General features: G+C 38.0%; 4 protein-coding genes and 1 pseudogene across 4 annotated transcripts; 2 read left to right on the forward strand and 3 right to left on the reverse strand.

The window, feature by feature from the left end:
* The first annotated feature begins 18,119 nt into the window (after positions 1-18,119).
* Positions 18,120-19,078, forward strand: LOC125583979 (annotated as a pseudogene).
* An 11,205-nt stretch (positions 19,079-30,283) lies between these two features.
* Positions 30,284-32,711, forward strand: LOC106357681 (protein DEFECTIVE IN MERISTEM SILENCING 3). The gene is made up of 7 exons (XM_013797365.3): positions 30,284-30,443; positions 30,776-30,998; positions 31,071-31,293; positions 31,390-31,581; positions 31,665-31,985; positions 32,055-32,276; positions 32,422-32,711. Exons 1-7 carry the CDS (start codon positions 30,423-30,425, stop codon positions 32,426-32,428), a joined length of 1,209 nt encoding a protein of 402 aa, XP_013652819.1. The 5' UTR covers positions 30,284-30,422; the 3' UTR covers positions 32,429-32,711.
* Positions 32,712-32,791: 80 nt separating this feature from the next.
* LOC106357680 (pentatricopeptide repeat-containing protein At3g49240, mitochondrial-like) lies at positions 32,792-34,900 on the reverse strand. Its single transcript, XM_048751651.1, has one exon. The coding sequence runs from the start codon at positions 34,764-34,766 to the stop codon at positions 32,997-32,999; it is 1,770 nt and encodes a 589-aa protein (XP_048607608.1). The 5' UTR covers positions 34,767-34,900; the 3' UTR covers positions 32,792-32,996.
* Positions 34,901-67,178: 32,278 nt separating this feature from the next.
* On the reverse strand, positions 67,179-67,835 carry LOC106354966. Its single transcript, XM_013794999.1, has one exon. It carries the CDS (start codon positions 67,833-67,835, stop codon positions 67,179-67,181), a length of 657 nt encoding a protein of 218 aa, XP_013650453.1.
* Positions 67,836-67,937: 102 nt separating this feature from the next.
* LOC125583092 lies at positions 67,938-68,918 on the reverse strand. Its single transcript, XM_048749649.1, has one exon. It carries the CDS (start codon positions 68,916-68,918, stop codon positions 67,938-67,940), a length of 981 nt encoding a protein of 326 aa, XP_048605606.1.
* Positions 68,919-72,089: the final 3,171 nt, after the last annotated feature.

A 72,089-nucleotide genomic window follows, 5' to 3' on the forward strand; every position in this document is an offset into this window, starting at 1 on the left:
CGATACATCACTCATAAATGTTTTCGAATACTATGATTATTGATGAAAATATGGCTGCTACCCACAGGAGCAACCATAATTTCTTGGCATAAGTATTCAATAAATATATGTGTTGATTAAGTCTAAAAGCATAATTTAAACTTGTGTATCTCAAAACAATAAATTGTTTGAAAGCTTATCATATAAAGTCTCGTCTATTTCAGTCCTAACCGGAACCGACTTCTCAGAATGAAAAGGGAAAGTTGAGTCCATATTAAGAGTACTATACTTGAATTTGACACTCCACAATAATGAGTCAAATTCACTAATGGTGTATAGTACTTAGGACGAAAATAATTTCCATAAAGCTTGGTTGAAATTGAATAGACTGAGAATTACGATCTTAATATGACAATAATTAAAAACATTAAAACTTTCTTTATGACAGCTTATAAAGCTAAAAATAAAAATATCTTAAATATATAGAAGAACGGTTTAAGATTGCAACCAAATCTCTAGTTGGGAAACTTATGGCACATCTTACAACCATAAAAGGATAATGACATAAGGTCTATGCATGAAAATTGCATTGAAATGACCTATCTTTCGGCTTGTCCGTAAAGGTATTAAAGTTGTCTATTATGTTCAAGGAGCTAGACCTAAGTAAGTCATAAAATACCACCACCCATAATGGATATTAAGTAAATGAGAAGAAAAAGACAAAGAAAGATGACATATGAAAAAATCTGAACTCTTTCAGAAAGATTGCGATAAAAGAAGAAAATAGTTCAAAAAATGTAACCTTTTAAGTTCCGTAAGGGTTTTCGAATCTATTCTTATAATATTTCTTCTAAAACTTGGTGCTGGATAATGGTTCTAATGTACATGTAATTAATTCCGTGCATGATTTATTTATGATCAAAACCGTAATTTCAAGTGTAAACTAAGTACTTATGGGAATTAGAGCGAAGTGATAGTTGAAGCTATTGGCACTCCTCATTATGAATATTGGATTTTGTTTGGATTCTTTCCAAACATTATATGTTCCATATATTTCCCATAAGTTTTAGTTTTATGACTGGGTTTTTAAATCAACTTAAAGAGATGGATGTTTTAATTTGTTTTTGAACCCTAATTGATTCGATTCAAGAATATTAGTTGATGGCCGATATTTGGTAACACTGGCCGATCAATCTTTAAAAACATATCTAGTTCTGCACATTAAAGGAAAATTAAAGTATATAAAACGTGTACTAATGATCAGTATTTCTTGTGGCATAAAATGTGTATATATTGCATTAGGGATAAGCAAATAAACACACTAAGGAATGAGTCACAAGAAATGTAAAGCTTCTTGAATTATACATACAAATATTTTTATACCCTTTGACGTTTTATCTTTTAGAGATGAAAAGTATTCAATTACCTTTATTGATGATTATTCACATTATTGTTATGTATATGTACTGCATGAAAGTCTCAATTTTGGATACATTACAAGTATTCAAAATTAAAGTAGAAAGGAATTAAGATATAAAAGTGAAAATCATAAGGTCATTTAAAGGTAATGAATTTATGGCAAGTATGATGAAAAGAGACAATGTCTCGGACCTTTTGCCAAATTTCTCCAAAAATTAAGAATTATATCAGTACATGCCTGGTTCTCCATGGCATAATGGTGTAGCTGAAAGGCATAACCGTACTTTTATGTAAATGGTTTGATTTATGAAAATTCACTTATATCGTTATGGATAGATGCATTATGTATTGCAGTATATTTCTTGAATAAGGTTACCAGCAAAGCAGTTCTCAAGACTCCTTTTGAACTGTATAAAGGCTGCTAACCTAGTATGGGATATCTCAAAGTATGACGATGTCCAATTAAGCAAGAATTTATAATCCACATGAAAAGAAATTAGATTTCAGAATGATCAGTGGTTTCTTTATAGGTTATCCTGAGACATCTAAAGGATATAAGTTAAATTGTCCAAACCATAGTACGTGATAATAGAAACCAATAATGTCAGATTTTATAAGAATGGCAACATTAGTGGGAGTCATAAAGTTAAGAAATGGTCATTCAAGAAATTAGTGTAAGTAACATGTTATCCTAAATTATGAATGGTGGAAATTCTCATGTTGTTGTAAGTTTAACAATGAGTAAAACCCAATGAATCACCATATACTCCATGATGAAAAGTTGCCAATAATGATTAAGTACATGATGTAAAAGAGGAACAAGCATTAAGAAGATCTACTCGTATGCGTAGATTTGCTATTTTCAATAGGTACTTTATCAAGTAGAATCTGTATAATTGAATATTAAAGATTTGGTTTCTTATTCAGAGCCTTAAAAGATGTTAATTCCGAGAAATGAATTGATGCCATGAAAGATAAAGTAATCTCGATGGCTGAAAATGAAGTATGGGACGTTGTTCAATTACCTTAAGAACATACTAGTCGAGTGTGGATCTATAAGATCAAACTCGACTATAATGGAAATATTGAACGACATAAAGCCCGACTTGTAGCCAAAGGTTTCGATAGAAAGGAAGGCATCGATTAGACTGATTCTTTTTTTTTTTCATGAGTCTGTAAGAGACTCAATAAGAATTATCATGGGCCTTGGTAGCTCAGTACGATCTTGAGTTCCATTACCGATGAAAGAATTACCTTTTCTTAATGGTGACTTACAAAAGTCTGTATGCGTCAACCTGTAGGCTTCATAATCGAAGCGCATAGGAAGACATGGTTTACAAACTAAAGAAACCAATTTATGAACTGAAACAAACCTTGAGAAGTGGTATTTAAAATTTGATGAAACCATTAGGAAATTCGGTTTCAAATAGAATATATGTAGATCCATGTATATACCTCAAGATCAGTGGGAGTAAGTTCATATTTTTGGTTATGTATGTTGATGATATCTTATTGGCCAGAAGTGATCTTGGTCTATTAAATGAGACCAGGAATTATCTCTCTAAAAACTTTGCAATGAAAGATATGGGCAAGGTAACTTTTGTGATTGGGATTGAAATTTTCCGTGACATATCACTTGGAATTTTAAGGTTGTCTCATAATACATATGTTGACAAAATTCTTGAGAGATATGGCATGATAATGTGTTCTTCTAGCATTGTTCCTATGCAGAAATATGATAAGCTTAATCTTAAGCAATGTTCGCATAGTGAAACTTAAAGAAATGAAAAGTTGAAAATAAATTTTGAGATATCTAAAGGAAACAAGAAATCACTTGCTCACATATAAGAAATCAACACACCCACAGGTGGTTGGATTTTCAAACTCGGATTTTAATGGATATAATAGTTCTAAGCATTACAATTTTAGCAATGTGTATCTCATCAAATGAGATACCTTATTATGGAAAGGCTTATAGTTGTAATTGCTTTAACGTCCAATAAAGAGGCTGTGTGTGTGGCAAGTTTATGAGGCTTTTATAAAGTTAATTATGATTGCAATAGTATCTTTGAGTTTGAAACCGTAAGTGTTCGACTCTTTATTTGATAGTAAAATATTCAGTCTTAAGTAAGACATGCTATCCTAAAGGATCCAAGTATATGGACATTAAGATTTATATATGTCATTAAAGTAAGATTTCAAAAGAGGAAAAATTTGTCAATATGCATATATGCATAAACTTATGGTCAAAAACATATTTACGAAAGCTTTATATCCAAAGACATTAAAGAAAATCTAGAAATTATGGGTCTAATGGATAGCTATTAAAGTTGTTTGATTATGTTTAGCATATATTTGACAATATATGAGCTCTTAATAACTTTTGAATCTTTTATATTCTGTTTCCAAAGTGTGTACACATTATCATTGTTGGATTACTGATAACATAATAAGTCTTTAAACAAGACATAAAAGGGACCATTATGATAACTCCTACTTATGGTCTAACTATGATAGTAAGCAATGTAGTAGTGCATGGAAGGAATCATGTTGCAAAATAATATGTGCCCGCCATGACTCTCATTGTTTGCTAGATTAGCTAAGACAATTATGATGACCAAATAAAAGCAAAGGTTTAGCAAACGAAGTCGACCTTATGATTTTCAATAAGAAATCTTAAGAGATTTTTACTAACGACCAAGTGGGAGAATGTAAGAAATATTATATATATGAATGTATATGAATGAATATTTCTTTCTCATGATGTGGTCTTATGTTAATCTATTTCTTATTAAGATGGTTAACCTTAAGCATACTTGGTAACCAATAAAATGGTAAATAATGGAGTTTATTTCCTAATGTTTTAATTAAAGTATAAGTGACTAATGTTCTAGAAGAAAAGAGTGACTTGAAGGACAAGTCTAGTGGAAGATGCTTAAGAGAAAAGGTTCAATGTATGAACCTAATGTTCTAGAACACTTCACATTTGTCTTCTCCTACTGAAATGAGTCATCTTAAACAAAACACTTGTCACTTACTCAATTTTGATGGATGGTTGAGATTAAAGGATAAACTTGCCAAGAAAGTAAGAAAAAGTTGGTGAGAAAGTTATCAAAACTTGATGAGGAAGCTAGGTCCCTCTCCCCACCTATAAATAGATGTCTTTGCTCCATCCTAAAGCATCACAACAAAACTAAGAGAAACACATAAAGAAAGGTGTAGGCAAGGGGAAAGAAGGCTTAACTCCAACTTAAAGATCAAGAGATCATCTTATGGAGAGAAGATCTAACTCCAACTTAAAGATCAAGCAATCATATTCCATGATCAAAACCGTTCAAGAAGATTTTTGCAACAATGAATGGAGGTACTCCATAATCTCTCTTATGTTATATTATGTGATTAGTCTAGATGTTAAAGATCTTAGGGTTCATGTAAAATCATGTTCACATCATACATAACTACAGATCCACAGGAGTAAGCTAAAATATGTTATGCATCGAATATTGATAGAGATTAGTTCAGTAGATTACGAAAGTTGTAGACATACGAGATCTGTAATACATAATAAAAAGCTCAATTAAACATGATATTCCTTAGTGATATATCCCTCCGTTCCCGAAAGTAAAATTTTTTTATATTTTTTTCTTGTTCCACAAATATAGATTTTCTATATTGGTAAGATACTTTTTTATGCTTTTGAGGAACATTAATTGAGAATATATGAATTGATTAAATTTCATTGGTGGAAAGTTATTGGAAAGTATATAATAAAGTAAAAAATAAATTAAATTATAAACATTTATTAAATTCTTAATAAGCGTGCATACTCTAGAAAATCTTAATTTCGGGAACAGAAGGAGTTGCATATATATCTTCTTCTTTTTTTGAAACTTATATCATATATTTACTATTTATGCAATTTTAGGATCACTAAAATCATTTTAACGTTTATAATAGTGCTGATAGAAAAAGAATATGAATCTTGAATTAAACTCATGGACATGAAAAGATAAAAGAGTGTTTGTATTTACATTTTAAGAGAATTGATTTCTCCAAAAAGTTTGAATGTCGAAGTTGCAAAAAAAAAGAAATATGGTTTTATAATATACCGTATTTTACAAGTTCTATGCCTATAATATCCAAGCTACTTTAAATATTTAGATAGAAAATTGGAGGGAACAAAATGGTTTAAACCAATGAAGGTGCAATATAAAACACTTAGCAGAGATGGAATAAATATTAATTATATTTCTAGAATCTTAAGGTATTCCATGCTAGGCTTATTCAATGCTATAATTATCATATAAATCTATCTTATTAAAATAGAAGTACCCATAAAAATAATCCTAAGATTTACACTTCATTTACGAGACCATGCCGCTGAAATAATTCAATGAACCTTTAAATAATTCTTGTCTTTTCCAAAATTAATGAAGTAATAATTACTATTCCATGTCTTTTCCAAAATTAATAAAACATTTCCTAAATTAAACTCACAGTAAATTCAAGGGAAATCTTTTAACTTACCGATTTCATATTTCAATGTAAATCTTTTAACTTACCTTTTTAACTCACCATGTTACTCTCTTTTCTCTTTTTTTGAACAAATTTTTCTTTTTCGCTGATATAAATATACTAGGTTGAGATCCGCGCCCTGAACAGGGTGACATTACGTTAATGATATATAATAAAATTTTAACATTTGAAGTTAGTTTGTATACAATAGTTTATGCATTTGTTTGTAATAACATATTTTAATTGGTAATAAATAATTAAAAATGATATGCATGTATTTTTAATATTGAAAAACTTGTAGTAAAACTCTTGATACAAATTTTATAATGATATATATATATATATATATATATATATGATTATCTGTACACATATATATCTATATTGTAATAATTTCAAAATCTCATGCCTTGGATTATACCTTTCATTTTTATATGGTAAACTAGGGCCGGCCCCGGGCTACGCCCGGATTTTTTATTTCAATATTAATTATAATCATATATTTATGTTATTTATATATATAAATATTATATAAATATAAGTAGCTAGATAATTATAAAATTTTATTTAATTATTTATTGTTTTCTGTCTTATGAATTTCAATTAACTCAATTTCTTACAATAAAATTTTTCGTTGATTTATTTATTGAATGAAACTTGTGTAGCTTAAAATCATGCATGCATTTAAGCTGAATCGAATCTAAACTAAACCGAAGTAAATCTGGTTATGTTATGTCGTTTTTCTTTGAAACAAAAGGCTCAAAAGAAAACACCCAATGGGAATTGAACGCATTGCTTCCTGTCTATTTCCCTTTTAAGTTTAAAATATGTATCTCATATCTCACCAACACGCATGTCTCTGCGCGTGTATGGCACTTCCATTCATGTTAATTCCCAAAAACTAATTAAAAAATGAAATAAAAATCTTTGATTGCTTCTCTTATCTTTTTATGATTCGTTCGGAGCAATCTTTTCTTTGATAATATCTATATTTCTTTGGACAAAAAAAACTATATTTTTCTCTTGATCGAGTCATAGCGGAATTGATAAACCGATCTGATTTACTCGCCACTGCTTAAACTGTGGAATATTTTTATTAATTGGCTCGATTTTCCTTTTTAACCTCTTCAGTGTTGTTGCTCATCATCCTCTTCCCTCTGCCTCTTCATACTCTGCAAAACCCATCGCCAATAATTTTAAACTCTTGAATGTTATTGAGTTACGGTGGCGGCGAAATGAACCGTCACCGTTGATATCGCCTCCAACCAAGGCGAAGTCAGTAGCATCCAGAAACTCACGGTACGCTCCTTCTTTTCCTTCTTGTTTCCAAAGTTTCATTCTTTACATATGTTTTCATTATAGTGGCTATCTCTCTGTATTTGGGCTATATCACGGTGTGAACAAAAAGCCCACTAAACCGTAAACAATTATGAAACGCAGCAGCCCACATTAAAACTTAATGAAACAATGAGTTTTAGGCAAAGAAGACAGGTGTCGCACTCACAATCAACGACTTTATGACGTGGCGCAACAGGAGGGAGGCAAACATTTTTTTATATATATAGATATTTGGATCTTATTACCATGATCTGGGCCAAAAGGGTTGCAAAATTTTAATGGGCTGAAAATATATAATTTTGGGCTGCACACTATTAAAAAATAAATAAAAATCAAGTAAATCTAACTAATTGAAAAAAAATGGCTTTTCTCTCATATCCTCAATCAAAAAGGGGTTACCACTATAATCGATTGAATTCTTTCTTTTCGGTGATTCAGAAACTTGTTTGCCGTTCTTGACTCAGATCATTCTACAATTTTTACAAAGAATCTCCAGTCTTAATTTTCTCTTCCTTTCTCATTAATGTTGCTATCTATCTACATCGATCATGAAATCTGGATCCGACCAACCCAGAAGTAAATTAGCTTTCGGACAGCGATTCATTGCAAATTCGTTCGATGATTGATTTCATTTGGGTAAGTCTTCCTTAATTCACGAACAGAAACGGCAACAAATGTTTTTATTTTAGATATGAGTTACAAATCATTTACGATACTTGATGTTCCCATATTAGCTCCTTAGCTATTCAAATACTATCTTAATGTTATGCTTATATGCATTACATTCATGGTTGTGATAGGTAAACCCACATAACTAACATACGTAAGAGAACAACTTGAAACTGGGTTTGTTTCAATCGTATGTTACTAAGATTATATCCACAACCTTCGAGAATTTACATGGAGAAAACTTTTGTACTCAGGATACCTTGGAATATATTCTTATGGATTACTACAGGTCAATGATTCAGGAAACTTATAGGTACATGTTATTGATGCCTATTACGCATTTATAGATTTGATAAGTATATAAACCATGTAGAAATTCTAAGGAACATAAACTACAAATAGGTAAAAACAATAGGATAATTTTTTTTTTCTGGTAAACAATTATTGATAAAAAATCAGAGGCTTAAAATTTCCCCTTTACTTAGGTCGACAATAAAATTAAAAGAAACATAAGCAAAACATTAAAGATCAAAACAAAAGCCCTGAAATGAAAACCAATAAAAAAAAACAAAGCCCCGTAAAAAGATAAACACTACAAGAAAACACGGACAATACCGACGGAAAAACCGACCGAAAAAAATCGGTCAGGATTTTCCAACGGAATTCCGACGAAAACTTGTCGGAAATCTATTTCGGCAAATTCGTCGGAACTGCGTCGGAAAATACTGACAGAATACTTTCGTCGGTATTTGGTCATACGATCCCGACAGAAAACCGACAAAAAACTGACAAAAATATGACCGTTGCAAAAAATTGACACATACCAACGAAATACCGACGCAGTACCGACAATTTTGGAATTTGGTCAGAATTCCGTCGGTATATTCCGACGGAATACCGACGGATTGAACAGCCGTTTCACTTCCCGATGGAATACCGACGAATTTGCAGCCGTTGCACTTCCCGACGAAATACCGACGAATTATGTAGCCGTTAGTATCCGTTTAAATTACCGACGGAACACCGACGGGTTTTGTACGTTAATTTAGCCGTTATTATTCCCGACGGAATACCGACGAATATTTTCCGTCGGGAAGTTTTCCAGATTCATTATAAATACGACCTCTCCTTCATTCATTCAAATCACAACAAAACAATATAAATTATGGGTACTCCTTATAATTTCCGTTCTTGGTTAGATCAACCTCATATGGATCCAAATACAAATTTACTTACGAAGGAATACGCACGTGGTATTCAAGAATTCATGGGGGTGGTTCAAAGTCAACCGGAAGCAAGAACAAGTAAGTATTTATTATGTCCATGTTCTACTTGTAAGAATAATATCCGTGTCAAAAAAATGGAAGTATGGAGTCATTTATATTTGAAAGGATTTACACGTGGTTATAAGATTTGGTATCTTCATGGAGAAAGATTTGAGTATGGTAGTAGTAGCGAACCTCAAACTGCCGATAGGTTAGATGAACCAACCACAAATGTAGATTTTGGGGTAGGGACTGTTCAGATGGTATATGATGCATATGGAGAAAATTTACCGTCGGGTGAAGAGGAAGGAGATAGACAAGAACAACCCAATTTAGAAAATTCTCATGTGAAGAGGAAGGAGAACGAGAACAACCCAATCTAGAAGCGAGAAGATTTTTTGAAATGTTAGATGCAGCTAAGCAGCCATTGTATCAAGGATGTAAAGATGGGCATTCACCTTTATCATCCGCAAGTCGATTGATGGCGCTAAAGACTGACTATAATTTGGCTGAAGAATGTGTGGATGCGATTGCAGATTTTGTTAGAGATGTTCTACCTGAAGATAATCTTGCACCTGGCTCATATTATGAGGTACAAAAATTGGTCGCTGGTCTTGGCTTACCATATCAGGTGATAGATGTATGCATCGATAACTGCATGATTTACTGGAGAGCAGATGAGAACAGGGAGAATTGTAAATTCTGTCGGAAACCTCGTTATCAGGATACGAGTGGAAGAGTTCCGGTGCCATACAAACGAATGTGGTATTTGCCGTTGACTGAAAGATTAAAGAGGTTATATCAGTCTGAACGAACAGCAGAACCAATGAGATGGCATGCAGAGCACTTAACAAATGGTGAGATAACACATCCTTCCGATGCAGAGGCGTGGAAGCATTTTCAATCAACATATCCAGAATTTGCATCTGAGGTAAGAAATGTGTATCTTGCATTATGCACAGATGGTTTCAGCCCATTTGGAAAGCATGGAAGACAATATTCATTGTGGCCGGTAATCTTGACACCTTACAACTTACCACCACATTTGTGTATGCGACGAGAGTTTTTGTTCCTCTCAATTCTCGTTCCCGGGCCAGATCATCCTAAGAGATCACTGGATGTGTTTCTTCAGCCATTGATATATGAGCTGCAATTATTATGGGAGCACGGTGTTCATACATACGATGTTTCGCGGAAAGAGAATTTTCAGATGCGAGCAGTACTTATGTGGACAATAAGTGATTTTCCAGCATATGGTATGTTATCTGGATGGACCACGCATGGGAGGCTATCATGTCCTTATTGCCAAGACAACACAGATGCTTTCCAACTAAAAAATGGTCGGAAAACGTGTTGGTTTGACTGTCACAGGAGATTTCTACCACACGATCATCCATATCGTAAGAGTAAGACATTGTTTACAAAGAACAAGAGGGTGTTTGACAGTCCACCTGAAGAAGTAAGTGGCAAAAAGTTGAAGGAACAATTAAGAGATTTTGGTGCAGATAGAACGCCAGACGTGGGTGGAAATGGACATGAACCGATTTATGGTGTAGGGGAAAATCATAATTGGCATAAGAAAAGTATCTTCTGGGATTTGCCCTATTGGGAGACTCATTTGTTGCGGCACTGTTTAGATGTCATGCATATTGAGAAGAACTTTTTCGACAATTTGATGAACACCATCCTTGATGTCCAAGGCAAGACGAAGGATAACTTGAAGTCAAGACTGGATTTGGTTGATATTTGTGCTCGTCCCGAACTTCATGTTGATGAGCACGGTAAAGATCCTATTCCCATATATCGACTGGATGCAACTGCAAAAGAAGAGTTTTTTGATTGGATAACACACAGTGTTAAATTTCCAGACGGTTATGCATCAAGTTTGCGTAATTGTGTTGACAAAAGTGAAGGGAAGTTTACTGGCTTGAAGAGCCATGATTGTCATGTAATGATGCAGCGCCTCCTTCCTTTTGCGTTTTTCGCACTATTGCCACGAAATGTCCACGAAGCAATCGCAGGTACTTTAAAATTTAACATAGTTAAATTAATTGTCATATTATTTTTTAATGCTTATATATATATATATGCTTATGGAATTTGTTTTCTTCGTGTATGTAGGGATAAGTGCTTTCTTCCGTGATTTATGCTCGAGATCACTCACATCAGATGGTATTCGCAATTTGGAAGTTAAAATACCGGTGATCCTTTGCAACCTCGAGAAGATATTTCCTCCATCATTTTTTGATGTTATGGAGCATCTTGCTATTCATCTTGCGAGAGAAGCGGCACTCGGTGGTCCCGTCAGTACAGGTGGATGTATTTGTACGAACGGTTTATGTTTCATCTGAAGAAGAAGGTCAAGAATTTAAGCAAGGTGGAGGGATCAATAGTGGCTCAGTGCATCAATGAGGAAACCTCAAACTTTGCTGAATACTACTTTCCATCAGAAATTCGAACAAAAAGTCGAAGACCTGCACGGCATGATGATAGAGGTGAAAGGGCAACTTATTATGTTTATGTGCCAAACATGTTTACACAAATTGGACGACATAGTGGAAAGTCAACGGATCGGATACTTACAGTGGCTGAGCATGCTCATTTGCACACATATTTGCTTACAAACTGCGAAGACATTCTTGAATATGAGAGGTACATAGATTTAAAACTATGAATTATTTGCAATATTTTTGACACATATCTAACATTTTGTGTTTTTTACAGTATTTACTTGGCAGAGATGCGCTTAAAGTACCCGGATGCGACCGAAGAACAACTCGAACAACTCAAGCAAAACAACTTTGCAACATGGCTTTCTGATTATGTAAGTGTCTACTCAGTAATTAGTGGTAACTAATCATTTTACTTATTATCTTTTAATGAAAGAAAACATTTTTTTTTGTTTTTATAGGTAAGCCATTGTTTAGCTACTGGGCACCCACCTAAAGATTGGTTACGTGAGATAGTTTGTGGTCCAAAGTTTGTTGCGAAGTCATATCCGAGATATTGCACTCGAGGATATGCATTCAGAGTTCTTAAGGAAAATACTGTAAGGAGAACAGTTGATTGTGGGGTTTCTTCGTCATCCGGAGACGATGTGTACTACGGTAACGTACGCGAGATTTTGGAAATTCAGTACCCGGGAATGATTGGCATGAGATGTATTGTCTTCAACTGTGAGTGGTACGACAACGTTGTTGGTCGCGGAGTAAGCACTGACGCATTCGGTGTTACATCTGTACATTCGCGACGACGACTGGATTTTTACGATCCATTCATTCTTGCTTCACAAGCTGACCAGGTATGTATGTTGAAATATATTTTCCATCGGAAGTAATCATATATAATTACTTTGACTTATATAATTTATAATTTTTCAGGTTTGCTATATTCGTTATCCGCGGATTAGGCAAAGGAACGATCCTTGGATCGTTGTCATGTCAATAAATCCCAGAAGCCGAGTACAAGGAGTATTTGATCCACTACAACAACAATTAACCGAAGAGGACGGCGAGATTGGAGAGTTTGACGAAGACGATTCAGATTCATCATGTTCATCATCAGATAATTCCTCAGATGCAGAGTAGATACTCTTTTATGAATGTATATGCAAATTACTTTTAAACATTGTAGATTTCTTCTAAAAACAAATTATGGGTTTGAAACGTTGTATACTTTAAAATTAAAAAAATAAATTAGATTTGTTGATTTCAAAATCTAACGGTTTTGATTGATTGATTATATACGGTTTTGATTGAATGGTTATATATATATATGTCATGTACAAAGTTTTAAAACTGTGAGAATACAATGGTGAGATTTGTAAAACAAAAATCAAACTGAAACTCGAAATTGATAATGTCCGTCGGTATTCCGTCGGTATTTACCGACGCATTTCCGACGAACCCTTAGAATTTGAGGGTTTTGTCGGTATTCCGTCGGTATTTACCGACGGAATACCGACGAATCCCTAGAATTTGAGGGGTTCGTCGGTATTCCGTCGGTATTTACCGACGCATTTCCGACAAAAACCTCAAATTCTAAGGGTTCGTCAGAAATGCGTCGGTAAATACCGACGGAATACCGACGGACATTATCAATTTAGAGTTTCGGTTTCTTACATGTATGTTTTTTTTTACAGTTGTACTAAATATCATATATAACATCAGACAACAAATCTACACATTGTATTCTCACAGTTTTAAAACTTTGAACATGACATATATATAATCATTCAATCAAAACCGTTCGAACAACATCATACACTTTTAAGTTGGCTTGTGCCAGTTCTCAGAAGTTGTAACACTCAAATAAATTTATAACATTTTTTGAGAATGTTTTATGATTATATAACATAATATATCGGTTTTTGAAAGTCGTATAACAAATATAAATAATTTCGACACCCTGTGTAAACTCTAAACCGTAATCCGTCGGTATCTCGTCGGAATATTCCGACAAATAACTGACGGAATTAACTATACCGACGAAGAACAGACGGAAATGGTCGTCGGTATTTAGAAAATTACCCAGGTGAAGCTGTACCGCGCAAAATTTCAGCGAACCGCCAATATTAAAAAACCGACGGATTTCCGACGGGTATATTAAATACCGACGGAAAAAACCCGTCGGTAATCCGTCAGTTTGTTAAATGAATACATAAGAGAAAATCTCTTCTTTTTCCTCATTTCTTCCCCTTTTTTCTCTCTCTCGCCCAACCCCTCCTCCTCCCTCGCGATTTCCGGCGATTCCCTCCTCCTCCCTCGCGATTTCCGGCTAAATCCCCCAAATTCGACCTCCTCTTTCACCCAGTCATGTAAGATTTTCAATTCCTTTAACTTTGCTCATGGGATTTTAAAGGTTACAATGTTAGTTTTAGGGTTTATGTGATTTTGAGATTGATTAGGGATTTGGAAGTTAGTTTAGGGCGGGGATTGAAGTTTTGATTTAGGATTTGTGTGATTTAAGTTATAGATTTTGAAGTTATTGAAGTTATAAAGTTTTTTTTTTAATAAAATGTTTTTAATTATATAAAAATCGTTTTTATTTATAAAAAATCAGCATATGGTATAAAAAATATTTTTTTCATTATAAAAATTCGTTAAATAAATTATAAAACACATTTTAATTATTATAAAAATATTTTAATTATAAAATGTTTCTAATTAATAAAAAAACTTACTAATGTTCTTTTTTGTAGGGATGAACCACCTCCTCTTATACTTAGACGTCGTTCTCGCCGGAGTACTTCTTCAGTGACTCAGAGTACTCAGAGTACGTCACCCGCTAGTAGCCCAGTTGCAGCTACCACTCCTCCAGCAGCCCCCACCCCTCTAGCAGCCTGCACCCCCCCTTCTGTAGCTTCCGGCCCTTCTCAAAGTTCAAGAGGAGGAGGATTGCCTACTACGATGACTGTTGCGGAGTTAGTTAGGCAACCTGGCTGAGAATCGCTTCAGCGCCTTGATCCAAATTATCTTATTGTCCCAAACACCACTTGGTAAGTATTTGTTTTAAAATGTTCTTTCATTTTATATTCATCTTTTACATTTAATTGTGTTTGGTTTTATTTTGTAGGTTTGATTTGTCTGGCAATGGTATCACCAACAGCCTTCTTAGGATGGAGTACACGATGCTAAAGCGTGGTTATCCAACTTTCTATGACATGCCTGACGAAGATCAAGAACTTTGGTTTCGGCAATTTGCGGTATACGTTGTCAATTTTTAATATTATAAAAAAAAATTCTACAATTGTAACTTTCTAAAAAAAAATTTGTATTTATTTTGCAGCAAGAGTTCACTTGGGAACCAGGGATTACAGAACAAGTGAAAATTGTTTTCCGCCGCAAAGCAGCTTCGCACTACACCAAGCGGATCAATGAGTGGAAGCAAAAATTCGATGTTGGCGAGGTCCCGAAGCACATCAACCCAGACGTTTGGCGGGATTTGTGTGCTCATTGGACGAAAGATGAGACAAAGTCTTTGTCGACAATCAACTCGCAAAATCGGTGTAGCGGGCGTGGCGGGAAAGGGATGTTTGTCCACAACTTAGGGGCAACAAGTTTACAGACCCGAGCACTTCAGCTAGTAAGTTTCTAATCTGATTTTCTTATTCATTTTTAAATATGTGATACTAAATATATTGTTTTTAGATGAAGGAAAACGGTGGAGTTCCCGTAGATGATTTTACCCTGATGAAGAACGCCTATACCAACAAGAAGACTGGGGAGATTCAGGATGGACTTATTAAGGGCGTAATCCAGGTCGTGGAAAATCGAAAAGTGGATCTCCTCGCGACTCAAGCTTCTATGTGTGAAGAAGGCGATTCTGCATCTTCCAACTCCTTAACCGTAGAGCAACTCAACAACCTTGTTCTCGAGGTACATTCTAATTTCTTTTTGCTAAGTATGTGTGATATGTGTGTGTGCGTGCGTATGTGTGTGATATGTATTTGTTATTTCTCATTCAGGCTGTTCCAAAGAAAAAGGGCCGTTATGTTGGATTGGCTCGTTCGACCGGAGGGGCTTCTTCTTCTTCTTCAGCTCACTATCCACTCGTTGATGAGCTTATGGAGCAGATTAAGACCAAGGATACGGAGATTGAATTCCTGAAGCAGGACAATGCTGAAATCCGGGTTGAGCTGCAGCAAAACCGAACGACTATGGAGGAAAATAATGTTCTCACCCAGACCTTGTTGCAGAAGTTTAGGACCCGATTCGGTGAAGACTTTTAGTTGTTTTTTAATTTTCAAAAACTTTTTATTACTTTTTATAACTTTAATGTATAATAATGTTGAATTTATATATGTATAATGTTTTTAAATTCTAAATTATCAATTTTTTCCTGAAATTAAATTAAGAATTATAAAATTGTTTTTTTAATTAAAAAAAGAATACCGACGGATAGAGTTATCCGTTGGAATTTCTACATTTTTCCGACGAATAAGATCCATCGGTATTTTCATGATATTCCGACAGAATAAAGTCGTCGGTTTTATTTTCAGTTACCGATGGACTGTTTTCGTCGGTATGTTCTGAAATTCCGACGGATTCTCTTCGTCGGTATTCTCTATAAATACCGACGGATACGCATCGTCGGAAATTTTAGAAAAAAACCGACGGAATGCGTTCGTCGGTATTTGCCGACGAAATATGTTCGTCGGTATTTACCGACAAATTTCCGACGAATATCAGTATACCGACGAGATGATACCGACGGACATTTGTCGTCGGTATTCCATCGGTATGCGGCTTTCCCGACGAGATTATGACGGATTTGTCCATCGGTATCGCGCAGTTTTCTTGTAGTGAAACCCTGCTCTGAAAAGGCTTCCATTACACTTTCAGGCACTTTCAGACATAAGATTCTTCTGATCTTCTCCAATGTCTTCAATATCCTGCATTTGGAATCCTGAATACAACAATAGAAGTCTCAACGTTAAATTTTTCATCACGATCTATTATATTGTAATCACACTTTCCAGTTGGCAAGAAGCATGTATAGTTAACTGGTACCTTGTTCTGAATGCTTGAATTTCTGGAATACCAGGTTCAAACAACATTCTCGATAACACTTCATAGTTACTCACAAGTTTTAAGGGTCCTGCACATGAAATACATATAATTCATAAAACTACACACTACACAAAAAACATATATGGAAAAATGTTTGTAAGATACGTTTTCTCCATTCAATACGCCAAAACTTCAAAACACATAGTACAACAGTTGCAACCGTTGAGTTCCAGAAATGATATAACTTTAGGGCCATACTTCCATAGGCAACACACTTTACTTGAACAAACCTATCATTAGTTTGTAATTGTTATAAGATAAACTTTGAAATGATCCTCCGCTCCTTTACCAACTCAAGCACTATGATCATCTACTCATCAAGCACTATGATCACCCACTCATTTACCAAATCAAGCACCATCTTTGATATTTTATGTATTGTTGCTCACTATAAATACCATCACTCATCTCACTCTTTTGTACACCATTACATCTTCTTCTTCTTCCTTATAATAAACTCTCTCACTTATATTAGTGTTATTTGCTTCCTACGGGTATTGAATTCTACTCTTATTTAAATTTCTCGATACTATAAATTATAAGTTATTTCATAACACGTTATCAGCACGATCATTCTGCGATTCGGTAAAATTTATTTGTATCATTTATACCCTGTTATAATGGTCGGTATACCGCCTCTACTATTATTTATATCATGTTATAATGGCCGGAATACCGCCTATATTATTTACTAGTAATTTAATTTATTTATTGGTCGGCCGAGCCGCCTTATATCCTGTTTATTATTTATTGGTCGGCTGAGCCGCCTTATATTCTGTTTATTATTAATTGGTCGGCCGAGCCGCCGTATAATTTATTTATTATTCTGCATTGATCGGCTGAGCCGTCGCATGATTTGTTGTCATATAACATAAATATTTCATTGTCATAATTTTTCACTTTTATGAAATTTTATAGATTTGATTGACCGTTTAATACGATATTTTCAGACTAATTTTTGGTGCACTCGATTTAACCCAACGGTCACAAAGAAAATTTTTCAAAAATTTCTCCTTTCTCCAACGGTCATGAACAGTAATTTTCATCTATAAATACAACTCATTTTCACTCCATTTCATCATCCAAAACATTTCATCTTCTCTCAAAAATTTCAAATCGCTCTCCTCCGATTTTTCATTTCAAGAAAGATGATTCGCGCACTTTTGTTTTTATGTGCCATTTTTATTTGTGTTTCTATTTATGGTTTATTCGTTGGAGAATTTACTCCGGGTGAATTTAAGATGAATATCGGTTTACTTTTATTTACATCGCTTCTCCTTGTAATTGCTTGTATGGTTAATGTAAACGGTTTTTAAATTATGAAGTTCTAATAAAATTACTATTTTGTGTTTTAGAAATACAAATGGCAAACATCGAGAAACTCCAGTTCCCGGCTCTAAAAGTAACCGGCGAAAACTATGTCAGATGGGTCACAAATGTGAAACCTTATCTTGTAATAAAAAAGATATCCGAAGCTATAAAAGTCGGTAACAAATCGCCACCCGAGCATATAGCCGAGGCGATAATCTTCCTGAAGAAGCACTTAGATGAGAATCTAACTCACGACTATGGAGACGTTGAGGACCCAGCTGTACTATGGCAAGCCTTGAAAGACAGATTCGATAATCAAAAGGAAATCAATCTCCCTCACGCTCTTGAAGAGTGGAAAACCCTGAGGTTTCAGGATTTCCAAAGGGTTAGAGATTACAATTCCACTATCTTGAGGATAGTTGCACAATTAAAATATTGTGGTAACCCTGTCACCGAAGCAGAAATGCTTGACAAACATACAATACCTTCCACAAAGAACACAACGTCTTATCCCGAATTTACAGAAAATGTGGGTACACCAAATTTTCTGAATTGATGGTAACACTCATGTTGGCTGAAAAGAACGATGAGTTACTAATCAAAAACCATAATTCCCGACCTACGGGAGCCAAGGCATTTCCCGAAGTGAATGCTACGGCGGTAGAATATTCGGGAAGGAGAAACCATACCAACCGAGGTCGTGGTCGGCGTTTCAACAACAAACGTGGAAAGCCTTACTATCCTAAAAGTATTAGATCTAACAAATGGGTTAGATCTGAACAACCTCATAAAGGCAAAGAAACCGAAGAGGATACCACAAAGAAAAGTGAGACTGTATGTTACAGATGTGGATGTAAAGGACATTGGTCCCGTACCTGTCGTACTCCCCCACATTTGTGCAAGTTATATCAAGAATCCATAAAAGGAAAGGCTAAAGAGGTGAACCTCACGGAAAACGTTGAAGGGACCTCATACCTTGAATCCTCTGATTTCGCAAATGAGCTGGACTAGAATACTCTTGAAGAGTACGAAAATGTTTCTAATAAGACTGCTGAATAGTCCTCATTTGTAATGTATAATAATTATGTTTTTTAAAGAATAATGTTGTTTTAACAACAATATATGTATAATTATTGTGTGTTTTCTTTATATAATCAATGAATAAATTTCACGTTTCACTTTTATTTAATGTTTATGATAATTTCAGAAATGGATCAAAATACTAATGGAGCAAAATCCAAGAAACGGATTCGTGAAATATGCATACCAGATAGTGGAACAACGCACACTATTCTGAGACAAAAGAGATATTTCTCTGATATAAAACCGACAAGAATTGTCGTCAATACAATATCAGGTCCTGCAGACGTGATTGAAGGAACTGGTAAAGCAAACTTTACTTTGCCGAATGGAACAAAATTTTCCATAAATAATGCTTTATATTCTCCGAGTTCTAAAAGGAATTTGTTGAGTTTTAAAGACATATATCTTCACGGATATGATACTCAGTCTGCAACTGAGGATGGAAAGAAATACATGTATGTAATTTCTGAAAAATGTGGCAGAAAACACATATTGGAAAAGTTTCCAGAACTTCCTTCGGGATTACATCATACTTATATCGATGAGATCGAATCAAATCTTGTAGTAAAACGGAACCCAGAAGAGTTCACGTTATGGCATGATCGCCTTGGCCACCCAGGCACTACAATGATGCGTAAAATCATAGAAAGTTCACATGGTCATCCATTGAAAATCCAGGAGATTTCTCAAGGGAATAAAATGACATGTGTTGCATGTTCTCTAGGAAAATTGATCGTAAGGCCATCGCCAACCAAAATCGATAAAGAATCACCAAAGTTCCTTGAAAGAATTCAAGGTGATATATGTGGACCGATACATCCACCATGTGGACCATTCCACTATTTTATGGTATTAATTGACGCATCCAGTAGATGGTCACACGTTTGTCTATTATCATCTCGAAATGTGGCATTTGCGAGATTTCTAACTCAGATAATCAAACTGCGAGCACAGTTTCCTGATTATACTATTAAAAGAGTTAGACTAGACAACGCTGGTGAATTCACATCCCAAGCATTCAATGACTATTGTATGGTAATGGGAATTGAAGTTGAACATTCGGTTGCTCATGTTCATACGCAAAATGGTTTGGCTGAATCTTTAATTAAGCGTCTGCAATTGATTGCAAGACCATTGATCATGAGATCAAAACTTCCAACCTCTGTATGGGGACATGCCATTTTGCATGCAGAAGCACTCATTCGGATCAGACCGAGTGCATACCATAAGTATTCCCCACTACAGTTAGCGTTTGGTCGAGAACCAAACATTTCCCACTTTAGAATCTTTGGTTGTGCGGTATATGTGCCTGTAGCACCACCACAACGAACAAAGATGGGACCACAAAGAAGGTTGGGAATATATGTTGGTTGTGATTCTCCATCAATTATAAGATACCTAGAACCACAGACTGGTGACGTCTTTACAGCACGTTTTGCTGATTGTCATTTTGACGAAAATGTATTCCCAGTTCTAGGGGGAGAAAACAAAAATGTTGGAAGTGATATAAAATGGAGTGTACCATCATTGTTATATCTTGATCCTCCTACTAAAGAGTCAGAACTAGAAGTTCGACGAATTATGCATTTACAGAGTATAGCTAACCAGCTACCTGATGCATTTGCAGATACCAAGACGGTAACTAAATCTCATATACCAGCTGCAAATGCTCCTGCTCGTATCAAAATGCCAAATGAACAAGAAAAGGAGGATGACACACGAGAGCCAAAAACACGCCTGAAGCGTGGTAGACCTGCTGGTTCTAAGGATAAGAATCCTAGGAAACAGAAGAAAGCTGAAATATATGATGCACCCAAAATAGCAGAAAATATTTTGGAAGAAATAAATGATAAGGACTCTGATGAATCAGAGCATCATGAATCGAAAGATAATCATGAGATTTCTATTAATTACATCCATAATAAAAGGATATGGAATAGAAATGAACAAAATGACCTTGATGATGCTTTCTCATATATCGTGTCAAGTGAGGTAAATGAAGATACCGATGATCCAGAACCGAAATCCATATATGAATGTCAAAAGAGACATGATTGGAATAAATGGAAAGAAGCAATACAAATCGAACTTGATTCGCTTAACAAACGAAAAGTGTTTGGATCTATTGTACTCACACCTGAAGATGTGAGACCAGTTGGGTACAGATGGATTTTCGTTCGAAAACGAAATGAGAAAAATGAGATTACAAGGTATAAAGCTCGCCTTGTAGCCCAAGGATTTTCTCAAAGACCTGGTATTGATTATGAGGAAACATATTCTCCTGTAATGGATGCGATCACATTTAGATTCCTGATGAGTCTAGCCGCTGATAAAAATCTTGAGATGCGTCTCATGGATGTTGTTACAGCTTATCTATACGGATCATTAGATACTGATATCTACATGAAAATCCCTGATGGATTTAAAATGCCAGAAGCATTAAGTTCCAAACCTAAAGAGTTATGTGCAATAAAATTGCAAAGATCATTATATGGGTTAAAACAATCTGGACGTATGTGGTACAATCGTCTCAGTGAACATTTAACAAAAGAAGGATATGTGAATGATCCTATATGCCCATGTGTTTTCATCAAGAAAACAACATCCGGATTTGTGATAATCGCGGTATATGTTGATGATCTAAATATTATTGGAACTCAAAAAGAAATACAAAAGGCATCAGACTATCTCAAAGGAGAATTTGAGATGAAAGATCTTGGACAGACACAGTATTGTCTTGGCCTACAAATAGAACATTCACAAAATGGTATATTTGTGCATCAATCCACATACACTAAAAGAGTGTTGAAACGATTTAACATGGATAAATCAACTCCTCTTAGCACCCCAATGGTCGTTAGATCACTTAACATTGAAAGTGATCCATTTCGACCACCTGAGGAAAAAGAAGAGATACTTGGTCCGGAAGTACCATATCTAAGTGCAATTGGAGCGTTGATGTACCTTGCAAATTGTACACGGCCTGATATATCATTCACTGTTAATCTTCTAGCAAGATTTAGCTCATCTCCAACACGAAGACATTGGAATGGAATTAAACATGTCTTTCGTTACCTACAAGGGACTATTGATTTAGGCTTATTTTACCCTAAAGATTCAAATGGTCAAATGGTTGGTTTTGCAGATGCAGGATATCTTTCAGATCCACACAAAGCCCGATCGCAAACAGGATATGTTTTTACGATCGGAGGCACTGCTATATCTTGGCGTTCTCAGAAACAAACGCTTGTGGCTACCTCTTCAAATCATGCTGAGATCATCGCACTCCATGAAGCAAGTAAAGAATGTGTATGGCTAAGATCAATAAGCCAACACATTTGTTCAAGTAGTGGGATTGACAAAAGTACGGGGCCAACTATTCTATATGAAGATAACGCGGCATGTGTTGCTCAAACGAAGGAAGGATATATCAAAAGTGATAGAACAAAACATATACATCCAAAGTTCTTCTCATACACTCAAGAGCTCGAGAAGAAGAAAGAGATTGAAGTAAGATATGTCCGATCATGCGACAATGCAGCCGACCTCTTCACAAAAGCACTTCCTACTTCGGTATTCAGAAAACATGTCCATAACATTGGAATGCGTCATCAGAAGGATCTATGACTGCTCAATCGAGGGGGAGCTTACGTACTTGTACTCTTTTTACCTAACTATGGTTTTTCCCATTGGGTTTTCCTAGAAAGGTTTTTAACGAGGCAACAAAGACGTTAAGCGAGAGCGGAGAGTGACACCGGTCCCCAATGGGAGTGTTACGAAACTTAATTTAATACAAGATGGATGATCAAGGGGGAGTGTTATAAGATAAACTTTGAAATGATCCTCCACTCCTTTACCAACTCAAGCACTATGATCATCTACTCATCAAGCACTATGATCACCCACTCATTTACCAAATCAAGCACCATCTTTGATATTTTATGTATTGTTGCTCACTATAAATACCATCACTCATCTCACTCTTTTGTACACCATTATATCTTCTTCTTCTTCCTTATAATAAACTCTCTCACTTATATTAGTGTTATTTGCTTCCTATGGGTATTGAATTCTACTCTTATTTAAATTTCTCGATACTATAAATTATAAGTTATTTCATAACAGTAATTAGATTACAGCCTACTTTACCATATATGTATCATATAAAAACTAATAAACATTTATATAGTATAAATTACTAACTCGATGTTGATCAAAGAGAATTGTATTCTATGGTTTAGCCCACCAGGAATCCCATCAACCATTTCTTCTTGGTATATCTCCAAATCACCTACATTAACCAGAGCTCTGTACAGATATATAAAATTGTTAAACACAATAAACACATTAATTTACTACATTCCTATAAATTTCATTTCATAAAAATACAGTAATGAACTATATAGAATTAAGACAGCTAAATACCTATATCAAAAAATAGACAACAATAAGAAACCTAGCGAGATAACTTATTAATTGAATCAATAAAAAGTAAACTTGTTCTCCCATTGAACTTACTCTAGCATCGATAAAAACCATTTCGATAGTCTCACCACCCGCAGCCAAATACTTTTTCCAAAGACGAATAATCTTCACTTTCACCTTCTACATGTTCTTGAAAGGCTTCAACTCCGAGACAAAGTTCATCGCAGCCATAGGAATATTTTCAGTAGGTTTAAATTTGAATGAGTGACTAAATGGACCACATAACATTTACTTATATAGGTGTAAGAGTCGTATTAAATGAAAATATTCCTACGATTTGATAATTATTAACATATATCTTGCTTGTCAATCACTCATTCAAATGATAACATGATTGAGGCTGTGTTCTTGCAAATTACATATCGTGATTGACATAGAAGTAGTTAATACTATATATATGATTGCCAAATATAAGGCCAAGCGTGGTAAAACGAATTGAAGTAGTTAATACTATATATATGATTACCAATTACAGTAAAACATCTATAAATTAATAATGTTGGGACTTTGAAATTTTATTAATTTAGAAAGATATTAATTTACAAAAGTTTCCTTATTCAATTTTTTTCTATTTTTAATATGTTTATATATAAAATACGAAAAATATTTGATTTTATCGTTTGTACATTATTCAAATTTTAGAAATTTGACTTTCATATTGTTTTATTTTCTTATTTTGTGTATATTTTTATGTTTTATATGATTGTTAAATGGTTTTCGATATAATTTTACTAAATATTATCAAAATATATTAAAATGTTAAGAAAAATAAAAATATTTTCATTGTGAATATAAAATGAATACTATAATGTTTATTTTGTACTTATATAAAATTATATATAGATAGATTATTAATTTATGATTTTAATGGGACTATATATTTACATGGAAGTTTTAAAAATATTATTATCTAATTATTTTATCGATTTGTGTCATATTTTATACTGGCCTAAATTGGGACCAGCAAAATTTATTAATTTATAGAGATTATTAATTTATCAAATATTAATTTATAGAGGTTCTATTGTACAAGGCTAACCGTGATAAAACACATCGACATAGTTAATACTAGGCATGGGCATTCGGGGTCCCAATCGGGTTTCGGTTTTATCCATTCGAGTTTTGGTTTTTCGGGTTTATCAAAATCAACCCCATTCGGGTTATATAAAAGTTCGGTTCGGGACCGGTTCGGGTTCTATCGGGTTCGGATCGGGGTTATTTAATTTTCAAAAAACCGGTATAACCCATTGTACTTTCGGGTTCGGGTCCCAATCGGTTCTTCGGTTTAAAAATACCCGATTTGAACCTATTTTGTAACTAAAACATAAATGAAATCGGTTCTTCGGATTTAAAATACATGATTTGTACATATTTTAATAGCCAAAACATAACTAAAATCGATTCAAAAATAAGAAAAAACATCAAACGTGATCATTCAAAATCAAGCGAAAGATAAACATAGTTAGTGATAGAAAAAAAACCAGATAAATAAAATCATAAAACAAAAACTAAGTTCTCATGAAATGAGAATCATTATTCAATGAAAACAAAACCAAAATCTAAAAACTTCAGGCTTCAACCGCCACATTCCACCATCAACCTTCGTGTAACAGATAATTATTTTAGAAGTTCAATAATATCTTAAAGTATTTTGGATACATATTAAGAATTAAGATCATATTTGGTAGAAGTTTTTTTTTGTGATTTTAAATGTTTCGGGTTCTATCGGATATCCATTTAAGTCCGGGTTCGGTTTGGATAATACCCATAACCCAAAATACCAAAAAACAGGATCCATTCGGTATTTATGTCGGGTTCGGATCGGTTCGGATTCATTTTTATCGGATCGGGTTCGGTTCAGATTTTCGGGTTCGGTTTATTTGCCCAGCCGTAGTTAATACTATATAAATATGATTGCCAAATATAAGACTAACCGTGGTAAAACACATCGAAGTAGTTAATACTATATATATATATATATATATGATTTCCTTTCTCTAATCATTTTAAAGAAAGACTACATTAAACACACGAATAAGGTCCACGTTTTAGGAAATATTCGTTTTCACATTACTTGCTAATATTTTTTCTTTAAGGAAACAATAATTACAATTCGGTATGGCTAAGGTCCAAGTATGCATTGTATTTGATTTCGGTTTGTGGTAAGCACAAAAAATATGTGAAACGAATGTGAAGCGTGACTAAATATAGTAAACCATAATTTATATCAAGCAAAGGCGAACCATAGCTTAAGTAACCAAAATATTATAATCATCAAAAATAGCTAAAATAGAAAATATACAATCCAAAAGCTAGTGTGTTTTTTCATAATATGGTTCAGTTGGTTATTTGATAACTATGATGTTGTTTTGCATCTGTTAACATTATAAATATAACAAAAATATGGTTCAGTAGGATATTTGATAACTATATTGTTTTGCAGGCATCCCAAAACATCGTGGAGAAAGTGATACTTACGTGGAGTTGAGAATGTAATAATTACGTTTTTTACGTTCTTCGTTTTTATTGTATTCTTTATGCAAGAATAGTATACAATCAAAGTATATATTAAGCGCCAAATGTGAGTCTTTCTATGGGAGTGACATATTCTGTAAATAGTCTTGTAAAGCAAGGAGAATTAATTTGTTAGATGGAGAAGGATTCTAAGGCTGCCACCTCAGCATGCTTGTAATTAAGTTACACTTTAAAGATTACTCTTTTAAAATATTTCTATGTTAATAATAAAGAGTTAGATACACCGTTATAATTATTTACCATCTTATTATGTATACAAAACAATTTATTAGACATTATATTAAAATTTTAATCCAAAAAACAAAAAAACTATGTATTGATGCACAGGTCATATTCTAAAAATGGTGATGATACAATTGACGGTGTACATGATAAAATAAAATTAATCATTATAAACTGTAAAATTATTATGTTTATAAATGTCATATTAAATAAATATTTAACACAGGTAAAAAAATTAGAATATATATTATCACTTAGACAAAATAAATATTTATTTCTAAAAAAATAAAAAAATGCATACGAGCGTTGTTTAAATGTACACAAACTTAAATTGATTTATAATTTCTTATGAGTTACATCAAATTTATATTTTCATTTTATTTTCTTACAAATTTAAGTCTTAATTTTATATGTTCCAAATTTTATAGAAGTTTAACAATTATTTTCTTACAAATGTTATAGCTAATGTATCATTTGTAAATAGCATACTAATTTATAATTTTCTATTTTCGTACTTTTCATTAAAAAAAATTGTTCGCTATATATTTTAGACATGGATATTATTATATAAATGTTAGATTTGTTTATATAATATCCAACATTGGTGATATATTTTACGCTAAAACGTAAACATGTAAAATTAAGTACAAATTAAAATGTAAAATTAAATACTCGTGCTGTTGCGCGGGTCAAGATCTAGTTATATTTTAATAGATACGGAAGATGTCTTTCCATGCATGTAATTTTTTTTTAAAAATAGTACATGAAAACCTACCTTAATAATCCTTAGCTACAATGAATATATCGTGATCAGTGTTTGAAAAAACGTTCGCTGCATAGAATTATATAGTATAATTATAGTTTGATCACTGTGAACATTGATTATATAAACTTACTAAACTAGTTTTTAGGTCCAGATTTAGTGGCTATGATTCTACATACTGATCAATATACCCTTCAAAAAGAGGAAACACCTTATACATGGTTCGAGCCTTTAATCTCCGACCTATGCAGAGTGAGATATTTTTAAAATATTTATTACATAATATTTTTAAAAATATTTTAAAGTAGTAATAAGAGATATATTTTAATGATTTGATCAATTTAAATTGCATAAATATTTAATTTTATAAATTTAAGTATTACAATTCTGAAATTAAAATATTTATAAAATTTTATATGGTATAAACGATATTATATATATATATATATATATTAATATGTATATCTATTAAATGATGTACTCATGGTCTTATGATCATTTATATATTTTTACAATAAAATATTAAAATATTGATCATAATAAATTTAATGTGGGATATTTAATAGTTTTAATAATTTATTTCCATTTAAAAAAAAATCAAAATGTAACATATATGAAAAATCTAATTTTATTATATGGTTAATATGATTGAATAATTGATTTTAATAATATAAAATTGAATAAATATGAAAGATGGTCACAAATTGTTATCAAAATTACTCAATATCTTCAATTTTTATATATATTTTAAAACATATAAAGCAATTTTGTCATTTACTTTCATCAGTTTTGTAGTTTTTATTTAAGAAAAAATGAAGAAGATTTTTTGTACATTACTAATTAATTTATGATTAGTTTAATGAAATAAATATTATATGTTTAGATAAACCAAATAATGAATGAAACATATTATAATTATTCTAATAATTTAAACTTATTTCTCTAATGACTCTAAAAATTATTTTGGTGTTAACACATATGTATTGGCGTTGGAGTGTCCAATCAGTTTTGGTTCATGATCAATTCAGATTTGGGTTTTTCGGGAGCACAAATTTAATCCAGTTCAGAAATTATAAAAGGTTGGTTCGTTGTCGGTTCGGATTTACTCGGATTTGCTTAGGATATAATGACACATTACCTGATTGAATTAATTTTAAATTTGGGTTTGGTTATAATTCGAGTTTCAATTTCGGTTTCGGTTCTAATTCGAGTTTCAGTTATCCAAAGATTTATTTGTGACTGGAAAATACAGATTTAAATTCAAAAAATTGATTTTTTTTTAACATTTTTCACTAACAAATGTAAAAAATTTAAAACTAACAATTAAAAGCTCTATAAACGTCGGAAACATCATTTAAAATTAAAATAGTTGAAAACTTTTGAAGAAAACTTAAGTATAATAAAATTTTAAATGCAATTGTCAGAACATTAAAATCTCAATATTTAACTAACTATCAAAAATATACATTAAAGTAAATATTGGAATATATTTTGATGTTATAAATACTTATTAGAATATTTATCCAGAATTGAGTTTCTGTGTGGTATAATGTGGATATTATGTAAGGTTCAGTTTGATTTGGATTTACCTTTAATTGGATTGGAGAGTTCGAATTTTTTTTGTTTGTTTTTTTTTTGCTCATCCCTATTAACGACATCACCTAAATCAAATGTTAGAATAATTTTAATCAGTATATAAGGGATACAATGCTATTCTAGACTATAGTCGGGATCCAATCTATGTTATATGGAATCAGAAGCGGGTACGCGGAAGCGAAACTGTATAGAAGCGCATAAGCGATTTTTTTTAAAAAAATTACGGAATGGGTACGTGTTGGAAGCGTATATCCATATATATATATTATATATATTATATATTTAAATATAATATTTTTTTTTTATAAAATTCATAACTAAAAATTATATGATTCAAATTAAAATAAAGCATTTATTCTTTATAATAATTTTAAATGCTTTCATATTAAATGTTGGCGATAAAAAATAGGCTCTCTACTGGTGACAGGATGCGCAGCTGGGGTATGCAGCAACATTGCACTTTATGTGGGGAAATAGATGAAACTATGTTTTCTTTGCTTGCCCATTTAGCTACACTGTATGGGATAACATTGCTGGTCGTTTGCTTGGTCAGAGAATGAATCCTGATTGGTCTGATACATTGCTAGCTATACAGCATGCTCGTTTCTCCCCTCTGGACTGGATATTGGTTCAAATGGTATTCTAGATGACAATCTATAATGTTTGGAAGGAGCGCAATGGGAGAAGGCATCAGAAGCCGTGGTCAACTGCAGCTCAGATCACTTGCCTCATTGATAAGACTGCGAAATCGAATTACCTCTCTTAAATATGGACCGTCACACAAGTATGCAGGGCTCATGCAAAGATGGTTTACAGTAGTTCCTTAGTTTTTTTTCCTTCTCTTAAACATCTTTCGGTCTCTTACTCAACATATTTTTTTAGATAGATTATTCTTTGTAAATGCTTACCAATAGATCAATAAATTTGAAATTTCATAAAAAAAAAAACTGTAAAATACACATAAATTAAGTTTATAAGAAATTATTATATTAATTATTTTTAATTTTTCATAAATAATTGACATAATATATTTGAATATATATGTTATATCTCTGATAAAAGCATCAATGCATAAAGATAATTTTAGTTTTAATATTTATATATTTCTATTCTCTCTATTTCATTATTATTAAATTTTGAAATTTTATATAAAAACAAAAAACATGATTTTTTTATTTATTTATGACATTATGTTTTATTAAACGAAAGTGTGATTTCAAAATAAAATCGTAAACTTCCAACGTGTTTTTACATAGAATATTTTATAAGCTTTTTGGAAGTAACATTATGTAAGTTCTTACAAGAATTTGATTCTAATTTTGGTTCTACAGCAGGAATCAAATGTTGATGAAGCTTTCGGTGTAACCTAGGAGCCAAGGGAGGGAACAAAAATATAGTTTTTGGTCCCTTAGTTATTGGGCCTTTCGTGGACCGAAGGCTAGCTTAGCTCTCTTCTGATTATAATGTACCCCAAGAAAATAATTAAAGAATAAAATGAAAAATACTTGCTTACGTGTTTCGGCCCAAAGGAGTAAATAAATGGCTTTCATTTCCAGAGGAGACCCTGCAAAATAAAATTCCTCACCAGTGAGACCAAAGAGGAAGCCGAAGCTCAGAGATCGAATAAAAAAGATTCTCCGGTAGTAACATTGAAGCTGAGGAGGAGGAGCAATGTATCCAACAGGTCAACAGGTCTGGTCAAGAACTTTCACTTTTGTTACTTAGAACATCGCAAACTAAACCAGATTAGTCGGAATCAACAAGAATCTAGCTTTTGATCTCTTCTTTACGCGATCAATCTCTCTGTAAACCTGGAGAAAAGACTCATCTTTACTTTCTTATTTTTGTATCTTTCAATTGCATGCGACTACATTGGCCGAGTTATGTTCTTGGCTTAATGCAATTGCCTTTTTTGTTCAGTATCTGTGGTTAAATTGGATGAAAGGTCTTAAAGGTTTCGGCTTTTTCGAAATTGAGGATTAGGGTTTATGAAAGAAATGATTTTTTTAATCCAATTTTTGTAGATTTCGTTTCGTGCGGCCGTTCAAGATCCATTAATGGTGGATCCAAAAGAAACAACCCAGAACGGAGGAGGGATATCTCAGGCAGAGTTTGCTTTGTTCACTTCCAATAGGATCCAGTCTGATCTTGAAGCCATGGGTATCAAACTCAAACTGCACGAAGATAACTTGAAGTTTCTCAAGGCTCAGAAAACCAAACTGGATGAATCTATCCTCGACTTGCAAGGTTCGAGTCCTGCTTGTACCCACATTCTGTCTGAGAAATGAGAGGTGTTTAATGTCGGCTTTTGTTTGGCAGTTCATATGAACAAACTCAATCCTTCAGGCCCTCCTAGAAGCGAGAACTGTGATGCCAATCTTCAGGGTGAAGACATCAATGAGCAGATCCTTCGCCATGCAAACTCAGCTGCTGGAGTTTTAGCTCATGTTCAGTCTCGTCATTCTTCTCAGATGACGTTGACGAAAGGTGTTGTTGGAGTTGTAGCCAAACTCGGGAAAGTCCATGATGAAAACCTGAGCCAGTTAGTTCCATTTTCTGTTACAAACCTTTCTTGTGATGGTTTCTGTAGTCTGAAACTGACTAGCTCCCTCTCGTGGTACTTCTTCATAAATTGCAGGGTTTTGTCGGTTTATTTAGGGACTCGTTCGATGTTGGCACTTGTATGCAAGGACTACGACAGTGTTAAGGGCCTAGAGAGTTATGATAGCCAAGGCAACGTTGATAGAAATGCTGGACTTCACGGGCTTGCCTCTTCGATTGGCAGAACCATTGAAGGACATTTCGATGCCATCTCTCTCGAAAATCTGAGGTACTCTGTATTAACCAATTGTGTTTAGATACTTTCATTATGAAAATCTTTTTCTAATGACACTTTGTTCTGGTGACATTTAGACCGTATGTGGGCCAGTACATAGCTGGTGATCCACAAAGAAGGCTTAATCTCCTGAAACCAAAACTACCAAACGGCGAGTATCCTCCAGGTTTTCTCGGTTTTGCTGTGAACATGATACAGATCGATCCTGCTTACCTACTCTGTGTCACAGCATATGGACACGGTCTTCGTGAGACTTTGTTCTACAGCCTGTTCTCCCGTCTTCAGGTGTACAAAAAAAGGGGTGATATGATTAGTGCCCTCCCATGCATAAGTGAAGGTGCAGTGTCTTTGGATGGAGGAATCGTTAGAACAGGCGGGATCTTAACACTTGGAAGCAGGTATGAAGATTCTGACAACCTTTTTCCCTCTTTTGGTTCTTCCCTCTGTGACAAATGCCGAAATTGCAGTGATGAGGTGAAGGTGAGGTTTGCAAAGCCAAGTGCTTCACGGGCGATGGATAATCATAGTGAGGCGGAGAGGCAAATGAAAGAGCTGAAACAGAAGAAGGAGAAAACGCTGGAGGACATAAAGCGAACGCAAGTGCTCCGTGATCATGCTGTTTACAACTTTGGCAAGAAGAAAGACGAGTTTGTTCGATTCTTGGCTCAGAGCTCATCCACTAGTATGAGGTAGTGTTTATCTACTTGCTGACCAGACTCCATACATATATGATTGCAGCATATCATGGAATCGTCTATGATTATACATTTATTTGTTTCTTTGGTTTTAATATGGGCTAACATCTCTCTGTATTTGTGTGTTGTGGTGCTCCAGCCAATGATGAAAAGAGAGCAAAGCAAAAGAACCATGGAGCTCTGAGTAACATGCACTTCTAGAGGACAGACATCTTATTTTGACTTTAAGAACATGTTTCTAGTCTTAGTTTTTTTTTTGATAAGTTGCTTCCATAGACTAGTTTGGTTTAGATTTCTTAACTTCGGTTCTGTATGTCTCTAGTCATATGTTTCGGTTTAACTTCAACATGTACATATAATGATGGATACTTTTATTATATAACCTCTTCAAGGCTTTGGAGTCTTATGTTTCCTCTGTCTTGTTTATTATATGGCTTTTGTCTTGTTTGGAACTCCTTTTGTCCTAAACTTCATTGTCACAACTTGCATATTACATGCAGAAGCCTGTATCAAAGAATACTATGCAGTCATATAGATGGCATCAAGTAGATCTGTTTTGAAACCATGTTAATAATAATATTTTTATGAAACCAGAAGCAAGGTTGAAAAAATGACTTTGCAAAAATCCTGGCATAATAAAAAAAGGTGGATCATAGCTTATTCACGCCTTCTTCTCCTTGGGCTCCTACATTGACTTCTTCAACAACACCATTATTATCCCAAAGCATCTTTTACCTCTTCTTTCTTTTCTTCTTCTAGTTTTGGACTCATTAATGAAGCTATACTAACATTTGTACTCCTTTTCTTGGCTTCTGCTGCTTCTAACTCTTTCGCCTTTGCCTCCTCTTTCAATCTCTCTTTCTCATCCATAAGTTTCTGCAAATCATCCTCTCTTCCTCCTTTCCTCAGCTCCTCTTTCACAAACTCTTGTATTTCTTCACTCACTCTAACAGTTTCATCACCCAGCATCTCGTCCACAATCTTAAGCATCTCGTCCAGTCTCCCAGCTTCACTTAACGCCTTCATCATGAATTTGTAAGCCTCGTCGTCCATCTTGAGCTTGCTCACCATCATATCAAAGAAGGATTTCGCATCGTCGAGTTTCCCGGCTTTAACCAGCTGATCTTGCAACCGGTTATACACCGCCAAGTTTGTTCTCAGACTCGACTCAACCATCGTTTTGTAATACGCAGCTCCTTCCTCTATCTTACCTTCCTTGAAACAAGTATCCATCAACAAACCATAAGTGTACTCATCAGGCTTCACCTTCTTCTCGTCCATTTCATTGTAAAGCTTCTCAGCCTCTGCCAACAATCCGTTCTTACACAGCTGATTCATCAGATTGTTGAATGATAAAGTATCAGGACTACAGCTAAACTCACCCATTTGCCTGAAAACCTCCAATGCTTCCTCAAGCTTTCCTTCACCACAATACCCATTAACCATCACATTAAAACTCCCCAAATTCAAAGCCAAACGCCTCGGGGAATCATGTTCCCTTTTCATCTCATCAAACAACTTCAAAGCCTCGTCAAACTTCCGGTTCTCATTCAAAGCCTCAAGCACGTAGTTATAAGCCATAGCGCTCATCCTAACCTTTGAGTTATCTTCAATAGCTTCCTCACAACACTCCATAGCTTCCTTGTCCATCCCTTTCATGAAATAACCTTTCATCAACAGCCCATAAACCACACCATCCTCAACAAACCCACCAAGCTTCTCCTTCAACTCCTCATAAAGCTTAAAGACACCATCAGCATTAGACTTCCTCACACAACCTATCATTAGATAGCTATAAACAACAGGGTCAGGAACAAAACCTCTAACACTCATATCTTCCTTAATCTCCACGGCTTTCTCAAGACTCTCATTATCAACTAAACCCTTAACAAGAATCCTAAAAGTAGCAATGGAAGGATTCAATGGCGCGTTATCTATAAACAGCTTGTAATGTTCCAGAGCAACGTCAGGCTTTCTAACGTCAAGATAAGCCTGGAAGATCAAGTTGTAGGTGATGATATTGGCGGCGATGCCAGCTTGGTTGATGAAACCGTGTAACTGCAGAAGCGCCCCGTACTTTGACTGACGGAGCTGCGCCGTCAAAACGGCGTTGACGGTGAAAATCGTCGGGCGGCAGTTAGAATAAACGGAGTGACGAGTGTAGAGAGCGGCTTCTTCGAGATCGTTCTCTCGGATTAGTTTTAGGATATGGTTGTGGAGATCGAGGCGTTTTCCGGTGAGAGCCGATACTGATTCTGGTAGTTTCGGGATGTTTGGGTTCTGGATAGGTCTAGAGATTTGAGGTTGATTGGATCTGTTGAGAGGTGGCTCCATGCGAATACGACGCTTACGACGGCGACTTTCGGCGGCGGCTTCTTCCTGCGTCGCGAAAGACATTTGGCGGACGGCGGAAAACAGCGGAGGGATGCGAGGGCGGTAGGCTCGAGCGATTGTTTGCAGAAGGGCAGCTTTGGAAATCGACATGGTTGAAAATGTGTGAATTGAGTGATAGGGTTTTAGAAGGGTTTGGGGTCTGGAGAAGATGAAGTTGTAGGCTTGTTTGGTAACTGGGATAAGTATATTTTGGCGTGGTGATAGAGACAGACATGTATGTGTCTTGGGCTATTCATTCGTATCTGGGTTTTCTGTGACCCACAAGTAGGCTTGGGAATTCGGTTATTGGAGCTGGGTTCGCATCGGATAAACTAAATTTTGATCCGCGCTTTAAAAATGTCGGACTTTTTTTTTTAAATATTATTTTAAAATGATAACTAATTCTAAATTATAAGAAAATATGTTTTAACATTTCATTATGTAATACAAGTTAGTTTTGTTGATTGTTTATATTTTAAAAATATTATTCTATGTTGAAAATGATTTTCAAATTTATAAATTAATCCTCATATAATTTTAAAAATGTTTTTTTAAATATAATTCTACTGTATTAATTTTTTTAATTTATCCATTTTTTGAAATCGAAGAATTGTCTCTTTTTAAATATTTATTTTCATAACATATGAATTTGATATTATATCATGTGTTTTGTGAATTTGTTTAATAGTTTTTCTATATGTTTTGGATTACCAATATCTATACAAATTTTTAATTTTGAGCTCCCGAATTCTTTTTCTGTTGCAAATTTCACCTAGAAATTTTTCTATATTTTTCAACGATGACAACTTATAATGTTTAAGTTTTCTAATGTTTTAGAAACTAAACAATTAATTAAATAAGATCCAAATAAGTGATTCACCATTGAATTAAAATTTACTTATTTGTTAGGAACAAAATATATAAAATAAGTAAGTGGGGCCAATTTTAATTATATGATTGGTAGCAATATATTGGTTTTAATGAAATGAATAAATTTAATTTTAAAAAAAATTCTAAATAAGGTAATGGCAGTTTCTTGTAAATAACTTGAAAATACAAGAGCATAATCCTATTAAGGATTCCACTTTAATATCTAATCTATTAAAACTGGAGTACAAATTGAAATTAACCCTCAGTTTTCCTTAAATATTACAAGTTTATGCCACTAGCTTAAACCATGTTTAACACTTAAATCAAACCATTTAAATCTAATTTAAACAACTAACCAAACCGTACGTAGTAGTTAACCCAAACAAACGTCAATTCAATAATATTACTAAAACCAAAATTAATTAAAAATATTAACCATTCATCACCTCTTCCTTTAAGAAATCCAAACTCTTATAAATTTTGGAATCACACCAAAAATAGAATGGCATCTTATTATCGTACACTGCTCCACTGTAAATTTCTAACCTTCGTATGGCAAACATAAGCCATATAATTATCATATATTGAAAATTCAACAAATAACATATTATTAGTTCGTTACTTTTTGGATTACAAAGTGAGCATAAAAATTAGGAATTGTTTTTTTTTTATCATTTGAATACTTTTTTCATGGATAACTCCAATTATTATTATATATCAACCATTTGGCCAATATCGCCCAACAAACCTTTTCTATATCACAAGCATTTGGTCAATATCGACCAACAAACCTTCTCACGATACAATTTGTTTAAATATAATAATATATAATTAATTATATGGTAAATGTTAAAATATATATTTACTAATTATAAAAACAAATAATTATTTTGAATCAAAAATAAAAATAAACACCCGCACGGGTGTGCATGTCAAAATCTAGTTATAGATTGTTAGGAACAAAATCTATAAAATAAGTAAGTGGTGTCGATTTTAATTATATGATTGATAGCAATATATTGGTTTTAATGACTTGAGTAAATTTAATTTTTAAAAAAATTCTAAATAAGGAAAAAGTGCCTTGTAAATAACTTGAAAATAAATAAGGAAATGGCAGTGCTTTGTCATTCGACATATTTTTTCATTTTTTACATTCCACATTACATTGGTTCTCTTCCACATAATCATTTAACATTTATTCATTATTCATATTTTACAATTGTTTTGTTTTGAAAATTTTAGTACCCAATTACTTTTCATTTATTTTTTATTTTTTTTCTTTATAAATACATGTCAATAGTAATTATCAACTAAAATTTTTAAATAATTAAAACTTAATTAATTTTAAATATTTTAATTATAAATTATTTGATCTATTTCACACAGAATAATTATTTTTATAATAAAAGAATTGTTGAATAATATCAAATATTATAGTAAAAAAAGTATTTGTTCGAATTAAATGAATCAAATCTATATTTATAGAACACAAAATAATGAATTTTGATCTTATTATTTTAAATAAAAATATATTTGCTAGAATATTATTTATTTAAATAAGTAGAATGTATTAAAAATTACTTAATCAGTGTAGAGCCCTTTTGTAATGATCAACTAGTTGAGTCGTAGTTAATAATTGCTTTAACTACTCTATTAGATAAGGAATTGTCCCGTCATATGGGTTTTTATTCCTTGAAATGTAACTTAAATTAATATTAAAAGAATTATGTAATTTAGTGATATATATTGCAAAAATAAAATCATTTTAATTTTTTTTATTTGATTATAATCTTGTATAAATTTTTTGACATACAGTAATTTGAATAAGTTTGTATATTTTGTTTATTTGTTTAATATGCTATAAGAAAACATTGTTGATCGTATTTTCAAAAATCTGTAGAGAATTTTTGTTTTCAACTATATTAATGTGTAGTTGATATTTTTAAATGCTTCAAAATAAAATGTGCTTGTATTTTTGGTAAATATTTATTTTTGTTAATTTTTTTAAGAAGTTTGCATATTCTTGTTTTACTTAATTTCATAAATTCATAAATTCTTTATATATTTTATTCTTATTTGCAATAAATTATTAAAATATTAAATTAAGTTAATGTTATTAAATTATTCGAATGTATGTCAAGCTAAATAATTAGCATTTTTCATAAGCAATTATAATAGGATTTTATGAAAATAAACTCAAATACGAAATAACTAAATATTTCTGGTTTGATGACACTAAAAATATTGTTTAAGGAATTGAAACATTATCTAGAGAGAGTAACAAACTACAAACTGAAATTATTTGATTAAAAGATTATAACTATAAACTTTTTAAAAACATTTTTGATAAAATTTCAAATTTATTGATCAATCAAAAAAAGAATGTTATTTACAACTCAATCTTGTTGGTCCTGAGTTCTTTGAACTGTATAAAAAACATGAACCGCTATTAAAGAGTAAGCTACAACCAGCATCCTAGGAGGCATGCGTACTTGTGTGGAGGGTGATATTTAAGTGATATAATCCTATTCTTCATTGCTTTGTCAATCGAGTCCTTTATCACCCATTTGCGAAAGATGCAGTAAAGTGTGTGATAGATCCTTAAATCGGAGCACTCAGCCGGTACGGACGAGATATGATCTCCGAGGGAGAAATAGATGGATCGATGGGTCTCACGAAGGATGCAAAAAGGCCTTCGATGTTCCCGGTCTGATCAACGCCTGATATGACTCACAGGTCCGTTGAGGAGACAGATCTCGGACATATTGCCGGATGCGACGCACCGGTCCAATCGTGGTCGAGATGGTTTGCTTGGAGCTAACCACACCAAGTAAACGAAGAACAAGTTCTTATTAAAGAACAGAGAGAAAAATCTCAAAACTAATAAAGGAAAATCGAATACCTTATTCAGAAATGAGATTACATACTTATAGTGTTTGTGGTCAAAGACCATTATTACAAATGTAGAAAAAAAAATACTTAGAAAACATAAACTTGACTGCATAGAAAATCACAAGTTTGACCAGATCTAGTCAAACTCGGAAAACTAGGAAGAATGGTTGATTATTGTCAAGGTTCAATGTATCCTGGCCTCACGTCCCGCGGTAAGAAGTAGCACACGAGCCGGACAGTCCACTCGTCCGGACGGGATTTCTTCACGGACTGACTTGTCCCATATGTAGCCTAGATCTTCAGAGAACTATCCTTGCCTAAGAGAAGTCCTGAAGATCAAACTGGACAATCGGATCAAAATGGCCGGACAGTTCGCAATACGTTCGGTAGTGCACGCGGTACGGGCCAAACGAGTCAGAAACTAGAAGCTTCGGTCTGATTCGGAATCGGTACGTTCGGACTGGATTCTGGCTCGATCGTTCTTCTTAACTTGTCGAGTTGGTCGGAGAAGCCGGACTTCAGTACGGTCAGATCGGTCATCCGGACGTGGATCGAGTCGAAGTTCCCTTCCGGATGCACGCGGGTCGATCCGATACACGGCTCGGTCAGTTTGTCCGGTACGGTCTAAATCACGAACCTCGGTTGGATCGTTCGGGACGTTCTGATCATCATGCTGGGTTCGTTCCACGGACTGTTCCACATAATGAGGTGTATCATTCCCTCCTTCTTCAAGAGGATTTTTCCACAAATCCGGAACATCTACAAGAAAAGGAGAAAGATCAGAAACATTAAAGCTTGAAGAAATGTCATACTTAACTTTCAGATCCAATTGATATGCATTGTCACTGATTTTTCTTGTGATCTGAAAAGGACCATCGACCCGGGGCATAAGCTTGGATTTCCTTTCTTCCGGGAAACGTTCTTTCCTTAAATGGACCCAAACAAGATCTCCTTCTTCAAAGATAACTTCCTTTCGCTTCTTGTTGACTTGTCTAGTGTAACCCTCGGTTTTGACCATGATATTAGCTCGGACTTGCTCATGCAACTTCTTGATCGTATCTGCCTTCCTCATGCCATCTGTGCTAATTCTTTCACTTAAAGGAAGAGGTAAGAGATCAAGTGGAGAAAGGGGATTAAATCCATAAACAACCTCAAATGGAGAAAATTTTGTAGAAGAATGCAATGAATGATTATAAGCAAACTCAACATGCAGCAAACATTCTTCCCAAGTTTTCAAATTTTTCTTAACCAATGATCTAAGTAATGCGGACAAGGTCCGGTTCACTACCTCAGTTTGTCCATCGGTTTGAGGATGACAAGTGGTGGAGAACAACAATCTAGTACCCAATTTTACACCACAAAGTTTTCCAAAAATAGCTAAGAAACTTAGCATCACGATCTGAAACAATGGTTTTAGGCATTCCATGCAATCTTACCACATCCTTAAAGAACAAATCAGCAATGTGAACGGCATCATCAGTTTTATGACAAGAAATGAAGTGAGCCATTTTCGAAAACCGATCTACCACAACAAAGATGGAGTCTCTACCAGATTTGGATCTCGGCAAACCAAGTACAAAATCCATTGAAATATCTTCCCATGGATGAGAAGGGATAGGAAGGGCAGAATACAAACCTTGATTCAAGACTTTGGACTTAGCTTTCTTACACACGACACAACGGCTGCAAATCCTCTCAACGTCTTTCATCAAACTCGGCCAATAGAAGTGATCATGCACGACCTTGTAGGTTTTCTTAACTCCAAAGTGTCCCATTAGGCCTCCTCCGTGGGCTTCCTTGAGAAACAATTCCCTCAACGAGCATTGGGGCACACATAAACGGTTATCATAAAACAGAAAACCAGACATCTGATAGTACTTCCCATAAGCCGCCTTGGAACTCTTTTTGAACACTTCTTTGAAATCCGGATCAGAAGCATAGATGTCTTTTATGAATTCAAAACCAAGAAGTTTTGTCTCAAGGGCTGAGAGAAGAACATACCTGCGTGATAAGGCATCGGCCACAACATTCTCTTTACCTTGTTTATACTTTATCACGTAAGGAAACATCTCTATGAACTCCACCCAACGAGCGTGACGTTTGTTCAGTTTCTGCTGCCCTTTTAGATGCTTCAAGGACTGATGATCAGTGTGGATGACGAACTCCTTTGGCCATAGATAATGTTGCCAAGTTTGGAGTGCTCTCACCAAGGCGTAGAGCTCTTGATCATACGTCGGATAGTTGAGTGTGGCCCCGCCCAGTTTCTCACTGAAATAAGCAATTGGCTTCCTGTCCTGCATCAACACAGCACCTATACCAACTCCAGAAGCATCACACTCAACCTCAAAGGTTTTAGAAAAATCTGGAAGAACAAGAAGAGGAGCTTGAGTCAACTCTCTTTTTAAGATCGTAAAAGCATCTTCTTGTGCTTGCTCCCATTTGAAACCCACGTTCTTCTTGATGACCTCAGTGAGAGGGGCTGCAATGGTACTGAAGTTCTGGAAGAACCGTCTATAGAACCCGGCAAGGCCATGGAAACTCCTTACTTCGCTAACGGTCTTAGGACTCGGCCAGTCTCGGATTACCCTAACCTTCTCTTCGTCCACTCTCAAGCCATCTTTGCCTACAACAAAACCTAGAAAGACACCATGATCTGTGCCAAAAGAACACTTTCCAAGGTTAGCAAACATGCGTTCATTTCTGAGAACCTCAAGAACGGCTTTCAAATGTAAATGGTGATCATTAAGGTTTTTGTTGTAAACAAGAATATCATCAAAATACACCACAACAAAATGTCCTATGAAAGACCTCAAGACATGGTTCATCAGACGCATAAAAGTACTAGGTGCGTTCGTTAGACCAAAAGGGCATAACTAGCCACTCATACAGACCTAGTTTCGTTTTAAAGGCCGTTTTCCATTCATCTCCTTCTTTCATCCTAATCTGATGATATCCACTCTTTAGATCTATCTTAGAAAAGACACAAGCACCATGGAGTTCATCAATCATATCATCAAGGCGAGGAATGGGATGGCGATACTTTACCGTGATGTTATTTATGGCTCTACAGTCCACACACATCCTCCATGAGCCATCTTTCTTTGGCACGAGTAGAACCGGAACAGCACAGGGGCTGAGACTCTCCCTGATGTAAACCTTGTCAAGCAGGTCATCAATTTGTTTCTGGAGCTCTTTAGTCTCGACCGGATTGGTGCGGTACTCTGGCCGGTTCGGCAGAGACGCGCCCGGGACAAGATCGATCTGATGCTCAATGCCTCTTATTGGTGGCAATCCTTTTTAGTTCTCTTCTGGAAACACATCATAAAAGTCCTGCAAAAGTCCTAGCAACTCACTCGGAATGTCCGGTGCATGGTTAGAAGAAGATGAAGCCAAAAGAGATTCCTTAAAAATAAGTAAAAGGATTGGCTTTTGAGTGCAAAGAGACTTCCTTACCTGACTTTGCTTAATGAAGAAGTTGGAGTTTCTGGTTGAAGTCTCTGGTTTGTCGGCTTTAGACTCTCGTTCACGGCCCTTCTTGAGTTGGACTTGGTCTTGATGGACCTCCACGGGTGACAAAGGAACCAATGTAATTTTCTTTCCTTTGTGATCAAAAGAATGCCGGTTTGTGAAACCATCATGTACTGTCCTCTTGTCAAACTGCCAGGGACGGCCTAAGAGAATATGGCATGCGTCCATAGGAAGTACATTACACACGATCTCATCCTCATAGCGGCCGATAGTGAGTGGAACTGTGACTTGTTCCTTGACGTATAGCTTCATTTAGCCACTCCAACCTGAAAGGACGAGAAAGAAGCCTAGTAACAAGCCCAAGCTTCTTCAAAAGAGTGTCACTAGCCACATTAGTGCAACTACCTCCATCAATAATCAAAGAACAAACTTTAGAAGAAATAAGACATCTAGAGTGAAAGAGATTCTCCCTTTGTTCTTTGCCATCGGTTTTTGGTTGCACAGTCAAGGAACACCTAGTAACAAGCAGTGGACCAGATGTTGGTTGGTCTAGGTCGTCCTTATCAAAGATCGGACCAGAGTCAGTCTCATAGGTCGAGCAAAACTCGTCAATCACACCATCGACCTCCTCATCGAAAATGGGCTCAAGTGCATCGTCCATGAGTTTCCTAGTAACAAGAAGAGGGCCGCTGGCTGGGTAATCAAAGGTTTCCTCATCCTCATCAAAGACTGGTACAAGGTCCTCCTTGTCTTCCTTATCATCCTCGGACTCGACTTCTCCATTGTCCATGAGGATAATTACCCGTTGGTTTGGACACTTGTTGGCATAGTGTCCTAGACCTTGACACTTGAAGCACCTGATGTCTCTTGCTCGGCTAGGGTCCTCAATTGCTTTTCCTTTGTCAACACGAGTAAAGGCATCAGTCTTCAAAGGATTATTTGTTGTGGAAGAAGACTTACCTTTGTCTTGGTAGTTCGGCTTAGAAGGAAAGGACGGTTTTGGGGCGAAGGCTGGCTTAGAGTAACTCTTCCTCTTGACTTGCTGTTCGATCAGGATGGCCTTGTAGAGCATTTGCTCTATGTTGTCATAATCCTGGAGCTCCATACGGTCCTGGACGTCACAGTTGAGCCCAGTAAGAAACCTAGCCATGGTGGCGTCTAACGGCTCGTCCACATCAGCCTTAATCACCAACGTCTCCATTTCCTGATGATAGTACTCCATTGATTTAGTACCCTGGAGCAAACGCCTGAGTTTCTGATGTAGATCACGGTGATAGTGGTCAGGTACAAAGCGTCGTCTCAACAACATCGTGAGCTCTTCCCATGTAACAATTGGTGATTCATCTGTTCTTCTCCTGTGAGTCACAACTCGATCATACCAGTTAATAGCATAGCCTGAAAACTCAGCAGCAGCAAGTCTAACCTTTTTAAGATCTGAGAAATTTTGACAATCAAAAACCAACTCAATTTTTCTTTCCAATTCTAAAAAGGCATCCAGATCATTTTTGCCATAAAAACTCAGAATTTTCAGTTTCAAACCACCCAAACCATTATCAGTTCTATCATTTTTACCAAAAGGATTGACATCACCTTGATTTTGGTTTCTAGGATCTCTCCTTGGTCGGTTGATGGATCGGACATCATCGTCCTGAGATTCCTCCTCTTGGATGTCAAGATCAGATCAGCTGTGCCGTCTTTGGCGATCTCTTCTAACTCCGGTTCGAGAACGCGTCTGTTGGTTGGCCTGAAGCTCGTCAAGCCTTTGATGGAACTGCTCCAAACCTGTATTCAACAAGTTAGACATAGAATCATTCAAGTCTCTCATTTGTAAGTTAGATAATCCGGCAATAGAATTTCCAGGACGGTTTCTCTCCTCTTCACTGCTCATGGTTTCCTGAAAATCTTAAACACGGAAAGTTAGATAAAACCTCACACCCTCGAGTGTTTGATCCTTACCCACACACGTGTTTCTCTCAAGCTTTATAGTGATTCACTCAAGATCTTTGTTTCTCAAGGTTCTAAGTAAGAAAAGTCTAAGAAAACCCAATGGGTAGATCCAAACAAAACAATGGGATTTTGGTAAGAAAGAAAGATAAGAAAGTTTTGGTTTGGAATCCGCCTTAACCACCTCAAAGGCTGGATTTCTCCTTAGCCAACAGGTTTACTCTTCCACCACCAATCCACAATCGAAATCTCTTTTTTTTATATATGGATCTTTTTTTTATATGGATGGTAAAGAGGGGCCCGGATTCAAGATAGGAAGAAGAAGAAGTGTTTGAAGAAAATCAAATAAGAGAAGATGGAATGATTAGATGATATCGGTTGAGTGGCTCTGATACCACTTTGATAGATTCTTAAATCGGAACACTCAGCCGGTACGGACGGGATATGATCTCCGAGGGAGAAATAGATGGATCGATGGGTCTCGCGAAGGATGCGGAAAGGCCTTCGATGTTCCCGGTCTGATCAACGCCTGATGTGACTCACATGTCCGTTGAGGAGACAGATCTCAGACAGATTGCCGGATGTGACGCACCGGTCCAATCGTGGTCGAGATGGTTTGCTTGGAGCTAACCACACCAAGTATACGAAGAACAAGTTCTTATTGAAGAACATAGAGAAAAGTCTCAAAATTGATAAAAGAAAATCGAATACCTTATTCAGAAATGAGATTACATACTTATAGTGTTTGTGGTCAAAGACCATTATTAGAAATGTAGAAAAACAATACTTAGAAAACATAAACTTGACTGCATAGAAAATCACAAGTTTGACCAGATCTAGTCAAACTCGGAAAACTAGGAAGACTGGTTGATTATTGTCCAGGTTCAATGTATCCTGGCCTCACGTCCCGTGGTAAGAAGTAGCACACGAGCCGGACAGTCCACTCGTCCGGACGGGATTTCTTCACGGACTGACTTGTCCCAAATGTAGCCTAGATCTTCAGAGAACTTAAGAATCCTTGCCTTAGAGAAGTCCTGAAGATCAAACTGGACAATCGGATCAAAATTGTCGGACAGTTCGTCAATATGTTCGGTAGTGCACGCGGTACGGGCCAGACGGGTCAGAAACGAGAAGCTTTGGTCTGATTCGGAATCGGTACGTTCGGACTGGATTCTGGCTCGATCGTTCGTCTTAACTTGTCGAGTTGGTCGGAGAAGCCGGACTTTAGTACGGTCAGATCGGTCATCCGGACGTGGATCGAGTCGAAGTTCCCTTCCGGACGCACGCGGGTCGATCGGATACACGGCTCGGTCAGTTCGTCCGGTATGGTCTAAATCACGAACCTCGGTTGGATCGTTCGTGACGTTCTGATCATCATGCTGGGTTTGTTCCACGGACTGTTCCACGTACTGAGGTGCATTAGTGTGCTCCCAATCCGGATAGATATGTCTTCCCAGTATATGTCTTGCAAGTGATTCTCATACTGTACAAGTATGGACATGCAAATAATAAGTGATTTCTCGTTCCATCTCGTTTACCACAAAGTTCACATCCTTGTACTGCACCCCATTGTCTCATTCTGTCTCCAGTAGACAGCATGTTCCTTATAGCGAGCCAAGTAATAAAGGAGAACCGTGCTACACCTTATGTAGTAACCCTCCCGAAAGGATACAAACGGTCAAGAGCGATTGTTCGAGCGTCTATATTTGGTGGTCGAGTCGCGGGCGATCAGGTTGATCAAGAAGTTTCGAAGTTCTAGGTGGTCGGTAAAATCGAAGAATTTATCGTGGGTGAACCATGAGTCAAATATGCCACTCGACCATCATTAGGCAATGTGATAGATTGATCAAAAAGACGTATTGGAAGCATAACGTTTTTGAAAGCACAACATTTTTGAAGCACGACGTTTTCAGAAAAACTTTGTATCAGTAAGATATTATTTTGGAGACATAATAAATCAAAAGCAAGACGAGAATTAAGAAGGACGAGAAGTAAGCACGATGGGAAAACCCGAAGTTAGCTAAACACACTATATTCGATATTATGGAATTTTCGGGGAAGCCAGCGGCTCGGGAAATATTTTCCGTCAAGGTCAGGATTCATTTGGAGTTTATTAAAAATATTCTACTCATCAGAACGGGCATAGAAAATATTCAGAATTGACCGCGGGTCAAAAATTTACCAGAAGAGTCGATATCAGGCGAATGGACCGAGAAGCAACAGGACGTGGTGGTAACTGCCTGGCAGGGTATGTGTCAAGGGAAGCATGAGGTGTTATAGTAATAGTGATCAGAGCATGCTGAGTGACATGTAGAAGCACAAGATGTCGCTTCACATGCGACCGAAGCATGATGATCGACATGTGGGCGCTGTTATGTCAACTCACATGCAACCAGACCATGCATCCAGACATGTAGAGGACATGGTGTCACCTTGCATGCCATCCTGGTAATGTGACCTGACATGTGGAGCACGAGGTGCCGCCACACATGCGACCGGAGCCATGCAGACGAACACAAGGGCTGCCACATGGCTTGAATCTGATTGGTTACTGCTTCCTATAAATACCCATGATCCCACCTCATTTTTACACATCCAAATCTTGTTCAAAGCAAATTAAAACATGAGAGAGAAAGCTAAAAAGAAAGCAAGATTTTCCGAGCTTTTCGAGAGTTTTAGAGAGTTTTCGAGGTCCGTTTCTCAACCGATTTTGAGTAAGCGCTTAGTGAAAGTTCTGTTTAGCTGAAGATCAGTCAAGTGAAGATCAGTTCAGTTGAATTTCAGTTCAGTCGGGAAGCCACTTGAGAAGGTCGAGAAACAGTTTGGATCGCAGAAGACGGATTTGGGGTCAAGGCCACGTTAAGCCAAAAACTGTGAGTTATGATCAATTGCTTGTTAACTTGTTTTCATGCAGGTTCTTGTTACTTGAAGTTAGATCATGGCAGGATACTGGATCTAACTTAGTAACGCTTTGATTAGTTAGTAGTTGAGGTTAATTAATTGCGATTGATTGAGTTGATAGCCTGCTTAATAATTGCTTGAGAATAGTAGTTATCTAAGTAGCTTGCTGATGGTTAGTATTGTGATTAGGTTGATTGGTTAGTTAGCAAATGCTAATTTCTTAGATAATATCGCTAGGTCGTGGTTAGATAGATATTCTAGAATTTAAGTCTTAGACTAGGTTATGGAAAATGTGTGATTGTGATAGTTGCGATTAATATTAGGAACCTTAAGTTATTAACTAGGTTTAGAATTAGTCTTGTATTGGCCATATAGTATGAGTGTAACCCACAATGCTAGGCATTTTAGGGGTGAATTAGTGTTTCCTTAACCATGTATCCATCGGGTTCAAGGAAACTCCTTATTCGCTGGATCGAGAACACTCAGAGAGACGGGGTCATAGCCCATGGCTGAGTGGTTACACGATGATATGGTGACTGGCACTGACCCGGCTGCACTGGGGCCGTCAAGCGGTGACCCGACCGTATTGTGGGCCATGATCGTACGACTGTACTGGGGCTGTCGTGTGGTGACCCGAATGTACTGTTTGCCGCGGTCGGTTGAAAGTTCTTCTCCTAGTCTTTGTGATAAGGAGCTAGGATATTGCCGAGGATTTAGAAGAGAAAACTAATGTCACCAGGGCACTAGATTGAGTCGATTTTGAGTATAGGTGGTTAGCAAGTCATTAGCGGTTATGATTACATAACATTAATTATCTTTCTAATATATTTTCCTGCTGCGTATTTCTGATATTGCTTATATTATGTGAATTCATAGAACTGTATTTAATTATTATTAGGTGAACCCCTTGCTTTAGATTGTTTGGGGTGGGATAGCGAGAGATTGTATTTGCTAGAATTGGGGATCATAATTCACTGAGTAATACTAGATTACTCACCCCGCACTCGTTGTTGTTTTTAGGTGACCAGTAGATTGAGTCAGCCTGTAGAAGTTGTGGGGTTTAGCCCGGCTGGTGTAGAGTTTGCATCTTTTTGTTAAAGATGTTTTCATAATATAAATATGTACTTTTACTCTTTCGGCTAGCCAGTACTTGTATAATATGTCGTGTTTTGCGAACCATGAATCATATATGATAAACAAAGGAATGTTTTGTGTAAATGACTTGTTCTTACTGATATTAGCTTGTCCAACTAACATAACATTAGATTCTGGTATGGGTTGAAAAGCCTTAGGACTTTATCTAATGGGACGTGTTAGTGAATGAACTGGTCTCCGTTGCGGATTAAGTTCTGTGACCTTGACTGAATTTTCCCTAACCAATCATGTAGCATTCTCGGTCCTTTGTAGACAGTGGGTCTGTCGGTCATGTTCTTGTTTGATTGTTATCCGGTGGTTCGACCTATACCTAGAATGGTTCGGGGTGTTAGACCTTGGGTTAACTAACTACACCGCTCCACCCCTCTCTGTCTCTACACGATCGTAGTTGCTCCCATGTTTTAGTGGTAGAGAACTTAGGTAGAAAGTCATCAGCCCCATGCTTCCACAGAACTACATCATTTCCTTTATCATTACTCAATACCTCAAGTGCCAAAATGCTGTCATAGAGAGAATGATACCGTCGACTTTGCTTGCCTCGAATGCACCATTCATTATGAATAACTACTTCACTGACCTTAGCATGTCGCCTCACACCAAGATATGCAATACCCACTGCGCCTGTAATATCAATCAAGCGGCCATTTCTCAGCTAATTATCAAACCAAAAATGAGTATTCTTCCCATCGCCAACCTCTGTTTTCAGAAATTGATTAGTGATCTCCGTCATCTTCAACAATTTACGCCAAATCAAGGACCCTTTCAAGTGATCCCTGATATCCCATTAAGACTTTTCGTGAAGTAAATAATGCTTAATCCAACATATCCATAGAGAGTCTTGTTGCGTAAAGTCACCAAATGAGCCTTGAAACAAAAACTTTTGAAGTATCTCGAAGGTTCCTCACTCCTAAACCTCCCTCGGCTTTGGGATAACATAAGTCTTCCCAACTGAAATTTTCTTTGTGACTTTGTGTTGGAGAGCATGGCCATAAGAAAGTGCTACACATGCTTTCTATTGTATCAAGGCACTTAGCTGGTAAGATGAAAGTTGAGCTCCAAAAGTTCACTATACTGACGATCACATTCTTGACTAGTTGCAATCTTCCGACAAAGATAAAGACTTGTTGGACCAGCAGAGCATTCTACATCGTATCTTATCAATTAACGGCTCATAATCATGGCTGGTGAGCATCTTCATAGTTAAGGGCATGCCTAAATAACAAATGGGTAGAGTACCAACTCCTATTCCCAGTGATGAAGCATCATTGTAGAGTGCCTGAAAGTTACGTACTGATGCGAATATTGAAAACTTAGCTGCGTTAATATGCAAACCCGACATTCGAGAAAACCGCTTCATGACAGCCAAGACCCCTAGAAGCAACTCAGATGTGCCTTCAGTGAAAACTAAAATGTCATCCGCAAAGCTAAGATGAGTAAGCTTAACTCTTTGGAATTGTGGATGGTACTCAAACTCCTTCGCCTTTGCTGCCTAAATCAAAATTTTTGAGAGAACATTGTTGAGAATTACATACAAGTAAGGAGACAAGGAAAAACTTTGCCGGATGCCTTGAGCACTAGTGAAGAACCCTTCCAATCTGCCACTGATTAATACATAGAAAGCCGCGGTCGAGATGCAAAGCCTTATCCAATTTAGAAATTGAGAAGGCAGTCCCATTTCTTGCAGAACTGAAATCATGAAAGACCATTTAATTGTATCAAAAGCTTTGGAAATGTCAAATTTAACTGCACACTTCTCCTTACCAGCAGTCCGATGATACCCGTTCACTAATTCTAAGGCTAGCGTTACATTCTCTGGAAATAACCTTTCTTCAATAAACGCACACTGGTTTGGTTCAATAGCGTATGGGAAGATAATCTGGAGCTTGTTAGCCAAAACTTTAGAGATTAACTTATATAACAGATTGGAACATGCAATAGGCCTGAAGTTCTTCATTGTCTGAGCATTCTCTGTTTTGGGAATCAAGGCCAAGACTGTCGCATTTACCCTTGTGGGTAGGAATCCAAAGAGGAAGAAAGACTGAATCGCAACAATGAAACCACCTCCTAGGATACGCCAGGCTGCCACAAAGAACTCTTTAGTGAATACATTAGAACCAGAGACCTTGTCATTGGGAAGAGATAACAATGCCTTGTGAATCTCCATTGCTGTAACTGGGCCTGCAAGTACTGCAGCAGCCTCACTAGTGCATATGTATGTCAGCAGATCCTGTAAATCAGAGACCGAAACATCATCAAGCATGGGGTCTTGACTCTGAAAAAACCTCTGAAAATGGGACACAACTTCCTTTTTTATATCCATATGTGAGGTCAGAACTTCTTCTTGAGAATTAACCAGCTGACGAATCATATTTCTGGCATTTCGAATTTGAACCATGCGATAAAAGAATTTTGTGTTCTGATCACCAGCCTGAAGCCATCAGACAAAAGACTTTTGCCTAAATTTGTTTTTTCTCAATACAGGACAGTTTATTCCATCTTTCTGCTTCCTCTGCTACCTTTGAAAAATTCGCCGCTGTAGGATCTTGTAGAGTAGCATTCTGACACTCACATAGCTCTTCATAAGCTTGTTTTGTTCGAGGTGGCAAGTTTCCCTAATGAGTTATGTTCAGAGCTCGAAGGGGTTGCTTTAGCATCTTTAGTTTTTTTTTGTGAAAGCTATAAAGAGCTTTCCTGGGATGGCGAAGTCTTTCGGTTGAGTCCCACACTTCCTTGACCATCGGTAAAACATTCGTGTGCTCAGCCAGATAATTGAAAAAACGGAAAGGTTTACTTACATAATTTAGAGTAGCAGATACTCGAATAATACGTCTAGCATGATCTGAAATCTCTCCTGCGTCAAAAGAGGTAGATGAAAGAGGATAACATCTCAGCCAATCCCCGTTTACCAATGCTCGATCTAGCTTCTTGCCAGTAGGATCTTCCTCTCTCTGTGACAGTTCTGGGAACCGGAATTCACACCGTCGAGATTTGTTAATCGGAGGAAAGCCAAGCTAACCTAGCCTTCCCTGAAGGTCCCGGTTATCTGTTGGGCCACGCACAACACAATCAATATGAAAGAGTCGAAAGTAATAAATCGTAAAAGAGCGAAAAGAAAACAAGAGGTCTTATTTCCGAATTCGCGTTTGAGCGTGAACAACAGGTAAGATCCTAGGCCACGAGAGCTGTCAGTACGTTCGTTAGTCTAGCCACCTAAGTTCTAACCTAGTCGAGTCGCAGCTTGATAGTAAAAACGAAAAAATGCCTAAATTGCTCTAAGTATTAAGTTTGCTCTCAGAAAGCTCTCTCCTTGCTCCTCGCCTTAAGCCCTCCTTATATACTCTCTCTAGGCCGGTTTGCACCTTTTCATGGGACGGATTCGTCGCGAGATGGGTTTTTCCATTTTTCGTCACCCTTCATGATTATCTTCGAAAACTTGACATTTATATTTTTCTGCGAATAAAAAATAGACCGACATATCAGCCTTAGGCTCAATCCTGTTCTAAAATCGTAAGTGGGCCGTTTAACTGCGGTTCAGGCCCCTTTTGGGCCGTTTTGGGACTTAGATGTTTTTACGATTTTTCCTAAGAAACAGCCGTTGGTTTTTCCGAAAGGATTCCAATTCCCCGTATAGTTCAGGCAACTGCTGTTCAAGCTAACCATAGCTGTTTTATACGGCAAGCAGGAATCCGTTTCGACGACCAAGTTTTTTATAACTTTTCTCGAAGTCTTTCTTTGATAATCCTAAGCGAGACGAGACATGGGTGTTGTGTCCACGGGCCCGAGGATTGTGTTACGGGAACTTAGACAAGGATGCATGGTTTCGGGGGAGGAGGTCGGTCCTCGCCCCTGGGCGAGGTGACCTTGGCGCGGGTCGTCCTCGCCCATGGGCGAGGTGACCTCGGTGCGGGTCGTCCTCGCCCATTGACGAGCTGACCTTGGCGCGGGTCGTCCTCGCCCATGGGCGAGGTGACCTTGGCATGGGTCGTCCTCGCCCATGGGCGAGGTGACCTCGGTGCGGGTGGTTCTCGTCCATGGGTGAGGTGACCTCGGCGCGGGTCGTCCTCGTCCATGGCCGAGGTGACCTCGGCGCGGGTCGTCGCGGGTGGTTCTCGTCCATGGGCGAGGTGACCTCGGCGCGGGTCGTCCTCGTCCATGGCCGAGGTGACCTCGGCGCGGGTCGTCGCGGGTCGTCCTCGCCCATGGCCGAGGTGACCTCGGCGCAGGTCGTCGCGAGTCGTCCTCGCCCATGGGTGAGGTGACCTCGGCGCGGGTCATCCTTGCCCATGGGCGAGGTGACCTCGGCGCGGGTCATCCTCGCCCATGGGGGAGGTGACCTCGGTGCGGGTCGTCCTTGCCCATGGGCGAGGTGACCTTGGTGCGGGTCGTCCTCGCCCATGGGCGTGGTGACCTCGGTGCGGGTCGTCCTCGCCCATGGGGGAGGTGATCTCGGTGCGGGTCGTCCTCGCCCATGGGCGAGGTGACCCGTGTTGAGACGGTCGTCGCCCTAAGGCGAGGTGGTCGATCCTTGCTTACGATTGAGACCTCATCCAGACTGATCCTCTTCTCAACGTTCCTCGATTCGCATCTGCGAAAAACTGTCTTTTACTTGATTTATCCGTTTTTCGGGAATGTCTAATTTTCAAGGATCGATCGAGAGTTAGTTTTCCGGGATCTTTCAGGCATTGATTCCATCGTGACCGGTTTTGACCCCAACAGTTAGCCCCCCAGCTAGCTAGGATCCGTGGACCTGAGTGTGAGGTCCTAGCTTGCGGTATGACTTCTTTTGATGGAATTAGACGTAATAGTTTGCCGAAAGTCCGAGAATGAATAGTAACATTTTTTTCCTATATATAGGTGGAGGAAGTTTTTTCAAAGTCTTTATTAACTTCTATTCACAAGAAAATTTGTCCAAGGTAGAAATTCCTCTTATCCTCTCTCTCTTTACCTTTGTGTCAAAGTTTTTGTCTTTCAAAAAATGATTTCAAGAAAGAGATCCTCTAAGAAAAAGACTTCCCCTCAATCATCTTCTGTCAATCATTGTACCAATGAGGAGATTGTTCCCAAAGAGGAATTCGAGGTCGAGCAAGAAGAGAAGGAAGCGTACAGGGACGCTTTATGCGGTTCGATAACTCCTCCGCCCGAAGTCTTCTATCCCACAAGACTCGCGACGTAGCTTGATCTTACCCTTTCGAGCAGGACCTCTCCCGCCTATCTTAAGACTCTTCGGGAGTTTTACAGAGTCCCAAGCGGGGTTGTGTTTCGAGTCCCGGTGCATGGGGAGAGTGCGGAGGATCCCCCGGAGGGATTCTTCACATGCTACGAAGCTTTCCTGACACGTTGTCGCATGTGGTTCCCGATTCCTGAGGCCATCGTCCGCGCACTCGGCCGTTTTGAGCTGTCGATCAGTCAACTAAACGTTACGGCGTTGCAGAACTTTCTTGGTGTGTTGATCCTGAGCTACGAGCTCGGAATGGACCTCAGCCCCGACGACTTTAAAGGACTATGGTCGACAGGAAAGACCTCGATTGACTACTCATACTGTATGGCTCCTAAGAGACATATGTCGATAATCCAGGGGCATACTTCAAATGCCAAGGGATGGTTCGAGCATTTTTTCTATGTTCGAATTGATGGCACATCCGTCGAGGAGAACTGTCTCCCCTTGTTCCGTGGCAAATGGAACTTTCATCATGGTACGACGGTTGGAAATTTGGTTCGTATAGATACTCTGAGGTATCTAACGCATTTTATTTATTTATTTATTTTGCAGCGAACAATATCCTCCCGGCGACCCCCAGGGACCTGTTTGTTAAGCGTGATCTTCTCCGCAACGGTCCGTTCTTTTCGGATTCCTTCACCCTAGAGAGGATCCGGAATGCAGTGGCGCTCTAACGATCGCGAGGCATCTTCTGACCTTTACGTGCATCGGATATGGACGAGCCACACCCCGATGCTGTTCCCGATCAGAGGGAGAGAGTTAGTCCCCGAAAGGACAAGGGAATCGCTATCAAAGACAGAAACTTTGTCTCAGAAGATCTTCCGCTACCCGGATGGAACCTGGGTTTCACCCCGGGTGATGGGGGTGGAACCAGTGAGGCCCCCCTTCTGAACGACTTCTTTGCCAACCTTCCTCCCGGTTTTACTACTCCAGCGTCACTGGATGAAGCGCCGAGGAGAGAAGTGGTCGCGGAAGGTTCTCGGTTGATCAACGAGGTTTAGTCTCTGGAAAATTATTTTTTTGGCGAGTCTTCGTTTGTCGCTTCCATGTTTGACCCTTGATTCGTGTAGGGAATGCGGGTCTTTAATTCAACGCTTGACGGAAGTTTCAGAGAGGCGCGTCTTTCGCACTTCAAGGCCGAAGAGATCGAGAGAAGTTCATCGTTTTCAGAACGAGGTTGCGGAAAGAGAGTGCAGACAGGCTGAGTCCCATTCCCGAGCTCTCATTCGTGCGGAGAGGAAAGGAAGGATGGCGATTGCTGCTGAGTTAGCGAGGAGAGCTACATTGTTTGATGCTGAGTTCAGGAGTTTCAAGGACGCTCAAGACTACGTGGGTGACTTCCGCGAATGCCACGGTTCGGTTGGTACCCTTTCGAAGTCGCAGAACGCTGATTTCTCTTTTCTCTCCGAGGTTGCTGAGATGTCGGGCCTCATGGATGGGTGCGCCCAGGCCGAGACGATGGTTCCTCCAATCGAGGGGAGGACTGATATATCATGGATTTGACTCATTTTCATCCATGGTATATAAGTGGTTTACTATCTATATATTATATATTCTATCCTATTAGGTATGTTTTCAGGTTCAGGAGTATCTTGGAGTAAAGTGATGATTATGGAGCATTTAGGAGCTTAAACGAGATTTTATCCGAGCTGACTGTGGGAACCGAAATTCACACCGTTGAGTTTTGTTAATCGGAGGAAAGCCAAGCTAACCTAGCCTTCCCTGAAGGTCCCGGTTATCTGCTGGGCCACGCACAACACAATCAATATGAAAGATTCGAAAGTAATAAATCGTAAAAGAGCGAAAAGAGAACAAAGAGGTCTTATTTCCGAATTCGCGTTTGAGCGTGAACAATAGGTAAGATCCTAGGCCACGAGAGCTGTCGGTATGTTCGCTAGTCTAGCCTCTTAAGTTATAACCTTGTCGTGTCGCAACTCGATAGTAAAAACGGAAAAATGTCTAAATTGCTCTATGTATTAAATTTGCTCTGATGTGCTCTTTTATCTCTCCCTTTTCCTCTTCGTCCTAGGTCCTCCTTATATACTCCTCCTTAGGTCGGTTTACCTCTTCTTGGGCCGGATTTGTCGCGAAGCAGACTTTTCCATATTTCCTTCTTCTTTGTGATTATCTTCGGAAATTTGACATTTATCTCTTCCCGCGGATGAGATAAACCGTCATACCAGTCTTCGGGCTCAAGTCTTTTGGGACCATAGAGTGGCCGTTGTCTGCAATTCGGACCCTCTTTAGGCCGTATCGAGACTTAAGCGTTTTTTACGATTTTACTCGCGAAGTAGCCGTTGGCATAGGTATGGTTCTTCCAACGGAACCATGTTTCTTCGCATAGCCGAGGCAGTTGGAGTTAAGTTAACCGTAACATGCTCTACTATGAAGAATAGGAAACCGTTCGAGAGACATAACCTTCCCAACTTCCCCAATACTTTCGACGATGTTTTTTAGACGGAACATTGGTGTCGTATCCACGGACCCGAAGACTGAGTTACGGAAACTTCAGACGAAGAGGCATGGCTATGGGATGGGACCGAGTTCGGAATGACCCAAGGAGAATTGGCCGCGCTCGCCAGGCGAGCTGATCCATGCCACGGTCGAGCTCGCCGGCGAGCCGACCGGCAACACAGTCGTGCTCGCCGGACGAGCTGGCTCGTGTCACGGCCGAGCTCGCCGGCGAGCCGACCGGCAACACGGACGTGCTCGCCGGGTGAGCCGGCTCGTGTCACGGCCGAGCTCGCCGGCGAACCGATCGGCAACACGGTCGTGCTCACCGGGCGAGCTGGCTCGTGTCACTGCCGAGCTCACCAGCGAGTCGACCGGCGACACGGTCGTGATCGCCGGGTGAGCTGGCTCATGTCGCGGCCGAGCTCGCCGGTGAGTCAATCGGCGACACGGTCAGGCTCGCCGGGCGAGCTGGCTCGTGTCGCGGCCGAGCTCGCCGGCGAGTTGACCGGCGACACGGTCAGGCTCGCCGGGCGAGCTGGCTCGTGTCGCGGCCGAGCTCGCCGGCGAGTCGACTGGCAACACGGTTGTGCTCGCCGGTCGAGCTGGCTCGTGTCATGGTCGAGCTCGCTGGGCGATCCGTTTTGGCTATTCGTCTGCTCGGCTTTTGAAGTTTTGAACGAGATTCGGTTTTTCTGAGGACTTTCGGACATCGATTCTGTCGTGACCGATTTTGACCCTAACAATTAGCCCCCCAGCTAGCTAGGATCCGTGGACCTGGGTGTTAGGTCCTAGCTTGCGGTGTGGTCTGTTCTAGGTGGAATTGGACGTAATTGTTTGTCGAAAGAGTGAAGGTGAATAGTAAAAACAAATTGTATAAGTAAGGGAATTTAGTTTTTCAAATTCTTTTCTCCAAGATCTCTCTTTGCTCAAAGAAAATGTCTTCAAGAAAAGGATCTTCAAAGAGGAATTCTTCCTCACACTCATCTTCGGGTGACTCTTCTACCAATGAGGTGATCGTCCCGAAAGAAGAGTTTGAAGTTGAGGAAGAAGCAAAGGATGCGTACTACAAAGCTCTTTGCGGTTCGCCTCCGCCTTCGCAAGACATTCCTATTCCTAAGAGGCCCGTGAGGTCGCCAAACGCACCCCTCACGCCGAGCATGGTCTCTCCCGACTACCTCACGACTCTCAGGGACTTTTACCAGATTCCAAGTGGAGTCGTATTTCGGATCCCGAGTGGCAACGAGAGTGCGAAGAACCCTCCGGAAGGTTTTTTTACTTGCTACCTTCTACAAGCCGTAGAACGAGAACTTCTCTTTTCCTGCCGAGGTCGCTGAGATGTCAGGTCTTATGAACGGGTGTGCCCATGCCGAATCCTTGGTTCCTCCGATCGAAGGAAGGGTCCGACAGCTTTGGGATTCCATCGAGGTTACGGAGGACACGGCGGAAGCGGGAACCGGTGTTGGTGATGAAGGTGCCGGAGTCGCGGACGGAGAGGTGGACCAGCCCGCGAGCTCGTTCGGGATCTCCATGTTCGGGTTCCTCGACTTTGAGCTTTGAGGATTGTTGGGATTATTCTTTGAAAGTGTGAGAACATTGACAAGGATCAAACCCGGGTTAGTATGACATAAATATAAGGCAGTTACCACTAAGCCATTGAAACTTTCTTGGACACATTTACAAGAATCACTAAGTATGTAATCACAAACTCTTATGTACAGTTACAATAATATGAATTCAACTTTCAAGACTCCGATACTTTGTTTTGTAAGAAAAAAAAAGTAAGTGACTAAGCTAATATATTCTTTGAAAGTGGGAGAACATTGACAAATATGAAAAAACATAGATTTTTGTTTTCGTGACAAAGTTAAGAATTTTGTAAAAGTAAGTTTAACATATAAATTTTCGTGACAAATATGAAAAAGCATAGATTTTTGTACAATTTTGACAAAACAACTCAAAACATAGTTCTCTAATGTCTTAATAAAATATTATTTAAGGGTGCAATAATTAAATATATCAATTCAATAAATTTTGTAATTTATAGAAAAAACAATAACACAACAAATTTTGAAACATTTTTTTAACATATCGATTTCTTTTCATGAGAATCCAACTAAACAAGATAAAAAAAAATTAGATTTACAAATATTTAATTACCATTTTATTCAATTTTGATTAATTTGAAATACAATACTAAAAGGAAAATATAAGCCATGGAGACAGTGTCCACGTAGGATAGGAAAATCAACCAATCAGAGAGTCCGAAGTTGCCACGTCATCTCATTTTTTTTCGTAAAAAATGAAAAAACAATGCAAAGGAAGGGATCGAACCCGGGTTAGTATGACATAAATATAAGGCAGTTACCACTAAGCCATTGAAACTTTCTTAGACACATATACAAGAATCACTAAGTATGTAATCACAAACTCCTATGTACAATTACAATAATATGAATTCAACTTTCAAGACTCCGATACTTTGTTTTGTAAAAAAAAAAAAGTAAGTGACTAAGCTAATATATTCTTTGAAAGTGTGAGAACATTGACAAGGATCAAACCCGTGTTAGTATGACATAAATATAAGGCAGTTACCACTAAGCCATTGAAACTTTCTTGGACACATTTACAAGAATCACTAAGTATGTAATCACAAACTCTTATGTACAGTTACAATAATATGAATTCAACTTTCAAGACTCCGATACTTTGTTTTGTAAGAAAAAAAAAGTAAGTGACTAAGCTAATATATTCTTTGAAAGTGTGAGAACATTGACAAATATGAAAAAACATAGATTTTTGTTTTCGTGACAAAGTTAAGAATTTTGTAAAAGTAAGTTTAACATATAAATTTTCGTGACAAATATGAAAAAGCATAGATTTTTGTACAATTTTGACAAAACAACTCAAAACATAGTTCTCTAATGTCTTAATAAAATATTATTTAAGGGTGCAATAATTAAATATATCAATTCAATAAATTTTGTAATTTATAGAAAAAACAATAACACAACAAATTTTGAAACATTTTTTTAACATATCGATTTCTTTTCATGAGAATCCAACTAAACAAGATAAAAAAAATTAGATTTACAAATATTTAATTACCATTTTATACCATTTTATTCAATTTTGATTAATTAGAAATTGTAATAATGTATCCTATTGAAGTTACAAAAAAATATTGTTCTTTCTTTATTACACTAGCATTATATTTAGATTCTATATACACAAATAAATATAATATGACAACATAAGCTTGCTTTCCCCGATTCATATGAAAACTTTTTAATATAAATATAAGACAGTTACCACTAAGCCATTGAAACTTTCATGGACACATTTACAAGAAAAGTATGTAATCACAAACTCTTATGTACAGTTACAATAATATGAATTCAACTTTCAAGACTCCGATACTTTGTTTTGTAAGAAAAAAAAAAAAGCGACTAAGCTAATATATTCTTTGAAAGTGTGAGAACATTGACAAATATGAAAAAACATAGATTTTTGTTTTCGTGACAAAGGTAAGAATTTTGTAAAAGTAAGTTTAACATATAAATTTTCGTGACAAATATGAAAAAGCATAAATTTTTGTACAATTTTGACAAAACAACTCATAACATAGTTCTCTAATGTCTTAATAAAATATTATTTAATGGTGCAATAATTAAATATATCAATTCAATAAATTTTGTAATTTATAGACAAAACAATAACACAATAAATTTTGAAACATTTGTTTAACCTATCGATTTCTTTTCATGAGAATCCAACTAAACAAGATAAAAAAAATTAGATTTACAAATATTTAATTACCATTTTATACCATTTTATTCAATTTTGATTAATTAGAAATTGTAATAATGTATCCTATTGAAGTTACAAAAAAATATTGTTCTTTCTTTATTACACTAGCATTATATTTAGATTCTATATACACAAATAAATATAATATGACAACATAAGCTTGCTTTCCCCGATTCATATGAAAACTTTTTAATATAAATATAAGACAGTTACCACTAAGCCATTGAAACTTTCATGGACACATTTACAAGAAAAGTATGTAATCACAAACTCTTATGTACAGTTACAATAATATGAATTCAACTTTCAAGACTCCGATACTTTGTTTTGTAAGAAAAAAAAAAAAGCGACTAAGCTAATATATTCTTTGAAAGTGTGAGAACATTGACAAATATGAAAAAACATAGATTTTTGTTTTCGTGACAAAGGTAAGAATTTTGTAAAAGTAAGTTTAACATATAAATTTTCGTGACAAATATGAAAAAGCATAAATTTTTGTACAATTTTGACAAAACAACTCATAACATAGTTCTCTAATGTCTTAATAAAATATTATTTAATGGTGCAATAATTAAATATATCAATTCAATAAATTTTGTAATTTATAGACAAAACAATAACACAATAAATTTTGAAACATTTGTTTAACCTATCGATTTCTTTTCATGAGAATCCAACTAAACAAGATAAAAAAAATTAGATTTACAAATATTTAATTACCATTTTATTCAATTTTGATTAATTTGAAATTGTAATAATGTATCCTATTGAAGTTACAAAAAAATATTGTTCTTTCTTTATTACACTAGCATTATATATAGATTCTATATACACAAATAAATATAATATAACAACATAAGCTTGCTTTCCCCGATTCATATGAAAACTTTTTAAATTATCCACCAAAGCAAATTAATTAAATCAATCAAATTGTTAGAATACAGCAAATTAATATATAATTTTATTTTAAATTAAATTATTTAAAAAGTGTATTTTCATTAAAAACAAAATAATAAATAAGTAAAACTAATTTGATGGTAATTTTTATGACATATATATATATATATATATATCAATTATGTGATATTGTTTTGATATTCAGATTTGTTTCTTGACTGTTAAGAAGATTGGTAACTGTAAAAATATCTCTTTCGAATATGATATGTCTATAACCGAGTCCCAAACATGAGATAAGTTTGTTTAAAAAGTAAATAATTTCATTTTTCTTATATTATATAATAAATATATAATATTTACTGATAATAAAAATATAGTTATTCATCTATCACAAATATCTATGCAAATATGTGAATCAAGTACAACAATCAAACAATATAATGATTTCCACAAAGAAAATTTTAAAAATATATTTATGTTATGTAGTCTTATTTTATATTCTTTAAATAATGTAATACAATATTATACATTATTTTTTTTAGAATTGAGAAATACATATATCAGTTAGACAAATTAATCGATAATTAGACAAATTTGATTTTTTTTTGCCAGCCAAAATTTTATTATTAATTAGCATTAGTTATTTCAAGATGTTTAAGAAAGGATGGACAAAAAAATAGGATGGACATAAATGATATATGAACTATGAATAGTACTTTGTAAAGCTGACTTAGATAACACATCTGCACATCCATTTCAGTCCTTTTTGATGTCTAAATTCAATTTCTTCTGAGCAGTTATTCCATAAAGAGATCGTATGAGATATTTTTTTGATATTCACATTTGTTTCTTGACTGTTAAGAAGATTGATAACTGTAAAAATGTCTCCTTCGAATATGATATGTCTATAACCGAGTCCCCAACATGAGACAAGTTTGTTTAAAAAGTAAATAATTTCATTTTTCTTATATTATATAATAAATATTGATTATTTACTGATAATAAAAATATAGTTATTCATCTATCACAAATATCTATGCAAGTATTTGAATCAAGTACAACATTCAAACAACATAATGATTTCCACAAAGAAAATTTTTAAAATATATTTATGTTATGTAGTCTTATTTTATATTCTTTAAATAATGTAATACAATATTATACATTATTTTTTTTAGAATTGAGAAATACATATATCAGTTAGACAAATTAAGCGATAATTAGACAAATTTGATTTTTTTTTGCCAGCCAAAATTTTATTATTAATTAGCATTAGTTATTTCAAGATGTTTAAGAAAGGATGGACAAAAAAATAGGATGGACATAAATGATATATGAACTATGAATAGTACTTTGTAAAGCTGACTTAGATAACACATTTGCACATCCATTTCAGTTCTTTTTGATGTCTAAATTCAATTTCTTCAAAGCACTTATTCCATAAAGAGACCGTATGAGATATATTTTTGATATTCAGATTTGTTTCTTGACTGTTAAGAAGATTAATAACTATAAAAATGTCTCATTCGAATATGATATGTCTATAACCGAGTCCCCAACATGAGACAAGTTTTTTTTTAAAGTAAATAATTTCATTTTTCTTATATTATATAATAAATATATATTATTTACTGATAATAAAAATATAGTTATTCTTCTATCATAAATATCTATGCAAATATGTGAATCAAGTACAACAATCAAATAACATAATGATTTCCACAAAGAAAATTTTAAAAATATATTTACGTTATGTAGTCTTATTTTATATTCTTTAAATAATGTAATACAATATTATACATTATTTTTTTAGAATTGAGAAATACATATAATATCTTATCCGCGCGTAGCGCGGTTACAAAATCTAGTAAATCGTAAAAGAACGAAAAGAGAACAAAGAGGTCTTATTTCCGAATTCACGTGTGAGCGTGAACAACAGGTAAGATCCTAGGCCACGAGAGCTGTCGGTATGTTCGCTAGTCTAGCCACCTAAGTTCTAACCTATTCGAGTCGCAGCTCGATAGTAAAAACGGAAAAATGTCTGAATTGCTCTAAGTATTAAGTTTGCTCTGATGTGCTCTTCTGTCTCTCCATTTTCCTCTTCGTCCTAGGTCCTCCTTATATACCCCTCCTTAGGTCGGTTTACCTCTTCTTGGACCGGATTTGTCGCGAAGCGGGCTTTTCCATATTTCCTTCTTCTTTGTTATTATATTCGGAAATTTGACATTTATCTCTTCCCGCGGATGAGATAAACCGTCATACCAGTCTTCGGGCTCAAGTCTTTTAGGACCATAGATGGGCCGCTGTCCGCAATTCGGACCCTCTTTAGGCCGTATCGAGACTTACGCGTTTTTTACGAGTTTACTCGCGAAGTAGCTGTTGGCATAGGCATGGTTCTTCCAACGGAACCCGGTTTCTTCGCATAGCCGAGGCAGTTGGTGTTAAGTTAACCGTAACCTGCTCTACTACGAACAATAGGAAACCGTTCGAGAGACATAACCTTCCCAACTTCCCGAATACTTTCGACGATTTTTTTTAGACGGAACATTGGTGTCGTATCCACGGATCCGAAGATTGAGTTACGGAAACTTCGGACGAAGATGCATGGTTATGGGATGGGACAGGGTTCAGAATGACCCACGGAGAATTGGCCGCGCTCGCCGGGTGAGCTGATCCGTGCCACGGTCGAGCTCGCCGGCCAGCCGACCGGCGACACAGTCGTGCTCGCCGGGCGAGCTGGCTCGTGTCACGGCCGAGCTCGCCGGCGAGCCGACCGGCGACACGGTCGTGCTCGCCGGGCGAGATGGGTCGTGTCACGGCCGAGCACGCCAGCGAGCCGACCGGCGACACGGTCGTGCTCGCCGGGCGAGCTGGCTCGTGTCACGGCCGAGCTCGCCGGCGAGCCGACCGGCAACACGGTCGTGCTCGCCAGGCGAGCTGGCTCGTGTCATGGCCGAGCTCGCCGGCGAGCCGACCGGCAACACGGTCGTGCTCGCCGGGCGAGCTGGCTCGTGTCGCGGCCGACCTCGCCGGCGAGTCGACCGGCAACACGGTCGTGCTCGCCAGGCGAGTTAGCTCGTGTCGCGGCCGACCTCGCCGGCGAGTCGACCGGCAACACGGTCGTGCTCGCCGGGCGAGCTGGCTCGTGTCGCGGCCGAGCTCGCCGGTGAGTTGACCGGCAACACGGTTGTGCTCGCCGGGCGAGCTGGCTCGTGTCATGGTCGAGCTCGTCGGGTGATCCGTTTCGGCTATTCGTCTGCTCGGCTTTTGATGTTTTGAACGAGATTCTTTTATCCTGAGGACTTTTAGACATCGATTCTGTCGTGACCGATTTTGACCCCAACACTGACCATTAGAGGTCGATACGAAGAAGAAGCAATCGTTCGATGCACATCCAGTGACGTCGATCGATAAAGAAGAGCAGCCTCGACGATTGTGGGAACCCAAATTCGCACTGTCGATTTCCGTTTAAATAAGGAAACTAGGAAAACCCTAATTTCCCAGAGGACCCGAATATCTGCTAATTACCACACGTCAAGCAATCAGAACACGAGAATAACAACGATAAGAATAAGAAATCGAAAAAGAGAGCAAAGTAGATCTTATTCCGAATCTGCGTATGAGCGTTTACAACAAGGTATAAGCCTGGGCTCGAGAGCTGTCGGCGAGATTCCTAGTTCTAGCAACCCTAAGATGGCTAAACCTAATTGAGTCGCAGCTCGAAATAACAAAAATGGAAAATTGCCTAAATTGCTCTAAGTGCTAAGTTTGCTCTGAAAAGTTCTCTCCCCCCATGCTCCTCGCCTAGGACTCCTTATATACTAGCTCCAAGGTCAGTTTACGCTTTTACTCTTCTGCCCTTAAGCCGTCACAGCATAAAAATGGAGATATTCCATTTTTCCCGATCTTCCAATTATCTTCAAAACTTCCGTATTTATCCGCGGAAACTTGACATTTATCCTTCCTTGTGGACCAAGCGTAAACCGTGCTGCGGTTTACGGGCTTTTGGTTAAGAAATCGTAGGATGGGCCTCGAGTCGTGTTTTAGATCCCTTTGGGCCGTCTTCCGACTCGACACGTTTACTACGAATTCTTTTTGATAAAGAACGAACTTTCCACGGTTTCTAATCCGCAAAGTTCGATCGATGAATTTGAATAGCGGAAAACATGGACTGAGCTTGCTACGGTCTTCGGGAGATAGCATTCGAAGGTTTGACGAGAATGCATGGATTGATGTCGTATCGATGTTCGGAAAGGTTCAATCGCTACACAGCGACTGAACTTTGGCTCGAGCCCGGTTGCTACGTAGCAACCGAGCGGGACGAACGCTCGGTCGCTACGTAGCGACCGAGCCTTGGCCCGAGCTCGGTCGCTACGTAGCGACCGAGCGACCGAGCGGGACGAGTGAACTACTCAGACATAGCTAAGAAATTCATGACACAAAATATAGATAAAAACTGCATAGAATAGAATAGATGAATCAATGGAGTTCCAATCACAAATCTTTCTATGATTTTCTCTCCTAAAACTCTCTGCTGAAAATAAGAATACAATGGTGGCCAAAAGCTCTCTTGCCTCCTAACACTTAGGCAAGTATATAACTATTAGGTTAAAAACTCGTCAGGGGTAATCTTGTAATTTGGTGAAGCTTTGGTTTAAAGTTGGCTGGAACCAAGTCGCACATCTCGCGTCTCGACATCGATCGATGGTACATGATGTACATCGATCGATCATAATCTTCCATCGTTGTTGGGGTCAAAAACGGTTACGACAAATTTAACATTCAAAACGTCCGAGGAAGAAAATAAGAATTTCTCCGAAGAGTACTTTTCGAAATAGATTCTTCCTTACGAAAAAGCTTTACGGAAGAAAGAATCGAGATGTCCGACGAAAGCTCGAAACAGGTCGTTACGCAGCGACCGAACGTCCGTCCTGAATCTAATCTGTCATGCTAGGACTGCTAGAGAGATGCTAACCGCTGATCTAGGAGACTAGTGAGCATTATCGACCTGCGCCTAGGGCTTAGCTAGAAGCAACGATCGATATTGTCTTCTGACAATCGATCGATATTACGAAAGGTGTATCGATCGATATCCCTATAGGATCATCGATCGACACTTTCTTGTGATCAAAAGACGACAGTTGAGATCCAAGATCTAGTTAGTTAACTAGTGAAACATTGTCATCGCTGATCACTGTGATTAAGGAGTTGAGCTCTAATATATCATGCATGCAACTGTTAGGCATCTATATGATTATAATCTCCTACACCTGAATAGAAAACCTACATCTAATATCTTCCAATAAGTTACACCCCCAATCATCTTGTTAGTCAAGCAATAGACTTACTCAATTAGGATTGATATTTACTTTTAAACCATAAAACAACAAACACTTAGAATTAATTATTTGACTAGATTTAATAGGTTCCCTAACTCCTTGTGGATTCGATCCTTAAGTACTGCAACTGAACCTCTTATTTGAGACAGTAATTCACTCCTTAAGGTAATTTGAGTGGTATCAAGGATCTGAGAGCTTTGGGAACCCATCGAGGTTTCGGAGGACACGACGGAAGCGGGAGCCGATGCTGCAGACGAGGGAGGAGAAGTGGATCAGCCCGCAGACTCATTTGGAGCCTCGATTTCTGGGTATCTTGACCTTGCTCTCTGAATGTCGTCGGGATTGTTTTCCCTATGCCTTTATCTCAAGATTTCGTGTAGTGTTTTAGGCCAAGTGTGGCCGTTCGTTATTTCAGTGTGCTATGGCCTTGCGAGGTCATTTGACTATGTATGCGGGACTGGCCGTTGGTGGCTTCGAATCCCAGCCGCTCTGCAGCCTCTTTATATATAACGAATGTTCTTTTAGCATTCTATGGGTTTTAGTTTATACTTCTGCCAAGTGTCGAGGGAAAGACACGAGAAGTCACTTCGTATCTTAACTCTTAATTTGTCGTTCCGCTCGTTTGGTCTTTCGAGGGTATTTGAAAACGTTTAGGAGTTTTACGAAGTTTCGTGAGCGTTTTAGATTCGGACGATGTGACATGTTTTAAGATCTCGTATCAGTTTCGATATCATGCCTTGAGATGTTAATGGACCAGTAGGACTTGGTTTAGGGCAAGACCTAGGTTTACTTTCGGCTCAAAGGCTATGCGACGACTAATCGGCTTTCGTTTTGCCCGTTGGCGATTTCTACCTGATTCTTTCCGATTAAAGTCTGCGACTGGGCGCCGGCTTATATGACTTGTGTGTGAAGAATCGAGCACTCTCCAGAGAACGTCTGGTGTGCTGACCAAAATTTTGGATTTTTCCTGTATAGCGTGCTATGGTATCCTTGTCGGATGTAAGAGAACCTTTAGTTTTTATGAAAGGATTGACTACGAGTCCTTTTTTAGAGAACGTTTTGGACTTGTCCGTCGGGGCCAATTGACGGGCATTTTGTATTTTAGAGTCACGGATGGACAGTGTATTTGGATAACATCTTTCGAGAAATATTTGCGACGTCTCGCTTTCTCGAAGATATGTCTTTTGATGTGAGATGGCTACGATCTTCGTTTTTATAGAAGATGCGTTTTTCCGGTCTTGCTTGGCCATGAGTATGTAGGAATTAGTTTTCGTCCAAGGACTGCTTGGACGGTATGCCCTTATCTTGGGCGTTTCTTAGGCCAACCTTAGATTACTGTGACTTATTGCAAGTGAATCGTAAGATCGGAAGAAGGTAGAATTTATTGAAAAAGTTTCGAAAATATTGAGTACATTCATGTATATTTCAAACTTTGTAGGAGTATACGAGTATACGTAGCCACCCACCCACCTCTTTTTAACAAGGGGGGTAGCTGAACTTGTCGATATGAAAAGCTGCCTACGTACCTCTTTCGAGGATCAAGCCATCTCGTAGTTCTGCTTGTTGTTGCGGGTGTTCCTACTCGTTGGATGGGATCGTTTCGATTACTTCAGCCGTTGGGGCTTCAGTTGGATCGAATACCGTTTCAGGAATCGGGCTGTCTGCTGGCAAGGCGATGGACTCGGGGACTATGTCTTTGTCTGGAGTCGTTGCCTGGTCGGGTGATTCTGGATCACTTTTTATGGAGCTCTCGGGAGCGTTTTGAGCTTTCTTAGCCCGCTTCGGGTTGACCGCGGCCAAGAAGCAGAGCCTAGACTGTTTCTGGCATCCCCAGATTACCGCTGTTCCTTTTGGAGTTGGGAACTTGATGCCAAGGTGGTAAGTCGACGGTAGCGCTTTCATGGCATTGATCCAAGGAGTTCCCATGATGACATTGTAGATGTCCGGGTTATCGACTACCGCAAAGTCAATGATTTTCGTCACCTCTTTAGCCATCATTGGGAGTTTGATTGATCTGAGGGTCATTGACGATGCACCCGAGAAATCGGTGAGAGGTTTTGGTTCTGGAATGACTTCTCCGAGTTCAAAGTTCATCCTCCGAAGGGTATTGCGGAAGATGACGTTGACAGTGCTTCCCGTGTCGATAAGGATCCTTCCCACTTCCAGATCGATAACCAATGGGTCGCAGTGAGGTTTGTCGATTCTGACGGTTTCCCGCTCTTCGAAGACGATCATATCGTTAGGGGCGTCGTCGGTTGGGGACCGAGCCAGCCAGCTTGAACTCCTCTCAGCCTTTCGTCCATAAGTTTTGATCGACAAGATCGAATCGCGATAGAATTACCATCCCCCGATGATCATGCTCACCCTTCGACGGTTGTTGTCGTTTCCTCGGTCATCCTGCCTCCTTCCGCATTTCTTGCCCGACTGATTTTCGCGGGTGTCGTTTTCGGGGGACTCTTTATCAGTTTTGGGAGGGCGATCAGAATCCAGGAGGAGGTCTTTTATGCATGTGACCTTCGAAATTTCGCCGGAGAGGAGCTTCGCTGCAAGCCTTGCGCAGAGAACCTTGCAGTTCATAGTGGAATGACCTCTGGTCAGGTGGAACTCGCAGTAGGAATTATTCTTGAACAGGTTCCTGGTCCAGGTATTTCCGGAAGTCTTTCCCTGTTCGGAGTTGATAGCGTAATTATGCTCGCCCTGGAGATCTTCTCCCTCGTGGTGGACATACCTGTCGTTGCGAGGGTTTTTCCTTCTCGCGGACGTCTTCTGCGGGTTGTACTTCTGGGAGAGGACTTTCATCTCTTCTTCCATCATGATGAAGTCCGTTGCCTTGTGAAGAGCGTCCTGGATTGTTCTCGGTTTTTCAAGGGATATCCATTGCCGGAGTTTCGACCTGTACCAGAGAGTTTTCCGCAAAGCGTCGTCTGCCACTTTGTCGCTGATTCCAGTGACTCTTGCCATTACCAGCTTGAACATGTTCATGAATTCGCGGAGTGGTTCGTCTTCTCTTTGACATAGACTCCAAAGGTCAACGTCTGAGGTTTCCATGTCCATGAACATGGAATATTGTTTGAGAAACTCCGAGGCGAGCTGACGGAAACTTCCGATGGAGTTTCGTTTCAGACGAGAAAACCATTCAAGTGCGGCTCCTTTGAGGTTTTTGACGAAGAGGAGGCAGTAGCCAGCGTCTCGTTCGCGTTCCTTGAGTTTGCACCTTCCCATCGCGATCTGGTAAGACTGCAGATGCGCCTTGGGGTTGGTGGTGCCATCGTAGACGGGAATTTTGATCTTCCAAGGATCTGAGATGTTAGTTTCCATGATCCGGGCAGTGAACGGAGTTTTCCGTGCTTCCTCAAGAAGTCTGTCGATCTCGGGTGCAGCGCTTGTCGCGTGGTGAATCTGCGACTTTACCGCCTTGACTTCTACCGTAGTTTTTGCGATGTACTCGCGGAGATCATGGATCTCATGAGGATTTCTAGCAGCCTTGCGAGCCTGTCAGCGTTGGCTGCGGTGGATCCGATCTTGATTCTCGGCCAGTTCTCCCTGCTCTACCCAATAGAGGTTTTATTCTTCCTCTGTCATGGGCTTTTCGAACGACACGTCCTGCCGAGCGGACTGGCTTCGCGTTCTTCTCGGATGGACGTCGGCACCTCCGTCCGAGTGATCGGACTGGTCGCTTATGTCCAGATCGATCCGCTCAAAATCGCCTCCTTCGTTGGTCCCAGCGGAAGGTGGAAGGTTCTCTGCGGTCGGTTGTGCGTCTGGTGGGACTGTTTCGTCAGGGTTCTCACCTGAAGAATCCTTGTCTGCCCGTGTGGCCCGATCGCTCGAAGTCTCGAAATCGAGTCTTCTGCCGCTGCGGGCTCTTGTGGCCCCGCGCGGGTTTTTACTCTTGGCCTTCGCCGTTAAGGTTTCCACCTGTTTTGCGAGAGAGGCCACGAGCTTTCCTTGTTTGTCCGACTCTTTCTGAGCGGAGGCGAACATTTCTTTCATCTGGTCTAGTATCACGGCGTTCATAGTGACCGTGGATACGTTTCCTGCTAGAGTTCTTTCAGCGTTGGCATTGACGGAAGTCCCGTCGTGCGTTTGCTTGTCTTTATCAGCGTCGATTGTCATACCTGACTGAGCGTGCGCGCCAAACTGTGGCAACCGGAAATCACACCGTCGAGATTTGTTAATCGGAGGAAAGCCAAGCTAACCTAGCCTTCTCTGAAAGTCCCGGTTATCTGCTGGGCCACGCACAACATAATCAATATGAAAGAGTCGAAATTAATAAATCGTAAAAGAGCGAAAAGAGAACAAAGAGGTCTTATTTCCGAATTCGCGTTTGAGCGTGAACAACAGGTAAGATCCTAGGCCACGAGAGCTGTCGGTACGTTCGCCAGTCTAGCCACCTAAGTTCTAACCTAGTCGAGTCGCAGCTCGATAGTAAAAACGGAAAAATGCCTAAATTGCTCTAAGTATTAAGTTTTCTCTCAAAAAGCTCTCTCCTTGCTCCTTGCTCCTCGCCTTAAGCCCTCCTTATAAACTCTCTCTAGGTCGGTTTGCACCTTTTCCTGGGCCGGATTCGTCGTGAGATGGGCTTTTCCATTTTTCGTCACCCTTCATGATTATCTTTTCCTTCTAATAAAAAAATAGACCGTCATATCAGCCTTAGGCTCAATCATGTTCTAAAATCGTAAGTGGGTCGTTTAACCGCAGTTCAGGCCCCTTTTGGGCCGTTTTGGGACTTAGACTGTTGGGGTCAAAATCGGTCACGACGGAATCGATGTCCGAAAGTCCTCAGAAAAACCGAATCTCTTTCAAAACTTCATAAGCCGAGCAGACGAATAGCCAAAACGGATCGCCGGCAAGCTCGACCATGACACGAGCCAGATCGCCCGGCGAGCACAACCGTGTTGCCGGTTAACTCACCGGCGAGCTCGGCCGTGACACGAGCCAGCTCGCCCGGCGAGCACGACCGTGTCGCCGGTCGACTCGCCGGCGAGCTGGGCCGTGACACGAGCCAGCTCACCCGGCGAGCACGACCGTGTCGCCGGTCGAATCGCCGGCGAGCTCGGCCGTGACACAAGCCAGCTCGCCCAGTGAGCACGACCGTGTTGCCAGTCGGCTCGCCGGCAAGCTCGACCGTGGCACAGATCAGCTCGCCCGGCGAGCGCGGCCAATTCTCCGTGGGTCATTCCGAACCCGGTCCCATCCCATAACCATGCATCTTCGTCCAAATTTTCCGTAACTCAGTCTTCGGGTCCGTGGATACGACACCAATGTTCCGTCTAAAAAACATCGTCGAAAGTATTCGGGAAGTTGGGAAAGTTATGTCTCTCGAACGGTTTCCTATTCTTCGTAGTAGAGCAGGTTACGGTTATCTTAACACCAACTGCCTCGGCTATGCGAAGAAACAGGGTTCCGTTGGAAGAACCATGCCTATGCCAACGGCTACTTCGCGAGTAAAATCGTAAAAAACGCTAAAGTCTCGATACGGCCTAAAGAGGGTCCGAATTGCGGACAACGGCCCATCTATGGTCCCAAAAGACTTGAGCCCGAACACAGGTATGACAGTTTATCTCATCCGCGGGAAGAGATAAATGTGAAATTTCCGAAGATAATCACAAAGAAGAAGGAAATATGGAAAAGCCCGCTTCGCGACAAATCCGGCCCAAGAAGAGGTAAACCGACCTAAGGAGGAGTATATAAGGAGGACCTAGGACGAAGAGGAAAAAAAAAAGGACAAGAATACATCAGAGCAACTTAGCACTTAGAGCAATTTAGGCATCTTTTTCCATTTTTACTAATCGAGCTGCTACTCAACTAGTTTAGATTTAGGTCGCTAGACTAGCGAATGTACCGACAGCTCTTGTAGCCTAGGTCTTTACTTGTTGTTCACGCTCAAACGCGAATTCGGAAATAAGATCATCTTATTCTCTTATTCTGCTTATTTTCAGTTTATTCTTTCATATTGATCGTGTCGTGTGTGGCCCAGCAGATAACCGGGACCTTCAGGGAAGACTAAGTTAACTTGGTTTTTCTCCGATTAACAAAACTCGACTGTGCAAATTTCGGTTCCCACATAGACTTTTTTACGATTTTTCCTAAGAAACAGCCATTGGTTTTTCCGAAAGGATTCCAATTCCCCGTATAGTTAAGGCAACTGGTGTTCAAGCTAACCATAGCCATTTTATACGGCAGGCAGGAATCCGTTTCGACGACCAAGTTTTTTATAACTTTTCCCGAAGTCTTTCTTTGATAATCCTAAGCGAGACGAGACATGGGTATTGCTACCAAGGGCCCGAGGATTGTGTTACGGGAACTTAGACGAGGCATGGGTATTGCGTCCAAGGGTAAGGGTGAGGTGACCTTGGCGCGGGTCGTCCTCGCCCATGGGTGAGGTGACCTCGGCGCTGGTCGTCCTCGCCCATGGGCGAGGGCGAGGTGACCTTGGTACGGGTCGTCATCGCCCATGGGCGAGGTGACCTTGGTGCGGGTCTTCCT

This window comes from Brassica napus, chromosome C3, assembly GCF_020379485.1.
Source record: "Brassica napus cultivar Da-Ae chromosome C3, Da-Ae, whole genome shotgun sequence".
NCBI lineage: Eukaryota > Viridiplantae > Streptophyta > Magnoliopsida > Brassicales > Brassicaceae > Brassica > Brassica napus.

Excerpts from the sequence above, each read along its gene's own strand:
- LOC106357680 (XM_048751651.1), bottom strand. The coding sequence starts at position 34,766 with ATGTCGATTTCCAAAGCTGCCCTTCTGCAAACAATCGCTCGAGCCTAC.
- LOC125583092 (XM_048749649.1), bottom strand. The coding sequence starts at position 68,918 with ATGGAAACTAACATCTCAGATCCTTGGAAGATCAAAATTCCCGTCTAC.
- LOC106357681 (XM_013797365.3), top strand. The coding sequence starts at position 30,423 with ATGTATCCAACAGGTCAACAG. Across the intron at positions 31,294-31,389 it reads CATGATGAAAACCTGAGCCA|GGTTTTGTCGGTTTATTTAG; the intron begins GTTAGTTCCATT and ends CATAAATTGCAG. Across the intron at positions 31,986-32,054 it reads ATCTTAACACTTGGAAGCAG|TGATGAGGTGAAGGTGAGGT; the intron begins GTATGAAGATTC and ends CCGAAATTGCAG.
- LOC106354966 (XM_013794999.1), bottom strand. The coding sequence starts at position 67,835 with ATGATCGTCTTCGAAGAGCGGGAAACCGTCAGAATCGACAAACCTCAC.